Consider the following 72089-nt stretch of genomic DNA (forward strand, 5'->3'; position numbering starts at 1 on the left):
GATTGAGAGTTATAGCAGGTATACATTTATGCTAAGAAATGGATTCCATTTACCATACTTGAGTTGCACATCATTGTGCCTTCAACTGGTCTGGTAATTAGTTATTGAACTGAAGGCTGACCATAACATTACTTTACACAACTTGAGCACATTACATAGATAAGAACAAGAGTAACATCACCTTAATCATAATATATTGCATGCATGTAAATACTCACTAGCCATGCCATCTCTACATTGTGCAAGTGTGTCACTCTACAGGGGCAAAGTTATGATCAAGAAAGATACTTTATTGGACACTAGGCTTAATCTGACCTTGTACTTGTGTACGAGGTTTTCCCACCTCTTCTTCACAAGCTTGGGATCCAAGCTCCCAAGCCCTTTCTCTTTTATTATAAGACCCTGATGAAAACATATGCTGATTTAACATCTCGCCTCAACCACATCCCTGACACAGTAATGACCACATCGGACCACATTGATCATTGTAAGGTTAGCAACTAAGGCAACCATTTACAGTAAAGCCATTTGACTATTAGCTACCATATGACTAATTTTACTTACTCATATCCCGTCACGGAGACGTTCCTCTTCCCCGTGAAGAGAGACTTGTTCGCTTCTCGCCATTGGATTAAGGCCCTCGTCTGTCCCTAGACATGTGAAATACCATGACATTAAAAAAAAACACAATGACGATTGAAAGTTACAATTATTTCTAGAAGGACAAATTGCGGATCCTAGCTTAGATAGCTATCGTAACGGTATTATTTATCGGACGGCGTGTGTTAAGGCAAACGTTGGCGTTATCATGTTAACCTGTTATTAAACTGAGCATATCGATTGTTAATCCATTATTAAACTTAGCATTTCGATTGTTTAACAGAACAGCCGTTGTTTGACACTGTCCTATAACTGACATAGCTATCTGTCGAGCGAGCAGTGTCCATCGTTTTGCAGTGCGCCATCCGGGTACTTTCAGTGCCCTGAATTCTGCTGGTTCTGTCAGTGTGAACACCCTAAGCACTGAAAGTCAGTGCTCGAAGTGCACAAGTGCGCGGTAGTAGACAGTCTTAGTTGTGACGTCTCAGAATGACTACACTTTGATGTCAACAAGTGGGAAGAACTTAAATCTAAACTAGACTGCTTCTATTTCAAGCATTTCTTGCCAGCACTATTTAGATAGATAGTACTTTATTCGGGCATTACAGCAGCAGATAAAGGGCAATATACACATAACAGACTATAAAACTAAGTAAACTAGTTATCCAAATAATGTATATATATACATAAGTAAAATGAAATTATTACTACCACACACAATGTATTTTCCACACTTTATTGTATACACATTATAAAATACATGCATTTGTTTGTACTGATGTCATTAACCCCTTGATTCACAACACGGGTCGAAAGTGACCCACTCTGGTTTGTTGTTACACGACAGGAAGAGCCACGGCCTAGTCCAACCGAGCCTCGTTTTCGTTCAGCTCAAAATGAAAATGGCGACGTGTGTGCCTAAGGCGAATAGTCTGCTGATGCTTGTTATGCGGGCAGAGTGGTTGCTCACTTCTCCACCAATTCGCTGTGCTAGACCAGAGCTTCCAGCAGCTTTCTGCATAAACTTGCCAATTTCATCTTTGCAGAGGGGGGCGTTCTTGTACCAAAAGTTACTGTCGAGCTGGCGACTTTGTGTCAAAGCAAGAAAGAATGGCGAATCTTGAGAATTCATCTCAGCTGGCCTATGGCTTTCAAAGATCTTATAAATCATTATTGGACATCTATTTTTGGCCGAAATGCTCTTCGGTGTCCATTTTCTTGGACTTTACGGGTCTTCGTGGCGCATTCGCTAAGCCACACCAACAACTCTTTGCCATCAACGTCACGCTGCATTTCAACGTCGCCCCAGCACAACACCCAGCACAACATCTCTTGCTCTAAACCCAAAATGTAGTGAAATGAACCACCACATGGTTCTTTGAAGAGACTCGGGGTTGGAAAAACCAAGTTCTCTGCTGTCAAAAAAAAGTTTCCTCGTCGCCATCTGTAATTGGCCGGGTGGCGTTTGGTCTGTTTCCTTTCCCGTGTTTGACAATCAGCTGCTTCCGTTTGGCAGCCAAGATTCTACGGGACGTTTCAAACTCCTTGTCCATGAGGATGTTGTGTGGATATTTCTCATCTGTTAGGAATCGATGGAAACTCCTGAAAGCTAGAGACAGTATCGGGCTCGTACTCGTCGCCATTTACTTTGTGTGAGTCCTTGAACATTTTTGAAAGCAAACGGTCAAGCTTGGGAGCTGGTAAATTAACCGTTTCCATTTGACCCTTGTTGATTGTAAAAAACAAAACAAAAAACTTTTAAATGTTTTCAGGTCGCTTTTCTCTCAGTGTTCACACTTTTCTGCTCTTTTAGAAAGTTCAGAATTCCCTCGTCGCTGTTGAGGTCTTCATTATCATCTGGATAGTAAATCTCTGACTGATCGATATAGCTCATTTTGAAGATGTCGTCAGAGGGCAATATGGATCCCTATTTACCGGTGAGGAGGGCAATACGCGGTTGGCATGACTACCCATTAGCCAATCAGAATGCTTGTACTGTCGTTGCCATATAATAATGCCTCATAATAGCCTATGTGACATTATGTCTTGAAAGCATATTGCTTGCTGTCTCCCTGTCGATTATGAATGGTCTTATAAATCCCATGATAGCCATGTAGCGCCCTTCTTACTATTACGTTCTCTTTTAAAATGGTCCCTCAATGACCTCCACCGTGCATATTTCCTCTATTCTAAATTTACTTAAATAAAACTATTCTGAAATGACTGAAATACATTATTCCTAAATAATGTCACCTCACATAACTGGTTCCTACCAATTACTGTAGTAAGTTACCGAATTAATATGACAAGACTTTACATGACAACACATGAATTTATACCAGCTTCCCCAACTGCCTCTGCCACCTCTTTCCAGGCATGAGCTCTCCGGTTTAGGTCCCGGTAAGAAAATAATGACTGGTCGTAGAAGACAGGGTTGTTAGCAACCGCTATTATCAGTTTATCCTCCATCTTCCACTCCAGCTGTTCAAGCGACTTCTGCTTTGGGTTGTGTCGACATTTATAGTGATTGACAGGTAAACAAACCAGTGACGCCGCTAGCGAGCTCTTTGCCGTGTGGATAACATGCATATCCCCTTAGACGTATTTTTCAGTAACAATAACGGGTTTTTTACATTGTATCTTAACTGCATAACTCGGCGTTGTCATGTTTACATTCACTCTCGTGATCAACTTCGGGCGACTATGGCAAGAAACGTAAGCTCCCACAAAAATAGGGCATTTAGGCTTTACTAGTGAAAAAAATTAACTCTGTAGATCTAATTTAAGCTTGTGAAATAGTGTTGTACTTTTGCGTGTACATTATAGAGTGGAACACTATTTTATTTGGTCTTAAAGTTGTACTGTCAGATTTGTTCTCTCCAAAATGAAGTTTAACTGTCATTTTAAACTGTCATTTCAAATGCTAATTGGAGGAAAGCATATTATTATCTCAAAAACCAACGTTGTAAGTGGAACGAAGTGGGAGTGTCCGATAATTGACGCAGGCGAAAACGTACTCATGTAACGTGTCACCGTAAACATTAATAAAAATATTTAGAAATACGTTTTCTTGCGGTGTTAAACGAGTCGTACAAGTTAAAAAGGACAAATATCTCTCTCGAAAACCGTTAGTTTGGGTAAGCTTATACATAACGTATAAATAGATTTAGCATATCGATTTTTTAACAAACTGTCCGATAACTGACGCATCTACGCTACAGTGTCTATTTCTCAGTAAGTTTCTAAAAATCTAAGCAAAAAAAAGTCAAACAATCTAGTTTTAGGTAAAAATACGACCATCTAAGGAGTTTGGTCCGCCCTTTTTTTTTTGGAGCTTGGCGCTGTTTTTTTTTTAGCTTCGCGCTCTTATTGGCTAGCACCTGTGGTGTCAGTTATGCATGAGAGGCAATTCGATTGGCTGACGCATGCGTTGCCTCTCGAGAAGTTGAACATTCTTCAACTCTTGCCGCAAGCAAAGCATGAAACGCAACGCACGGGAACCCAACGGAGCCACAATTCAGTTGGGTAAAGGATGACGTCACCCCATTCAAAGTGAATGGGGATCTGTCAACCCTAACGGTCAACGCATTCCAACGCGCACGTGTGAATGCTGTGTAAGGCCTGTGGTTTCTTAAACATGGTCCAACTCGACCTGAAAATAAATAATAGCACGCAGGCCAAATAAAACATCAAAAAGTAGGCTATGCTTAGGCTAAATTCCTATGGCTTCTTAAGTATCGTTGGCAGGTTCTTTTTGATCAGAATCAGGTTTTATTGGCCAAGTAAGTTTGCACAAACAAGGAATTTGACTTGGTAAAGTGACTCTCAGTGTGCTTACACAAAATATACAATACAAACAAACAAACAGTGCAACAGTGCAATGGGCTAAGGAGTTTAAGAAAGTATGTACAAGGTGGAATGGCTATATACAGTAGCTGTGAAATGTTGCACAACAGTAGTGCAAAGAAGAAGTGGAGAGTGCGAGAAGTGCAGGGATAAATATATAAATATAAATATATATGCTACAGTGGGTTAGTTGTTCAGTAGTGAGACGGCGAGGGGGAAGAAACTGTTTTTGTGTCTGGAGGTTTTGGCGAACAGTGATATGTAGGCTCGATGGTGTTTTGAGCCCTCACCGTCGTCTTCAAGGCAGCGGCTGCCTGGAAGGTGGCTGGAAGGTGGTCCCGCCCCCAAAACTCTGAGCCAATCAATGCGCTACCCACTTGGAGCGCATATTCAAACTTTCTGTTTAGCGCTCTCATTCCACCTCTCAACCAACTGTGAAAGCTCCAAATTTTCAAAGGTACGTAGCTAATATTTTTATATTTTAAACATGAAATAGCTGATAGTGTTTGCTTTAGGGCTGTACATGTAAGATGGGCCGGCTAATGGTATCTTTACCATGCAATATGTTAACCATATTTAAATATAGATTATGCTAATTTTAGCTGTGGTAATGTTATTTCAACCTGCTAGCTAGCTAAATCTGGTTAAAACATTAGGTAACAGTAAGCCTACAAAGTAAGATTAATTACTGTAGATTAATCACTGTATAAAATTGGCCGGCTAATGTTATCTTTACCATGCAATATGTTAACCATATTTAAAGATAGATTATGCTAATCTTAGCTGTGGTAATGTCATTTCAACCTGCTAGCTAGCTAAATCTGGTTAAAACATTAGGTAACAGTAAGCCTACAAAGTAAGATCAATCACTGTATTTTAGTGATTGTTAGTGGTTAGTGGTTATCTTTCAAATGACGTTGAGACTGGTTGACTTCCAGGCCTCATCAATAAATAATAAGTCACACCCCATCAGTCATGTGTCTCCTCCATCATGTGTGTCCTCTGATGATACATTTTTTTGTTAGTTGGGGTTTCATTAACTTGTAACACTCTACTGGAATAAACCCTTATGTGAAGCTGTAGAAATTAGTGTTGAAATATTGTGTTACCATGACTATTTGCCTTAATCCACATGCCTAACATGTCGGATCTGTAATTTACACCATGCGATTTCAGGCCCAGCTAGCTAAATTATCAGACTAGTTAAATCAAGATGCCAAGTTCAATACACTTCCAATTCAATACACATACACAGTGATGTAGAACATCAAGTTATTTAATTAATGGATTAACACAACAAACAACAGATTTTTTTTGTTGTTAATTGTTAATATTTACAATGTGTGTGTCAACACACTTTTTAAAAACATCCACCACCACCTCTACCATTCCTGTACCCGAGGTGTGCATTAGGAGACCAAATTGCTCATTTGAGCTCACCTGGTTGGCGAGGTGCTGGAGCTGTTGTCTGGAGGAAAAGATAAAAACATAAATTCAGGATAAATAATGTCTATTATACCTGTCAGAGCCCAGATATAGGATGTGGAATATTGCAAATTACTTGAACTCCGTGGCTCTCCCTGTGGCCACAGTGGGGTCTGATGCCGGCAGCATGGCCACTTCTTTAAACTCGATGCTCCTGGCAGCCAGAGCACCGACAGAGGAGCACAGGTCCTTGGCTTCGCCTTAACAAAAATGGGAAAGACATATCATGACACGAACACAGTATTAAATTCAGATTTGATGCACATACCAATGTGACAATGAAACACTTATTGACACTGGGGTGTAATAGTTTGGAGCTGGCTTTCTGAAGTTCTTTCTTGATATCAATTTATGTAAAAAGTGCCGTTACAAGAATAGTGTGTAGAATTGAACTGTACCCTCTGACAGCTTTGAGCAAAGTGAAGTGACTTTGGTCACTGTGCCCGGAGTCACCCCGACCTCCTGCAGCTGCTGCCTGAGGTCCCTCTTCAAATTTTTGCTGGTTCTCAGGAGCGCAGTAAGGGTGTTTATGGACATGCTCTCAGGTGGAGCAGTCCTCCTCCTGATCTCCTCCACCGTTATCTGGTATCTTTGTATCTGGTATCTTTGTAAATATAATTTCTGAGAGTCACACTCAAAGAAGGTTTCAATGTTTCAACAATATTATTCGTAACAATAATATTAGGATTTCATCTTCTTTACATACAGTACAGTATTGTACACATGTAATGTCTGTACATAGCCCTTCTGTCTTTACTGCCATCCCAACAGATGTTCCTATAACCCAAAACTGTAATGGGCTCTGGGGAAACCAGTCACATGGTGAAAAGGGACATTTTTGAGATTAGAGTGAAAATACTGTAGGTCTAAACTCAGTATTTTGGTGGAATTGGGTTTTCATTCAATTATTATTCTATAACATGTTGTCTATCATCCCTAAACATATCTACTTGTTTTTCATTAATTGAATGTGTTAAAATGTGCTTTATTCAACCAGCCAGTCTATTTAGAACCCCTCTCTTTAAAGTTGTTTTTGTCAAAATTCTATTCCATGAAATCTAACTGATCAGCTGACTTTGGGCAATCATAACATTTGAAACAGACAAATAATGAAAAAATATTTGAAACATGCTTGAAATCAGCTTCCAAAAGGTCAAATTTCACCATGTGACTGGTTTTCCCAGATCCCATCAGAAATGGTCTCAGCACTGTTACTACCACACTACTACTAAAAATATAAACCTGTCTTGAAGAAACCTATGCCTAGCTGTGCACTTCACCTTTTGCTTCGATGCCCTGAGCATGTCCTCAACAGGCTGTGGACATTCTGAAATGCCGGCTGGGCTGGGGCAGTAGGGCTTGGTGGAGCAGCAGGGCTGGATGGGGCAGCAGGGCTAGTTGGGGTTGGGGCTGGGTGACTGGTGGAAAATTGATAACTTTGCAGATGGCCCTATAAAGTCATAAGAAGTAACCAAATTTGCTATATGAGTAGATGGACGTAGATGAACTAGTGTTGTAGTACTCGAGTCCAGTCTAGAGACCATTTTCTGCTTTCTCTGTCTCGTCTCTGACTGGAACCTTCAAAGACTTGGTCCCAAGAAGGACTCGTATTTTCAGAGCGAGTCCTCGAGACCAACAGATTTGATTTATGTTCAAGTTAACAAATATATCCAATTATCCATCATTAAAAATCAATTTAAATAATAAAAAAAACCATAGGAAATGTTGATGGGCATTATTTGAAAATGACATCCCATGGTGCTATACAAAGACTTTGCCTTAAGTCAGTGAATAAATTAATAGTTTTTGTAAATTAATAGATGGACAAAGGAAGTGGGTTGATACATGACTTCCCCCAAAAGAGGGCATGGATTGCTGTTCCGCCAGTACATGGCAAGATAAAGAATAACTTGCCACCTGCAGGGCCTTACGCTTCCGTCCTACTGTATAAACAGGGTTCCCGCGGGTCCTTAAAAAGTCTTAAAATGTCTTAAATTAAAATTCGGGTAATTAAGGTCTTAAATTGTCTTAAATTTCACGTAAAGTTGCTGTAGGTATTAATTTTTTTGCCGGTGCGCTTAATGACGACGAGAAAGCACAGTGGCGCATCGTAAAACATCTAATAGTTGATTAATTTAGTATTGTGTGAAATGAGTCTCCGCAATTTAATAGCTGTTTACGGAACGTCGGCTACAGACGCTGACGTCAGGCTGCGTGTCGCGATTACGCGGCCAGGTTAATGCCTGCATTGTTTGCAGCACGACCTAACGAAGTTACAGGTTCAGACGCCACCTCTCAGTCGGCTGTAACAAGCTTCATTTCAACACCAGACACCCAAAAGGCAGAGGTACTCTGGGTTCTCCACACTGTGACGAGGCACAATTCCTTTAAATCCAATGATGACATACGTGGCGTCTTTGCTGCCATGTTCCCCGATTCGCAGCTGGCAAAGTCATTCAACTGTGGTGAAAATAAAACGGCATATGTCGCCAAATATGGCATCGCCTCATACATCAAAAAGGAGCTATCGTGCAGCGTTAGCGAGAAACCCTATGTCGTCATGTTTGACGAAAGCATGAATAAAACGACAAAGAGCAAACAAATGGACCTTCATTTGCGATTCTGGACTACTGATGATGAGACTGGCACACCCCACGTCATCTCCCGCTACTATGGGTCGGAGTTCATGGGTCACTCCAGAGCTGAGGACATGTTGGGTCATTTCAATGTAAGTAACGTTACGATTGTGTTTGAAATCCCATACTATTGTTCATACTAAGTGTGGTGTAAAATTGAGTAACCTTAGTGCGGTTTAAAGCTCATATGCTAGCGGTGCAAAATTCACCATTGCATTTATAGGCCACACACATAGAAAGACCACAGTGACCATAGACTGACTTGAAAAGAGCACATAACCAGTACTGTTGCTATCTGCAGTATTTAAAGTATTTTAAATGAATTAAATTAATTGTCCCATATACCAATTATATAATGATTAACGTTAATTATCGCGTTTGTTTGTGTATGTTTGCATTTTATTGTTATTTAGGTGTAAATATGTGAATACATATTCGTGTGTGTGTCAGGGGTTTTGATGGATGTTTTTGATCTCTCTCTCTGCTATATAAGCACAACCATTACTGTTGTTGTTGTTGTTATTATTGTTATTATTATATAATGTGGATTACTTGGCACATTAAATTGATCTTTTTTTTATTTATTTTTTTCAATGTGAAGAAAGGTACGAAGGAGCTGAATCTGAACAATATGCTATCTCTGTCAATGGATGGGCCTGCTGTAAACTGGAAGTTTGTTGAACTCTTACAAGAGGAACACAGAGAGCAGTGTGGTGGAGCCCAACTACAAATAATTGGGAGTTGTGGCCTTCACACGATGCACAACTCGTTCAAGAGCGGTTTTGCGGTGTGGCAAGTTGAGAAAGTCCTGAAAGCCCTGCACTACCTGTTTCATTGTGCACCTGCAAGGAGAGAAGACTTTGTGTTAGTGAACAAGTGTGATACATTTCCTCTGCCATTTTGTGGACATCGATGGCTGGAAAACCTTCCAGCAGTGGAGAGAGCCATTGAAATTTGGCCATATATTGTCACCTATGTGGATCAGGTCAAAGCCAAGAAGCTCCCCAATCCAAGGTTATCGTCATATGACACCATCACAGAAGCCCGGATGGATCCCTTAATCTTGGCAAAGTTGCACTACTTCATGAGTGTCTCAAGAAGTTTTCAGCCATTTCTCACCAAGTACCAGACAGATGTCCCGATGATTCCCTTCCTCGGCAGAGATTTGGAGGATCTAATCAGGGTAGGCCTAATGACTACTAAAAGTATATTAATGGTTTAATCATTTAAGCACTGTCATTTACAGAGACAGTACTGAGTTTTCAGCATGATTATGTTTGTAGAAAGTATTGTAAATACTGTAATACTTTTTCCAATTTTGATTATAATCATAATTATTATGCTTGTGCTATTCTATTTTCAGAGCCTTCTCAGACGCTTCATAAAGCGAGACGTCCAGGTTGATGTTTCCCCAGTAAAGCTGGTCAAGCTTGATGTGACAGACCAAAAGCTTTGGGTCAGTCCAAAGCAAGTGGACATTGGCACGGGAGCCACAGCTGCCCTCAAGGTAATATTTATCTTAGATTACTTTATCAATGTGCTATATGAGCTGCAAAGTCACTTGACTAATGAAGTATTTATGTTGAAAAGTTAGGAGATCAGATTAATTGTTTTGACAACAAGCAGTTGACATATTAACTGGATCTGTCAAATGTTGTGTAGTGTAAGTTACACATAGGGAGAATTTATTTGATGTTTCAGGTGATGGGACTTTTGTGCTTTTGTCAGGGAATGTCAGGCAGTCAGAGTGGTGGAAGTGAGCGTGATGTGTTACTGTTCATGCGAGACAGCCAGAGTGCTCTGTCAAAAATGTGTTCTATTGAAGTGCCCCCTGAAGTACCCCTCTGTCCGAAATATGATGTGCCTGGACCCCCAAAAGATGCACAAAGAACCAGACATGTGCCTGCAAAAAATGAAGGCCCTCATCATAAAATTTGTGCAGGGTAAGAAGCTGTCAGGAGGAGTCACAGCGGGTAACATCTGTAGACATATCAGAAATGTGAACAATAAGCCTAGTGTTTATCAAAGCGAGTCTTATTTTAGATATAAAGTTATACTAGCCTATTATTTTGCAGTTCCTTTTTTTAGTATTTTATTTGTTTGAAAATACAGCCTAGTATGAGTTATAATAAATGTCTGTAGGCCTAATATATGTTCTTAGACATAATAATTGAAATATAGTTGGAAATATGAGAAACATTTTCCAGAGTATAGTGAAAATAAATCTCTTGTGATTTCCACAAAATATAATTTTAACTAGAAAATGATGTGCTTGTCTTTATCTAAATGCAGATGATAAGATTGCCCAACAATTTCAGAAGTTCCTCTTCAGTGAGGCCAGAGGAGAGGAATTCATGGCCTTCAGTGCATTGGATGGAAAATCGCAAGTTGACAGCTTCCTGCATAAGGCCATGAATGGATATGCAGAACTTTGGAGCTTTGTGGAGAAGCTGCTGCTTCTGTCCCATGGACAAGCTACTGTGGAGCGTGGGTTCTCCATTAACAAGGAGGTGGAGATGTGCAATATGAACGAAGACACTATAGTCTCACAGAGACTAATCTGCGACTATGTGAGGATGTGTGGTGGAGTGGTCAAAGTGCCATTAACTAAAGAGCTGCTAAATGAGGTTGCATCTGCACGCAACCGGTACAGGATCTTCTTGGAAGATGAGAGGAAGAAAAAGGAAAAGACCAAACAGACGAACAAGAGAAAAGGGGTTGAAGATGAGCTTGAAGAGCTACGCACGAACAGAAGAACAATCTCAACTGTGTGTGAAACTCTAGAAAAGGACGCAGATGGCCTTGCAGAGAAGGCTGAGAATACAGCAGGGACCAAGATGGCAGAACTTATCACTAAATCCAATTCCATGAGAAAAAGATGCAAGGAAAAGAGAGGGGAGTTGGTGGACCTAGACAGTGAAATTGAGAAGAGAGCGGCAGAGCTACGCCTCATGTCTTGAGGAGAATTTGAGATGTTACAAAACAATGGACCTCTCTATTCATTGGTTTCTCTCATAAAGAGTCAAATAGTTATTATTTTCATTATTCGATATGGTTCCTTCATGTAATGTATTGTGTTGTTTAGTGTAATCCAAATTTATGTATGTTATGTTGGCTCTGTTCTGTTCGATAAATTGTGTATTCCAAAGAAATTGTGACATTTTTGGGTCTTAAATTATATTTGTTGAGGTCTTAAAAAGCATTACATCTTACTTTTGAAATGGTGCAAGAACCCTGATAAAGACATTGCAAGGAACTAATAAGTATTTTTTGGGGAATTATTGTAGTCATTGTTAAATGTCAGTGTGTGAGAGAGAGCTTTTTTTAGTCATTAAAGTAGGTCTAGGTTGAACCTTACCCTTCCTGGGCGCCATTTCTTCATAAACTGAAAGAGAAAGGCAATATGAGTGTGATTAGTATTATCACAATGTTAGGCATATGCAATGTTAAAAATAATCTGGCAGATTTATTCAGTAGGCCTATCTGTATGAGGAGGCATGAGGACAATTTAACTATCACTAAGGGATATCATGAACAATATTGGCCATGACTATAGCATTCACAGAGTTACCTAGTTAGCAGCTTGGAAGTGTTCACCTATTCAAAATTATAACTAGATGCTGATGGAACGGGAAATATTGCTATTCTGTTGTTGTAAGACATTAACTAAGTGTAGCCTTATTTTGTATCTAACTCATTCTTGGATGTGTACTCTGTCTGCCTAACTGAGACCTGAACAAATGGCAGATAGCCTCCTTCCTGCTATCAACCCCCTGCCCTCATAGGTGAACCACTCACCCCACTGTCTCCCCCTTCCTCTCACTTATAGGGTGTGGTCATCACCTCCCCTATTGTATTCTACCTGACTGAAATGTATAAATGGCAACATAGTCAGGTAAGGTAGGTCTTTCTCTGAGCACCAGCTGAGAGGGGGTGTCCACGGCGAAATAATCTCCAGAAACCTGACTACGTCCCCCGGTCCCTTCTTCAACTTTGGCATGCTCATTTAGATTCTATCAATGCCTAGGCAGGTAGGCTATATAAAATCAGCTAGATGTATGTAAGCAGCCTGGAAGACAATATTCCAGGACATGCCCTACAGCTTTCAGGTGGCTGTCTCAGAGTTAGCCCTGGCCTTTCAATCTATTAATCTGTAAATTTAGATGCCTCAAAGGCATCCAAAGCCAATTGGCTGCCTGAGAGTTAACTAGTGTTAGTAAGCTGCCTGGGAGTCAGCCCCTCTTAATCTGTCCGTCTAGATGCCTTACAGGTATCTAAAACCAACAGGATGCCTGTGAGTTAACCTGTATACCAACGACTAGGCAGACTTGCAGTCAACACTACTCAAGATGCCTCAGAGTTATCCTTATTCCAAAGTAGCCTGGAAGTCAACCAGTCTCAACGTCAAGTGCCTCAAAGGCATCCAAAGCCAATTGGCTGCCTGAGAGTTAACTAGTGTTAGTAAGCTGCCTGGGAGTCAGCCCCTCTTAATCTGTCCGTCTAGATGCCTTACAGGTATCTAAAACCAACTGGATGCCTGTGAGTTAACCTGTATTCCAACGACTAGGCAGTCAACATTACTTCAAGATGCCTCAGAGTTATCTAAAGACAGGTGGCTGCCTCAGAGTTTTCCTTATTCCAAAGCAGCCTGGAAGTCAACCAGTCTCAACGTCATTTGAAAGATAACCACTAACCATTAACAATCACTAAAATACAGTGATTAATCTACAGTAATTAATCTTACTTTGTAGGCTTACTGTTACCTAATGTTTTAACCAGATTTAGCTAGCTAGCAGGTTGAAATGACGGGGTCAGCCCTATGTTCCCACATTTCTAAGGATTTTTTTTTCACTGACAATTTTGAAAATTAGGCCCTATGTTCCCAGATTTATTTAGAAAAATTAGTCCCGATGTTCCCACATTTCTAGATTTTTCTGAAAATTAAACCCTATGGTCCCACATTTCCTGTTAAGCCCCAGCCGTTTTCGGGACAAAAACACCTACAAATGCATGCCTAAAGTAAATTATCGATTCCTCCACAATTATACAGTCGATTTGCATGTTCATGTTACAAAAAAAAAAGTACAAAAATCGCCATTTTGAAAAAAATCGCGGACCCGCCCGCGGGTTAGGGTTATTATTTAGGGTTATAGGTTAGGGTTAGATGAACTGTAGGAACATAGGCCCTAATATTGTATGAATGTTAGAAATGTGGGAACATAAGACCTAATTTTGAAAAAGCTCTTAGAAATGTGGGAACATAGGGCTGTGGGAATATAGCGCTGTGGGAACATTGGGCTGTGGGAACAGGGCTGTGGGAACATAGGCACGCTCCCGAAATGACATTACCACAGCTAAGATTAGCATAATCTATCTTTAAATATGGTTAACATATTGCATGGTAAAGATAACATTTGCCGGCCAATTTTATACAGTGATTAATCTACAGTAAATAATCTTACTTTGTAGGCTTACTGTTACCTAATGTTTTAACCAGATTTAGCTAGCTAGCAGGTTGAAAATAACATTACCACAGCTAAAATTAGCATAATCTATCTTTAAATATGGTTAACATATTGCATGGTAAAGATAACATTAGCCAGCCCATCTTACATGTACAGCCCTAAAGCAAACACTATCAGCTATTTCATGTTTAAAATATAAATATATTAGCTACGTACCTTTGAAAATGTGGAGCTTTCACAGTTGGTTGAGAGGTGGAATGAGAGCGCTAAACAGAAAGTTTGAATATGCGCTCCAAGTGGGTAGCGCATTGATTGGATCAGTTTTGGGGGCAGGACCACCTTCCAGCCACCTTCCAGGCAGCCGCTGCCTTGAAGACAACGGTGAGGGCTCAAAACACCAACGAGCGATATGTAGCGTCTACCAGAGGGGAGGAGTTTGAATAAAGAGGAGCATCTCTGCCTTTTCAGATGAGAGTTTGTTCCTGTGTTCATTCATGATGTTGGATGCAGTGCTGAACAAGTGCTCACTCTCCACGCTAGTGCAGGGTGCAGAGAGATAAGCTCTTGCTGCTGGGTCTCTTCTTCCATAATTTCGGCAAACGTTGACAATGTTGACAACGTTGACAAAGATGTCAATCTTTATTTCGGGCCTCTACGGATCAAGAGAGAGCAACGGTGGCATCGTTACGAATGGCATGGATATTGGCCGAAAAGAAAAAGCCTTTTACAGACTCCGAGATGGTCAAGGAGTGTATGCTAGCATCCATTGAGGAGATGGTAGCAGATGAGAAAACACGGAAAAGCGTTATGGATTCCATCAAGCAAGTTCCAATATCTGACACATCAAATATGAGGAGAGTGGAGTCACTTGCATCGGACGTTTTCAAGACGCTTTTGGAAAATGTTAGGAAGGCCAAAGTGATGTCTCTCGCCGTGGATGAGTCCACCGATAACAGTGATGTTATTTTTTGCGATTTTTTGATGGGTAATGTTTTCGCGAGGATCTGCATGGACTAATTCCCATGGAGGGACAGACTACCGGTGAGATTCTTTTCACCAAAATCGCTTCATTCTTTAAAGTGAACAACCTGGATTTGGCGCGCGTCAACATGTTGGTGACTGATGGTGTCAAGTGCCCTGTATATGTATGTGTACAGTATATGTGTATGGTTTTATATGTGTATATTTATGTTTCTGCAAGTGCCGTCACTTAGAGACAATGATTCATCAGGGGGCTCTGTGTGGATGTGTTTTGGACTGTGGATGAGATTCTTGACGAGTCTCTTTAACGTGACTGAAGAGACTCGCTTATCATTGACTGGCAATTGACTCTAATGAACTAATTGATGCCAGAGTGAACACGGGATGGGGATAGGTTGTTTCCTTTTATAAAAAGAGCAATTGACAGATGGACGGGAGGTTGGGCAAGCGAGTGAGAAGCCACGTTATGGAAGCGGTCAGGGATAACAGTGGAGTGACCGACGTCGGAGAGCAATCAACACAACGCAAGCTAAGTGTTTGATTAAGGAACGTCTGCACTGATATTCCCCGCATTTGTTGCTTTTATAGCCGCTCGTGTAGTGGCGGATCGTGCCCTGATTTCCGTGTTGTTTTTAGTGATGTGCAGCGCCGACTGGGAGACCGGCATCTGTCAAGGGCTACAACCAGGAAGTGGAGCGTGAGGACGAGCGACGGATGATTTGACATGCTACGCTCTCAACTCATCTTGGAAAGGGAAGTAATAGTTCCAGTCTGCTAAATCCTTGCCGTGTCACTGTGTATCTGATCAGCTTGGTATAGCCTAACCGCGCACTGAGTTGCTGTGGTGGTTCCTCATTCATTGTAGCTTGGAGGCGGATCCTCAAGCCACTGGGCTGCTGTGACGACCAGGGTGCGTTCGCGGTGCTCCAGACTGTGCGATTCCATCTCGCACAAACGTGACGTCACCGGTCTGGATCCCATGGACTGCAGACACTAATTGGCTATTGGCCGGTGGGTTGGTGGCTTCTTGGTGTGAGCTATAGTTGTATTGTTTTATTTACTGGTCGGACGAGGTCGCCGACCAGTACGGACTTATTTTATATTGTGCAGGACTGTTTATATGGGTCGGGCTGGGGGACATCAAGAACAGTTTACTGCCACCTGCTGACCTTAAGTTAATTGCCTTTCCTGCCCCCCTCTGGTGTGGAATGAATTCACTATAACATTGTTGCCTTGATGAATTGACGTGGATTTTATATACTTACTTCCATTGTGTGATGTGCCATTTGATGCTGTGTTGTGTCACTTAACTTGCTGTGGGTGGCATGATATTGGGTTCTCTAGCTTTTGCCTGTTGGTTGAGGGATTAATGCCGGTGTTGCCCTATTACATCTGTCTACCGTTTTACAGTCCTGTATTTACTTTGTGCTTATTGAAATAAACCTTTGGGATAAATCTAGTTCATCTGTGTGTTGCCTGTGTATTGGTGGATCTAGTTTTATATTCTTTTGGGGGTTAACTCCACGGCACGACGATGGTGCACCCTCGATGGCCGGCAGGGAGCAGGGATTAGCTGCGAGGATGGCAGCCGTGGCTCCGCAGATGAGATCACTTCATTGCCTCATCCACCAGAGCCTCCTGTGTGCCAAGCTCAGAGGTGAGTTGAAAGAGGCCTTTACCGCAAGCTATTGGCTGACATGTCTCCTGAATATAAAGATTTGCTCATTCACAATGACATTAGATGGCTTAGCAAAGGAAACGCATTGAAACGGTTTAGTGAGCTAAGAGAGGATATTTTGGTGTTTCTCCGGTCTTCAAAGTTGAAAAAAGCTGGCAAGTTTCTGTCTCTGATGGAAAATGATGAGTTTAATGCCACTGTTTGCTTTTTGAGCGACGTTTTCCACCATTTGAACCAACTCAACTTGGAGTTGCAGGGCAGGGATAAAACAGCCGCGGAGCTTGTGGAGAACCTTCATGCTTTTCAAAGGAAGCTCTCACTTTTCTCTGTTGATCTTTGTCCTGGGAAGATGCTCCACTTCCCCACATTGAGGAGTTCTGGCCTACAAATTACAGAAATGATGTCAGGCTTCATTGCTTCGTTGAAAAACAACTTTGCCACAAGGTTTCATGATTTTAGCATCCCCAGTGGAGTTATGACATTTGTAAAGGATCCTTTCTCTGTGAACGTTCAATCTGACTTTGCATTTAAAGGAAAGGAACTTTTATCTTCTGTGGATGAGGGGTCTTTGTCAATGGTTTCCAGTTGTATTCAGTCATCAGGTGACTTGCGACAGTCATGGCAGCAAGCAGGTTTTGAACAATTCTGGACCCATGAAGTCAGCCGAGAGAAATTTCCGAACTCAAGGGATCTTGCACTTTTTGTTCTGACAATGTTTGGTTCAACGTACACTTGTGAGTCATCATTCTCACACATGAATGCCATTACAACTCACAAACGCACATCCCTTACTGACCAGCATCTACATGACTGCATGAGCATTGCCCTGACAACTTATATACCTGACTTCACTGCTCTTGCCAAGTCAAAAAGATGCCATTTCTCTCATTAGATGGCAAATGACATGCAAGTTAATAGGCATGTTAGTCAAGCAAGCAATTAATTTTTGTAACAGTATGATGTAATTATGAAGTTATTCACCTCATATTATCCACTTAATGTTTAGCTTGATGTGGTTTGGTTCAGCTAGACTGAATATTGAGGTATCTGAGGCTATTTAATTATAGACAGATATGCGAAATGCAGCAGATTAACTGCTTAACCCTGTTATTGTTTAAAGAGGTGAACTATTGGACTGTTACAGTGATTTATAGTTAAATGCAGTTTGAAACATTTTGATCTCATTAATTGTCATGCATTGTTATGTTATAATTCAATAGTTGGTACAGCTATGTACAATAAAGTGAATGTTTTTGTTAGTTAATTGCTTTTCTCCAATTGTCTTTTAATATGGCTTGGTTATTGCTCGCCTGGTTTGATTTTTGAATCCATGGGCCTATGTGGCCTCTTGGGCATATGTTGTTAAGCACTTACAAAAAAGAATATATTGACTCCTTCAGTATGTTGTTGTAATTTCTTTATTTGTTACAGTGATTACTCATATCCTCCGGCCCCTGACTTTGCCTCAGTTTCGAGAACCAGCCCCAGCTCCAAACTAATTGAAGAGCCCTGTTCTACAGTAACATTCTAGTCATTGTTAGGGCTGCAAGGAAATTATTATGCAGAGTTTGCCTGACCTGCTTTCTTTACGTTCTTATCAGTAGTGCATTTGTTAAAAATATTTTACAAATCTGCAGGCTACTTACTAATCAACAAGTGGTTCTGTCTCTACCTTGTGACGTCATCGTAACAACGTAGGCCTACTGTGCGCGCACATTTTCTGCGACGATAACAGAGGGACATCTGCACGTGGATTTGTCCTTACCTCACTCAACAATTGTTTGTCGTCGACATTTTGTTTCCTTCACATGGATTTAACAAACGGTAAGTGACCTTAGAGAGTTACGTTTCTTAGTGAAATCCAGAAAACATCAGAGTTGTAATTGAGGCTATAACAATCGATGTCGAACCGTTTTTAGGCCCATAGGTCTAGCTAGCTAAATGTGAATACAATCGATGTCGAACAGTTTGTAGGCCTAGCTAGATGTGAAACAAATGTGAAAATACACTCCAGAAAGTGAACGTCGTATTCCGTCTGTAGGAGCCATATGGGTTCATGTTTTAACCTTGTTTGGGACACTAGATGGCGCTCTACCTTAATTGGGCTCACACAATATAGGTGGGAAAGTTCATGCAGGTGTCAGGTGTTGCTTGATGGAGGGAGAGCACACATAGCTTTTTGACCGCTTCATTGTGTCACCAAAGGTCTGTAAATCATATGAATTAGGATGCATGTTTGGATGTATGGACACCTTTTATTGATTGGATTTAATTGTGAGAAATAAAATATCATAACTAAGAAGTGGAACGCAAAGTTGGAACGTTATTTACATTTAAAGAATAAGCGCGTCAATCAAGTGCTCAGTCAACAATCCCTCTGGGCTTTAAGTGTAGACTTAACCCATACACCATCCATTCAACAGACAAGCCCATTCCATTTTGCGCAAATCCATGGCTAGTCAGATGAGGCGGATGAGAAGTAAAGGTGAAATTGCCTTATTTGTTTTTTAAGTGCACAGATATCACATATCAGTGTATTACTTTGCAAAGCTAATGTAGTCAATCTCAAATTGAAGGCAGTTTAGTTTAGATTTTGGGAACATGATGAATGTCAAACAGTGATTATGTTGTAGTAAATTTCTAATACTGGATTTTGAGGAAAAGTTAGGCTAAATGACAAAAAGTGTGTACAACTCTGTAAAGTCAGTAATTATCTATGCTTTTGTATTCTTTTCCTGACACGAGGGGGAGCAGTCAGAAATGATTGAGGTTGTGGTATTCCGCAAAGCAGGGAGTCGCACATGTGGCCTTCCACAGTTGTGGACGCCTGGTTGTTCTGCGGCAGACCCTGCAACTGGCGAGCCAAGTTCTCCCTGAACCGTGGATAGGTCATCTCCTGCACTGTCAGCTGTGCCCCCCCCCTCCCCGTATCCCAGCAGACAACGGAACGTCATCCTGCCACCGATCCAGCTTGGTCTGATGTGCCGCATTCAGTCTCTGGTGTACAGGTATGCTCAGTGAAGAACAGTGTTTGTACCGTATGTACAAGTGAGTTTTAAAGGCATATTGACTAAATAAATTGGTGAAGAAGCATCATGAAATAATTACAAACTCATAGATTGTTTGCCAATTATAGGGGAATTCTGGTGTTTTTTGACCCATAGCCCTTTTGTTTAAGGTCACTGTGGGCTGCCAGGAAAAAAGAACAATAATACTCTTTCTCCTATTGGCAGTTCGTGGAGAACTCGAACAGGGCTATTGGTTGAAAAACATCAGAACCCCCTATAAACATTTAATATATGAATTTAAATGTAGTCATGATCTGGAGCATAACATTGAATGGCTATTCTTTGTCTGTTCTCTGCCCCAGAGACGGTTCCTGGAGGTGCTGGTTCTGGTGCTGGATAGTCCGCTGCTGCTCTCCCGACATCTGCATCTGGCTCCAGCAGGTCACCATTGGTCAGACAGATGTTGTGGAGCACAGTGCAGCACACAATGACCTCTGGCACAAACTTCACATTCACCTTCAGGAAAATGGACCGCCATCACGTCTTCAGGATCCTGAAGGACCTCTCCACAACGCACCTCGCCTTTGACAGGCAGCAGTTGTAGCGAACTTGGAGGTGGTTGCGGACAGGCTGCCTGAAGGGGGTCATGAGGCAGATGGGTTGGGACAGGCAGGGGTAGCCACCATCCCCAAGGATACAGTAGCCTGGTAGAGGGTAGGATTGCTCGTAGTAGATGGGGCTGTTCCTCAGGGCCCTGGCATCGTGCACTGACCCTGTGTACCCCAAGAACACATCCAGAAGTTTGCATGTGCCGTTACAGATGGCCTGCAGCTGGATGGAGTGGAACAGCTTCCTGTTAAAATAACAGGCAGCATCCTCTGCTGGGGGCTTCACCCTGACGTGGCAGCCACAGGGCTCTACAGTGCGAGTATTTCACTCGCATTTGCGCCTAAAAATAGTTATGTGCGAACTTCAAAGATAATTTAGGAGCACAGTGCGCAAGTGACGGGCTGTTGTCAATACACGGAACAAAAGCGCGAATTCACATGGAAAGCATAGCATGATGACGCGCTTAACCTTATGCAAATGAGAGCGACGATTCCCAACCAATGGGCCAGAGCCATATAACAAAAAGTGTGGAACTCTCTTTTTCTATGGCTCTGCAATAGGCCAATCACTAAAATAGTGTGGGAATGAGCGGGAACTGCCGGATTTGAAGTGAGTCAAGTGAAGTTAACATTGCAGACACCAAAATGAAGAACATAAAATGTTATTTTAAGCGAAAAGGAGATGAAGAAAACGAGGAATCAGGTGAGGGGGATTTGGAAGATTCACAAGATTTAGAGCTACCAGAAGCTGAGAACAATCTTAGCGAACCGGCTACGGTGACTACAACTGCCACGACTTCAACGTCCACTGGAGCCGGCAGAGGTAGGACATATAGGCCTACATTTGGGAGCGTGCCTATGTTCCCACAGCCCTATGTTCCCACATTTCTAAGAGCTTTTTCAAAATTAGGTCTTATGTTTAGGCCTGGTTTATACTTAAGTCGCCGACAAAAAAAAAAAGTGTCGCGCAAGCTGTTTTGTTTATACTTCAGGCGAACAGTCGCCGCCTACGTCATAAATGGAGTGGCACCAACGTCATTTTTTTGCCATTACATTGTTGACTTTTTGAAAATCAACTGCGCGTGCTGTCTTTCTAGCTAATCACACTAGCGTGATTAAAGAGTGTCTAATAGTATATATCCGCTTTAACAGGCAAACTTATCTCTATCATGGTAGGTATTATTTGTGGAGGAAGCAATCTATAATAAAAATATATGCGTATCTAACACAGCCCGCTGTTCCAAAATTGTGAGCACAGCAACGTGAATCACTAGGCCTATAGCCCACATGCACATCCTAATTAATTGATTACACAATTATAAACCTATAAATGCACAACCATGAACTTTAATTCAGAATATTATTATACACACATGGGATTTGCATCGCGATGATAAAAAAAAAAAAAAAAAAAAAAAAACGTTTTATTATAGCCAACTTTCAAAGCAAAAAACTTGCATCATTCTAAATAGCCTAGGTTAATAATAATAATAATAGGTATACGTCAAACAAGTCAAACAACGTTGTGGACCAAGAACTGAACTGCTGCCCAGTATTCCGGCAGCGTGCGGAACCCTTGATTGTAATCGCGTTTGAGACGCGCAATTCTCCTCTCCAGGCGCCTCCACTTTCTCATGTGGAGGACGCAGCTTAAACGCAGAGACAGGTGTTTCCCCGTCTCCTAATAAAGTTGGTGAAACAAATGCAACATTCGCTGATTAGCCTACCTCTTGTTACCAGCAACAGGACACACACACAACACTATCCAAAATGGCATTGCATTGAATAAATCAGACCTATGATGTGCATTGCGCATGCATGCTTTGTCAGTGCTGAACAAGATCTGCGTAATGTCCTGCGACAATCTGCCGGTGATTTCCTTCGCACGAGTGGTAGGCCTATCCTATATTCAAAACCAGAGTAGGCTAAGTTAACAAATATTGCCTAGGAAAAGTTATATGAATAAAGGCCCGGTGAGCGTCTCCGCTCCGTTTGTTTTGTTTTAGGCTACTTAAAATATTTCTAAATTATGCCGGAGCCTGCACTTCCAGCATCCCTGTTGAGGAATATGTGTAAAACATGAAAATTCCTCCCACCGACTGCAGCAAACACGCCAGTTAGCGGGCCTCTTGCATTCTTCACCTTGCACACGCACTTTGTGCCACCCCACCACAAACATGAATCCGGCACCACTGGTTGGAACAAAGGCATTTCGGAACAGAGGGTTTCATTTTGTAAAGATATTATGTGTTTTTCAGATGTGAGTACATCTGATGTGTGTGCTGCTGTACCAAATAATGCCTTTCATCAGTGTTTTAAGAATCTTTTAGCACTTTGACCGTCTGTTTACATTACCGCGAGTCAAAGCACTATCCATGTTTCTGATTGCTTTCTCGTTGACCTGTCTACTTTCCCAATACAATAGCAGATGTAACTAATTCGACCGTAAAATCCAACACATTGTTGATATACAGTATATATTCGCCAATGGTGTGTGTGTGCGCCTCATGCCTCATGCCTAGTAGGCTAACTAGCTTGCACGTGACCCATCATATCTATCTTATGCCACTGACAAGGTCCCGTCATAATAGCCTGCACTGGGGCCCGTTGTAACGCCACTGTGACGACATCAGCGCCAGTAGAAATTTCTCCATGTAGCCGACACTTCCAAGCGACGGTTAAAAGTGTCGACCATGACGTAATTTCTGTCGGCGACCATTTCAAAAGTGTCGGCGACATAAGTATAAATTAGGTCTTATGTTCCCACATTTCTAATATTCACTACAAAATTAGGCCCCTATGTTCCTACAGTTCATCTAACCCTAACCCGCGGGCGGGTCCGCGATTTTTTTCAAAATGGCGATTTTTGTACTACACATGCAAATTGACTGTATAATTGTGGAGGAATTGATCATTTACTTTAGGCATGCATTTGTAGGTGTTTTTGTCCCGAAAACTGCTGGGGCTTAACAGGAAATGTGGGACCATAAGGATTCATTTTCAGAAAAATCTAGAAATGTGGGAACATAGGGCTGTGGGAACATCGGGACACATTTTTCAAAATAAATCTGGGAACATAGGGCCTAATTTTCAAAATTGTCAGTGAAATAAAAATCCTTAGAAATGTGGGAACATATAATGTAAATTGGCTTAAGATTTTCCCATGGCTGGAATTTGAGAACAACCTCATGTTCTGCCAATACTGTAGAGGGCAGAAGCAGGCTGGAAAATCGTTGTTCGTTACAGGTAATCCACACCTGAAAAAAGATAGCGAAACACAACATCTCGCGGCGGCATATCCAATGTAGAGATCTGTACCTGTTAAAACAGGAAAAACCATCTAGCACGGTGTCAGCAGCCTTGAAGAGGCTAGTGCTCCTTATCTGAGGAGAAGAGGAGGCAGCTGAAAATAAAGATGAATGACCTGATCCTCCCCCAAGATACATCAGAGTTGAGGAAGACAGTGACCAGACTGGAAGCACTAAAGTTTAGGGCAAAGGCAGGAGGCATGCTGGAGAAGATCCAGACCATGCTTGCTCAGCAGCAGGGTGATGAGAGGAGATTCCAGGTGTGTTAGGATAAGAGTTTGTTAGGATGTAAGATGATTCTCACAGTGTGAGAATCATGGTTTTTGTTGCACAATACAATACAAACCATTAGAGGATAAGGAGGGAAATGCAGTGAAGATTGAAGAAGTCTTTAAAGAAATAGAGGCTGACAAATGGCCAGACATTTCATTGTGTGTTGGTGTGTGTCTGTCTGCCTCTCTCTCTGCGTGTGTGACGTGTGTGTTATTTCTATTTGAAAGGCTTCACAGACCTTACTAATCCCCAGCTGAGGCAGCACATGGAGGCGGCCATCAACATCGGCGTGGGAGACCTTAAAGCCAGGTTTGGTGGTTTACGGTTTACTGAAGGATGAGAGTGCCCAGACCCCAGTGGAGTCTTTCAAAGTGCTGACACTGCATTGCCATAGAGACAATGTTGTTTGTATTTGCAAACTCACTAGCTCTGTTCAAACCTGCAGATCGGGGTGCAACTTGGCTGCAATCCAGGATGAGTGGCAGGGCCTGAAAACCCTTGTCAGCCACAATTTCAAAGATAAGTCCTACAGTGGCCTGTAGGAGACCATGTTGAAAAAGGACCCTTACAGACTTGATTCAGTACTGAGTGGTTGTGTATGGTATCCTTAAAGGTTGGTTTTGATAAGTTAATGGTAAGAGTTTAAATGAAATTGAAAAGTATCATCTTTTCTCTAGAACATACTGGAGTTGGTGGAGATTATTCTGGTGCTGCCAATTTCTGCCGCTCAGTGTGAGCGAGGCTTCTATGCGCAGAATCGAATCAAGACTACTAAAAGAAGCTGCCTTGGGGTTTCCACCACCGAAGACCTTATGAGGATCAGCCTGGAGGGGCCTTCTGTCCAACTCCTGCTGTGAACCGCTGGCTGACATCTAAGTGTTCCAGGCGGCCAGCATACAAAAGCAGCTGGACAACCAATATTGTTTGCATTTAGGCGCAGTACAGTGCCCTCCACAATTATTGGCACCCTTAGTGAATGTGACCAAAACAGGCTATGAAAAAAATATGTCTTTGCTGTTTATCCTCTTGGTCTTTCACTCAAAATATTCACAAAAATCTTACCTTTTCATTGAAGTAAAATTATTGAAAGAAAGAAAAAATGTTGACATTAAATATTATTCTCCAAAACAGGTGTGCCACAATTATTGGCACCCCTTAATTTAATGTTTTGAGCAGCCTCCCTTTGCCAAGATAACAGCTCTGAGTCTTCTCCTATAATGCGTGATGAGGTTGGTGAACACATGGCACGGGATCTGAGACCATTCCTACATACAGTATCTCTCCAGATCCTTCAGATTCTTAGGTCAACGCTTTTATACTCGGCTTCAGCTCTTCCGACAGATTTTCTATGGGGTTTAGGTCGGGGGACTGTGATGGCCATGGCAAAACCTTTATTCCGTGGTCGGTGAACAATTTTTGTGTTGATTTTGAGGTGTGCTTCGGATCATTGTCCTGCTGGAAGGTCCAACCACGGCCCATTTTAAGCTTCCTAGAGGAGGCTGTTAGGTTTTCATTTAATATCTGCTGGTATTTGATGGAGTCCATGATACCATGTATCCTAACAAGATGTCGAGGGCCTTTGGAAGAAAAACAGCCCCACAACATCAAAGATCCGCCACCATACTTCACATTGGGTATGGGGGTCTCTTCTGTATGGCTATCTTTCTGTCTACGCCAAACCCACCTTTGATGTTTGTTGCCAAAAAGCTTTATTTTGGTCTCATCTGACCATATAACTCGGTCCCATTGAAAGTCTGACTTACATTTGGCAAACTGTAGGCGCTTTAGTTTGTTGTTGATTGACAGCAGAGGCTTTTTTCTGGCAACCCTCCAAAACAATTTGTGGTGATGGAGGTGGCGTCTGATGGTAGTTCTGGAGACTTTCTGAACCCAAGACTCAATTTACCTCTGCAATTCTCCAGCTGTGATCCTTGGAGATTATTTTGCCAGTCGAACCATCCTCCTCACGATGCGTGGGGTCAATTTACAGATAGGTCCTCTTCCAGGCGGATTCCTTACATCTCCTGTCGCTTTGAACTTTTTAACTATTGCCCTGATTGTGGAAATGGGTATTTTCAACTGTTAAGATATTTTCTTATATCCTTTTCCGGATTTCTGCAGCTCAACAACTTTTTGTCGCACTTCGACACTGTGTTCTTTTGTCTTTCCCATCTTAAAGAATGACTAAGGGTATTTGGCCTGTGTCACCTCATATTTATACCCGAGTGAAACAGGAAGTCATGGTTGACCACTAAAGAGTTCCTAATCAAACAGGTGAACTTAAAAATGTAAAACATGACTGGTAATATACTTCAGTTAGATTTTAATTATAAGATTTTCTAGGGGTGCCAATAATTGTGGCACCCATGTTTTGGAGAAAAATATTTTATTTGATGTCAAAAAAAAAAAATTCTTTCAATAATTTTACTTCAATGAAAAGGTAAGATTTTTGTGAATATTTCGAGTAAAAGACCGAGAGGATAAACAGCAAAGACATATTTTTTCATAGCCTGTTTTGGTCACATTCACTAAGGGTGCCAATAATTGTGGAGGGCACTGTATATGCATGAAATATGTAAGGGATAATGTATTGTCCGGAGGTCATTATCCAAAAATAAATCCCGACGGGGCGAAACAACACCCCGACGCGCAGCGGAGGGGTGTTATTTCGTCCTGAAGGGATTTATTTTTGGATAATGACCGACGGACAATACATTATCCCGCTTATTATACGGTTACTTGCCAAAAACTATAGAAGACATTCCTCCAAAATACCTCTTTTTAATGATTTAGTTGCCGTTTCGTGATTTCCGCTAAGAAATAAATAGTTCTTCAAGCAAATAGAACTTTTAAGTTTCAGGTGTTGCGTAGCAACCCATTACTTGCTGACTTCAAATTACAATGAGTCTGTTACGTTAAATGACCGGACTACTTGCGGAATGATATGAAAGATGTGAATTAGAAGCAAAAAAACCCGTTGCCAATGACAGCGGTCAATATCTTTTCGCAGCGGTGAATATCAGGAAATATTCACCGGCGAACGTTGGGATGGCCCATTCAAATCAACTGAACTTTTTGGAACATTCTGAAGAGCCGTATAATAAATGCATTTAATAAACGAATACAATAAAAAAACACTGTGCTCCTAAATTTCTTTGTGTGCTCCTAAATGTTTTCATCAAAGTCAAAGTACAATGCCAGCAGTGGCATCGAGAGATTGATTTGGCTGCGCCGCCTGGGGCTGAGTGGCTGCTCTAGAGTGTGGGGGGATGGGGAGGGAAGATTACATTAATATATTAATATGTAAGTCATTTAATCAATACAATTTTGTATCATTGAGGTTTTGTAGTCTTTTATTGCCTTTTCTGATGTATATTAGAATTGATGCATGTTTGTAACAACAATTAATATGCCTGTGTGTTCCATTGCTAATTGACTCCTGTATCAGGGTAAACTTAACTACAACAGAAATATGTATAAAAGTACAGTCAGTCAAGGTAGGCCTATTACTGTGTGAATTCAAGCAGATGCCTATGATTTCAGTGGATAATTATTAAAACTAATTGAAATCTAGGGACATACATGTACAGATTTGTCATGTTATATTTCCATATGGTGTGTATGTGGATTGCAAAGAAGTAGGCTACTTTTGACAAAGATAATTGAGAATCTCATTGCAACTACTACATAAGGCTAGGCTGTGAAGGTAAGCCAAAATCACAATCAAATGTACATACCAGCTCGCGTTCAGCCAGAAGGCGGAGGATCCTGCCACGATTTCGGAGGTGTCGTAGTTTCCACATGGGATGGCATATTTATTGACGCATCAGGTTTCTTTAACTGCTATTTACCCAGAATGACATGTGAGCAAAAAAAAATTAGCAAGTGAACCCCGTGGACATAGCAACAAACTATCAAATGTCCTACTGGCCAGTATAACTTTAAAGTTGCTACACTTTCCGTAACCATGTTGGCTCGCTTTCGTTGTAGCTCATGAAAATCAATTCAAAGTGAAACAAAATATGCCGTGTAGGCTAATATTCCACTTACGATTACCCGTGTTATTCACTGGAAATCCGTTGTCTTTTCCGCAAGATCTTCCCCTCTCCAGAGCGAATGCACAGCCGTCACATCTCGCGCAAAGGATGGTTCAAGTCCAGCTAGCACAATGGTGGCTGGTGTAGGCTATGACTAGCACCTAGTCTGCTAACAAGCTTCACGAACTTTTATTTGGCTTTGGCGAAATTCTTGTTACTGCATAAAGAGGTAGTCCCATTGGAAAACATGAAGCGTTCTAACTCAAATGTCAAACACTTCTATGAACCTCAGAAACTATATTTTTCTAAATCACTCGATTTAACATGCATCCAGTGTTAACAGTGCCCCGCCATCTTCTCTTTTTGTCTTTCTCCCCCCTTTACTCATATAAAAACAAAATCTAATTATTAAATTGGCTGTCAGCGCCACCTCTCTGACTGGCAGAAACCCCCACACAAATATGAACATATTCATAGGCATTTTCCCAATGAAAACATTATTATCACAGTAATATGTTCTTTTAACTTACTATGAAGGTGTTTACTCTTACTTGAAACCTTATAAACTCTCATATTAATCACCTGAATTTATGAGGGTCCTACAGTTGTTTTTACTCATACTTCATGCTGAAACTTAAATTAAAATGCCACGAATATATTTCGGTCAGACGCTTGTGTTTTATCCTCACACGATCATCCCAGTTATCAGTCCCCTTTTTCATTACGTTTGTAGGCAAGCAATAGCCTGACGATGTCATACTCATAATTCTAGTCAGAATATGAGTCTGATATCGCTCCATTGGGCTGTGATTATGGGGCGTGTTTCAACCGAACCAGGAGAAAAAATGCCTCTTCGCTCAATTGGTTACCTACAACCAATCAGAACAACGTAGTATGTGACCAGGGGCAGCTGATACATTACACTTTTACCGGATCCCGTAGGAAGGAAGGCAAAAACATCTTTTCGATTGACAAATGCCTTAATCGCGTTTCTCTGTTCCTCTTTCAAAATGAATGCACTGTCAATGTCTAAATGGACTCGAATCTATACATTTCAGCTCTCCAGCGGCAGCCATGTTTGTTGAAAACGAATTCAACTCGTGTGTTGGTGACGTGGTTGGTTACGTTACTGTTGATCATCTGTCCATCATCGTATAAAGCCCGCCTTAACAATTTGATTGGTACGGCCGATATCGAGCCGCAGATAATTTCTCCTCAATGGAGTAATGCCAGACCGAACTTCCCAACCAAAAACATTGTGGGCGGGGCTAAGTTCGGTCTGGTATCCAGGCTAGGCAAGCAATACTTACAGGTTAGCTAACCAATGTATTAACCTTAGCTAACTGGATGTAGACTAAACGTAAACAGTGCTGGTCTTACCTGTAAATGTTTCATTAAATTTGACGTGGAGTCCTTCGTTAACAGAAGATGCACTGCACTGTTCTTCCCACTTTCAGCTTTGAAGACAAAATAGTGTCAATATTTCCAGCCAGAGAAAGCTTTTAAGTCAATGTCATCATATGGACTTCTGGTGAAGTGTTGTAAAGTGGGCGTGTGGATGATAGATTTAAACATTAAGAACATTATACTATTTGAATTGTATAATCCTGTTAATAATCTGAAATTTTGCAGTATCTATAATCTAATAACGTCTTTTTTTTGTATCATAATTACTTAACGCCTTTCCATGTATTCCGTTATTCCCCAAGCCTGGATATAAATAAGTGATATAATAGGCAATTTTGTGCAGTGAAAGCTTTTCTTACATTTCCGTGAGGTGTTCTGTTCTGTTCTGGACCACTGAACTACATAAGGTTTATAGATGGTACATAACCACACCATCAAAATAGATCTGAAGATGCGCCCAAAAATAGTTGCCTAAAACAGCATACCTCAAAAAGTAACAAATTGTTGCATTTATCATTGCAAGCTGAGGGAGCCGTGAAACTGTCTTGGGGGAACTGAAAACCGTCTTGTCACCTTCTGTGCATGTGAACCCCACGCGCAGCCCACGGAACACAGGATTGGTTGACCTCTCTGTGTCCCCGAGCGTCGTGCGTGGCCTGCACAATGTGGTTGCGCAGCACCTTGAAAAGTATAAATAAACCGGACACTTTTCTAACCTTAGCCTTAATTGGCTATCATTAGCATTACTTAGATAGCTAGTAGCTAGATAGATAGTATAATGGTGGCTACGGCCGAACACCACCCGTGGGAATATCCCTTACCTACCCCACTCGCACTCGTACTATATTGCTTAATTATCTTACTATTTATCTACGTCATTTATTGCAAAATTACAAAGGAAGTATTGCCTGAGTAAATCACATTTTTACTTCATGAGAACAAATGTTATTATAAGATAAGATAAACTTTTACTAATCCCTTGAGTGGAATTCAGGTGTTATAGCAGCAAGGTAGTAGGAATCAAGTATATACAGTGCCCTCCACAATTATTGGCACCCCTAGTGAATATGAGCAAAACATGCTATAAACAAATATGTCTTTGCTGTTTATCTTCTTGGTCTTTCACTCAAAATATTCACAAAAATCTTACCTTTTCATTGAAGTAAAACTATTGAAAGAAAAAAAAAACTGTTGACATTAAATAAATATTTTCCCCCAAAACATGTGTGCCACAATTATTTGCATCCCTTGTGTTGATGTTACCCCCCCCCCCCCCCCCAACACACCACGCCACGCCAAAGAAGAGGACACTGGCTACTACAGACTGGTAGAACATCTGCAGCAGCCTATCGCATACTTTAAAGGACCTGAGCCGCCTCAGGAAGAACAACTTGCTCTGCCCCTTCCTGTAAAGGGCCTCAGTGTTGTCAGTCCAGTCCAGTTTGTTGTTTATATGTACACCCAGGAACTTGTAGTTGTCCACCACCTCCACCTCCTCCCCTCGGATGGTGATAGGAGTTGGGGCCCTCTTCTTGCTCCGCCGGTAGTCCACCACCAGCTCTTTGGTGTTTCTGATGTTGAGCTGAAGGTGATTGGTGTCACACCACCCTACAAAACTCTCCACCAGAGCTCTGTACTCCACCTCGTTGTCGTAGGTGTATGTAGGTGGCATGTACTTGAATTGAAGCGGAAGTCGGAGGTGTAGAGGGTGAACAGGAAAGGTGACAGCACAGTTCCTTGGGGGGCGCCGGTGCTGCTCACCAGCACATCCGACAGGCTGCCCTGCAGTCTCATGTATTGCGGTCTGCTGGTGAGGTAGTCTGTGATACAGGCCACCAGGCCATGGTCCACCTGCATCACTGAGAGCTTCTCAGCTAGCCAGGGTGGCTGGATGGTGTTGAAAGCGCTGGAGAAGTCAAAGAACATGACTCTCAAGGTGCTGCGCGGCTTCTCCAGGTGTGTAAGTAGAAATTCCATCTGTCTTTAATTCAGGCTTTTTTTGCAATGTTCCTTTTTTTGCAATGTTTTTGTTCCTAGAGAGCGAGGATTCGCAGCAGTAGTTGTTGTAAGTCCAGACAAGCCAATGATCTTGATAACTATCCGTCTATTTTCTTCCACAGTCACAGCTGCTAAAAATTCTACAGGGAAAATGTTGACAATGCCACACAGTTGGAAACTTTTTTCTAGAATCAAGAATCTCCTAAACCCTCCACCTCCACCATCAGTCCCCCCCAGGTTTCACCTTATCTGGACATTTCGTTTTGTGGTTCTTTGGTGGTTGAATAACCTACCTGGTGCAGGACAATTCTAAATTCTATTACCATTCTCAATAAACTTCTATAGAACCTTTGGCCATGACAACCACTGCAACCAATCTCAAATAAATACAATGAAAATAACATCAGAATAACAAACAAGATTTACATAAAGGAGAAAAGATTTTTCAATAATCTGTGAACAGTATGGAAAAGGTAAGGATATCCATGATACTGGGTGACAATACAACCTTTGTTTGAAGGCTTTGATGCAAAATCTCAACAGGTTTAAAAGAAAACAAATGTAATTTCAGGTGTTTTCTGCATGCCTGCTTTCTGTCAACACCCATTTGTATTTACAGGATTGTGTGAAGCATAACTTTGATGATCACTATGGCCCTACAACGATAATTGAGCAACCCAAGTGCTTGGCTGGCCACAGGGAGGATGGAGAAAAACAGACATGCAGTGAAGATCTACAGACTGAGAGGAAATCAGGCCAGCTGCTCGAAGTAATTACAGTCTGCACACAATCTTTTGAAACTGGACTAGAAGCATGAATGCCTACCATTTTTTGACTTTTGCTTTAAGACCCACCCCTAACTTCTGCATGTCCTGTACATTTAGCCATCAATCCTACTTTAAGCCTTCAAGGGGCATTTATATTGGATAAGAAATGTTGTCATTACTGTAGAAATGGCATTAATGTTGTAATGATTCACTCCCACACATAGTCCACATTTCACTATGGTTCCCTCCAGATGCATAGGCTATTAATGTGATGTTAGGTATAAGTTAATATAAGTGTCTACCCAACGTCTTTACCACATTGCTCTAAAATGAACAATAATGACTACTTCATTCCCTAGATTTCTGCAGTCCCCCCACCAACTCCAACAAATGATGCAAAGGAAACCTCGGAGTCTATTGTCTCTGCTGTAACAGTATGCCATGAGGTCAAAGTGAGGAGAGGAAGGAAAGTGTCACAACCTCGTAAAGCGTTCATTGAAAAAACACAAGCTGAGGGCGATCTGACAATTTCTCGAAGACCTTTGGTGACCAGACTTAGACCACCATCTTCAGCCCACCGCCCTGTGTTTTCCTCTAGGAAGATCAAGAGGAAAAGGTGCTCTGCAGTTGGCCACAGGCAAGTCCCGTCGGAGGCAGGGAGAGGAGAAACATTTGGCCATCTGGAGACCAAAAATATGGCACCCACTGATGGCACTCCTGTCCTCACTCAGCCAGCGAGCACATCGCTTCATTCTATGGTGAGTTAATTTCCTGTTTTTCTTTCCTTACTATACATTTAAATTTGTACATAGTAAATAGATCTACTGTGTATAATAAATAGATTTTGAACATATATCACCAAGTTACGATTACCAGTAAATTAATGCATAGAGTAAAATGATAGGGAAGCATTTACCACCTTGGTAGTACAAAATGTACAGTCACGTTGCATTTCATTTGCCCTTATCCCCTAAGATTTCAGAGAAGAAAAAGTGGGGAAGTGTGCCACAGCCAAAGGATAAGGCCATCAAAATGACATGGGCTCTCCCAGAGCTTGCTCACCTCCCAGCTCCTCCTCAAACCACCCCAGGCACTAGCTCTGCTGAGGAGCCCCTACGGATCCATGGCCTGACTGTCGAGGAGTATCAGAGCGTTTATCATTCCGTGGTGGATCCCATGCTTCTTACAGCCTCCGGCAACCCGCGCCGCTACAGTCTTGACCTGGGCCGTGCCATCAAGCAGCGCCTCTGGGAGAGGCTCTACTGCCCTCGGTTGCATGAGGAAGTGCAGGCTGACGGCCGGGTTACGATCACAGAGACCTTCTGCCACCCGGGTCTGTTTCCGCACCCTCCCCACGTGGAGTTCGACGTCTCTGATGAACCTGCACCTGAGCTTGCGGAATGGAAGCGACCAAAGCCAGGGACTAACAAAATGGACAACAACTCATAATAGGCTACCAGATTGGCTACAACTCCCAATGATTAACTGCATTTTTTTGTTATATTAAAAAATGAAAATACTTTATATAGAAAATATACAAAAGCTTAATTTCTAACCAATTTTCTGTGTGCTTGCTGAATACACCCCTTCTCATAACTGCGTTCTATATTTTTGCATGTCTGGAGAACACAACTCTTATGTTTAATTATTCAACATATAGCGCATTTATGCATTGTGTATCATAATGAAAATACCAAAGCAAAAGGAGGGGGCATCTTAAAAAAACATTTAACAGCAGGGCAAGCAGGGAAACAACTACAACTGCAGATGAACACACGTGCTTTCACAAAGGTTTCTTTAATTATCGTTGAGGAAAACCACATCGCTTCTCTGCCTGCAAACTGTCAGTAAAAGGGCTTCCAACAACACGAAGGATGTTCGTGTCTACGGTCACTGCCTGCATGACTGCGCATAATGTACATACGTGTTCAGTGTACATTCCGTTTTGGATACTTCCAATGTGGCAGACATGCCTGCCCCATAGAATCATATCAGAAGTGTTGTGAGGAAAGATAGAAGTGCAACTTTGTTTGTTTATTGGCCAGAGGCTATGAACTCCAGGATGTAGAAAAGCTTACTACTGTACCATAACAGAAAATGTAAAGTGTAGCACTGACACACACCTGAGAAGAAACATGAAATGGCCTGCTTATGGCTTTATTTCTGTAACAAATGTATGTTCCTGAAGAAACTAAGATGAGGATACCCTGGGATTGCCAGACTAAACCTCCTTTTCAGCCATAAGCTGCTCTTGCTCAACTCATCAATAGCAGCCTTTCAAAAGAGTCTGTGACTCCTTTATGCAGCATCCTCTTACTCAATCTGTTTCTCCTTCCACAGTGCCAGTTTCTCTGTCACCATTCGGGTCTCCTGCAGTTTTTCTGCCTCTGTAGTCACCATCAGTGGAACCCAAGAAGACTTCGATCTTTGATGGTAGTGGAGGCGGTTGGCTGCAGGTGTGTGACAGCTCCTTTTGTTTTGGTGATCAGCTAAAAAGATAAATAACATAAAGTGTGACAGACGTTGGAGGTCTGACTAATTCTTCAAATTAAAAGGCATTCAAATCATCTGCTTGTGTCTGCCACAGGATAAAACCCTTGTTTGGGATGCACAGTCTCTCTTACGCTATATTTTGAAGTTATCCATCCTGTCTTTAGTAAGTTCACCACCACACCTTGCAATCAGATTGGCAGCACTTCTCCAGTTCTCCCTTAAAATGTTCTCCACAATCCCTGCCGTGCTTGCTTAAAATACATACTTCCAGCTTCCATCACATGGATTAGGAATAATTATGTGGAAGAAGAAATGAAGGTGTTATCAGTAAGTAGGCATACAGGCAATAGAATATTACCAGAGTGCCATTTTCTATTTCTATTTAGGGAAAAACAGGTTTGAATACCATTAAGCTTTATTTATTCATTACTTCAAGATAAGGCAAACTGAGTGCTATCTTATATCAACCCTGTCCTATGTAATATGAAAAACTGTCTAGGAAAACGGACACAGGAAATATCAACAGGAATACTGGACAACAATAATGCATGTTATATTTCATCATCAATGTCAAAACATTTTGAGTCAAAAAGCCTTAAAAATATACTATATATATATATCGGTGTACGTTGTGCAGCGTTTCATTAAGCCTACATTTGTTGACATTTCTCGTAAAAAGTCCTAAATGCTTCTAGAACAGAAACACAACCGTCAAGATCCTAGGCCTACCTGTTTGACTGTGCCGCATGGGCGTCTCAGGAGATAGCCTTGGTTTCTTCACAGCAAAGTTCACAGCTGATGCATTCCTGTTGAAGCCGTGGGTTCATTATCCGACATTCTCCTTTTTCGCTTGACTATGTTCATCCGTCGCTTAACTTCTCTCTTCCTACCACCTGCATGTTCGGTTTCTCCTCCTCGGTCCATTTCTTAGAACGGGGCAAAAGTCGTTCCCGCATCTCAATTAAAAGTATTGTACTTCTAACAAATTCGGGTTGCAGACAAAGTGATACCTAAATTAACGACTAGGTCGTTTATGGGTTTCTCGTGCAGCGACCAATTTGAATCGAAAATGGTCTTTGGATGACTTGGCACTTGATTCACACGCAAACAGATGTTGCAAAAGTAATTTACAGACACGATAAACAGTACTGTACAAGGACCTGGCGGGGTCTGGTAAATTTAAAGGAACTCTGCCTTTCTTCCTGTTGTGATCAGAGAATGTGATTGGTAGACTTTTTCATTTCATCCAATACAATGCTGCTGCGACATAGTCGCACCGGAAGTGTGTCTCTGAGACACGCCCATAGTGCCAAAGAAACGGAAATTCACGTTTTGCTCTCCTGGCGACTTGTACCCACGTGAAAACAAGCATGGTGGTGTATCCTTATTTGCTAAGGTAATCAACAATGTCCCACGGTTTATGTTCACTATTAAACAGGGCGTTACGGGATGTGTGAAAATCACAGTGTTTGAGTTGTGCATTAGTTACTTTACTTACAAGCTAGAGTCTATACTTTACCTATCGCTGCTAGCTGCTAACTTTGTTAAGATGCATAACGTCAGTTGCTGTAAATTCCAAGCTATAACTTTTACATTGATGTATACCATCCGAATTAGCTATAGTGTAACTTTAAGTCAAATGTGTTATTTCATAATAATGCCTATTCTTCGTAGGTAAAGAGTACATCTACGAGGAATTCATTCATCATGGCAACGTTTCGGAAAAAGGTGGACAATCGCATTCGAGTCCAGATTGAAAATGGAGTTTTGGAAAAACATCGTACAATGTTTGTCATTGTCGGTGACCACGGTAGAGACCAGGTACAGTTACATTTGTGATATTCAGCAACAGTTCAATTTGTCAATTCAGTACATTGCTAACTGTTACATGAGTCACATCGGGATATCGTGTCGTCTGTGTTTAGGTTGTCATTTTGCATCACATGTTGTCAAAAGCGACTGTGCGGGCAAGGCCGTCGGTGTTGTGGTGTTATAAGAAGGAACTCGGATTCAGCAGGTATGGATAGTGTCTAAAATTAACTTTACTTTCAAACTGATTGACTGCATTAAAGCATAATAGATTTGGTATGTGTGACTGGTTTTGGTGTATACCTCACCAACTTTGCATTAGCTAGAGTGAGGAACTGTAGTGTTGTATGTTAGAACTTGCTTTAGGTCAGATTTTCAACGTGTGCTAATTTCTTTACAGTAACCGCAAGAAGCGCATGCGGCAGCTACAGAAGAAGATTAAGACTGGAACACTGAACTTGAATCAGGATGATCCTTTTGAGCTTTTTGTTGCTGCAACCAACATCCGTTACTGCTACTACAATGAGACGCATAAGATTCTGGGCAACACTTATGGCATGTGTGTCTTGCAGGTATGTCTTTGTCTCTGGTGTGTTGCTTTCCGTATAGGCCCTTGTATCATCTCTTCAGTGTTTCTTATGTTCTCTTCTTTCCCCTGCAGGACTTTGAGGCCCTCACACCCAATCTCTTAGCCAGAACTGTTGAAACAGTAGAGGGCGGTGGTATTGTTGTCATTCTTCTGAGGACTATGAACTCACTGAAGCAGCTTTACACAATGTCAATGGTAAGCTGCATGGTATCGTGGTTGCATTCCATGTGAAACTGTGAGAGAAAAAGGGTTGACCACTTGCACCACATTTTAAGTTCTGTAGTCACTACAGCATGATGCTTGTGTAGACCCTACAGTACATCTCAACCTCTGAAATCCATCTCTACAGAGATAGATGTTGTGTTCTTCCATCAGTGTCTCAGTAACACTTTACTGTGCCATGTCTAAGTGCTGTTCTGTGGGTTTTCCTTAGGATGTCCATTCCCGCTACAGGACAGAGGCTCATCAAGATGTGGTGGGGAGATTCAATGAGAGGTGAGGGACATGCTGTTGTAAGGGTTGATTCAGCTCGAAGACAGATGTTTTAGATTGACACTAGAATCTAGAGTGTCAGTCAGCATTAATCTAAAACATCTGGAAAACACAACTAACAGTAATCATGGTGATAAATAATCTAAGTATCATCTAGTTCTATTAATTGTGTTTTTTGTTATTTGTGTTCTTGTGATCTCAATTGTGTTGGGATCAAAAAGTGTAACCGAAAACAAAAAAAGTTTTATATTATCTGACACATTGGTATGAACTATAAGTTAAGACAAACTGTTTCTGTGACAACCAGTCAGTAGAATTCCGTGTCAAAATACATACAATATGATCTCTCCCTTCCAATGTCTCCATGCAGGTTTATCTTGTCACTGGTGTCGTGTCAGACATGTGTGGCCATTGATGACCAACTCAACATTTTGCCGATCTCCACCCACATTGTCAACATTAAAGCACTTCCACCAAAAAATCAGGTAAGCTCTCACAGGATCTCTCAGTACAGCCATATAGCAAGTTTCTACTTGAGGTCTGCCATGAGCTGACCTTGGTCTTGGTTCATGACCCGTCTGCAATATTATAATGTCATTCCATCTGAGATCAACAGGCCTCCCAACTGACCATCTTGGATTAGCTTAATACTTTATGCAAATAATGTCTTTGCACTTAACAATTAGTATGCAAAATTCTTCTTTAGTATGTGAGAGAGCATGGCTTGTGTTGCTACACAATTTCCAAAAGTCATTACTTTTGAACTATTCATGCAAGATGCTTGACATTTTCAGGGATTGCTTTACTGTATTAATATAAAGTTCAAAATTAATAACATATGGAACTTTTTTTACTTTTAATATGGAGGGTTTTTTTAGCAACACTCAATTTTTGCAGTAGAATTAAGGCCACATCCCCTTTTTAAAGCCTCCATATTTCAGAAAGATACAAGACGAAAATTTTGCACACTAGTTGTTGGGTACAATTATTTACATAAAGAATTAAATAAATTCAAGATGGGCAGTTTGGAAATCTTTCTAAAAATCTGGTGATTTGACATGGAATTACCAGTTTGATTGGTTTAGGAACTCTTTAACAGAAAAGGTTTGAAAGAGATTTAAAGGAAATCTTAAACAGAAAAGGTTTGAAGGAGATGTCTGAAAGTGTGGTGTTTCTCTGTGCAGGATGCCCCTCCGTCGCCGCGGGAACAAGAACTGAAAGACCTAAAGGAGTCTCTTCAGGACACCCAGCCTGTGGGGGTGCTTGTGGACTGCTGTAAGACCATGGACCAGGTCAGGCAGTTCAGCTACTAACATTTCAGACAAGAAATCCAAATGTTTATTTGGAAGACACAAACTATAGCTGTGCCCTTATTTGGACTTATTGTAATACGTAACTTCATATGATTTGTATGCTGATATGACTAGATAATAATTTAGTTCTATTGAACATTGTTAGAGTAAATTCATCGGGATGTGTTTTCTTCATAGGCCAAGGCCGTGTTGAAGTTCATTGAGGCCATCTCAGAGAAGACCCTCCGCAGCACAGTGGCCCTTACTGCTGCTCGAGGTCGGGGCAAATCAGCCGCTCTTGGAATGGCTGTGGCCGGAGCGGTGGCCTTTGGGTACTCTTCATACTCTTTATACTCTTCATACTCCGCTTAAGAGACTTCACACAGCACTCCTCTCAGTATGGCTCAGTGGTATTACATGCAGGATGTACAAACCCCTCATGACTTTGTGACACTAACTGAGTTAATGTCCCTGCCTACTGTTTCACTGTAACCAATTATCTTCTTCTTTTTTCCTTCTCATCAGTTACTCCAATATTTTTGTGACATCCCCAAGCCCTGACAACTTGAACACACTGTTTGAGTTCATCTTCAAAGGCTTTGATGCTCTCCAGTATCAGGTAATCTTTAAGGGTGTTTTTGTTTTCATGTTTAGATAATAGGGTTTTGGATGGGGCGGTAACCAGTTTGTTTTACAATATGTATTGATTTTTCCTGTATGCCCAGTTCAAAATATGTTTTCTTTAAAGCAATACTATGCAACAATTTGCCACTTTTTGTCTGTTTTTTTAAAAAAAAAATTTTTTTAATTTATTTTGTATTTATTTCTGAGCAACTACATTTAGTATCATCAAATTCATTTAGATGGAATATGGTCATGTGAAGGACAGATAAACACACTTGTCATTCACACTATCCGTCCAGGCTATGCACGATGTAGTTCTGTGGTTCGGGTTGGAACACACCATGAAAACATAAGAAAAGCCGTCGGCACAATATGGCGAACAATATCGGCAAAAGATGCCAGTTTGCCTATGAGCAAGCTTTTATCAGTGCTAATTAAGATGGTGGTGGTGTTTGCAAGGTTTCTGAATACTTCTTATACTTATTTTACACACTACTCCATAATGCTTCTTTGACTTTATAGGAACATTTGGACTATGAAATCATTCAGTCCCTCAATCCGGAGTTCAATAAAGCTGTGGTCCGTGTCAACATCTTCAAGGAGCACAGACAGACTATTCAGGTAAAGTGGACCACTTTTTATTTGAAACTGTGTTGGTGGATCTCATCTGGCACTGAGCTACACATTATTCATTTTTTGACTCGTCATGTCATTACATTCTGATTTGATTACTATTCTTGTAAACTGTTATGGCATTAGGCATTATGCATGAGCTATATTTCCCTCGGGATTAATAAAGTATCCATCCATCTATCTATCTAATTATGAAATGATGAAGCAGGTCCTCGATTGTCTCAAACATACGCTCAAAAAGTGAGAGAATAAATTGTGTAGTCCATCTTTTGTTTTCAGGGTTATCTTTTGAAGACCTTTTAAGTTGTTGTTAGCTGTTTTTGTTTCTTATGGCGGGTTAAGAAGGCCAAATGTCATCCACAATAGCCATTAAAGTTTTTCACCCAGCTCTTATCAGATCCAACTGTTTAATTTTTGCACGTTTGAGGAGAGAGCACATGTTTTTAAAGCCCAGCTCTCTTGCCCACAGTACATCCACCCAGCGGATGCAGTGAAACTAGGCCAGGCAGAGCTGCTGGTGATTGACGAGGCTGCAGCCATCCCACTGCCCCTGGTCAAGAAGCTGCTGGGGCCCTACCTCATCTTCATGGCCTCCACCATCAACGGGTCTGTAGGCGTCTGTGTGTCTACACTAATCCCCACCACCCATACACTCTCTCTCCTTCTTTTCCCCTTTCCTCCTCTGCCTCTTTGGCTCTCATATTGTCCTGTACTGCTTCTTTTACTGTTCCCGTGTCCCCCATCTCACCGCTCACCCTCATCTTCCCCGCTGTTTTAACCCCTTACCCATCTTGCGTTCTTCCTCTCTCTTTCTACTTTCTCCCTTTCATGTTTGGCCCGCCTCCCTGTGTCCGCCCTGCAGGTATGAAGGCACTGGCCGTTCCCTCTCACTGAAGCTGATCTCGCAGCTGAGGCAGCAGAGTGCAGAGAGTCAGCTGAGCCTCACGGCAGAAAACAGGAGCACCAACACCGCCAGACTGGCAGCAGGTAACCCAGCACTGGACGCTCACATCGCAGGAAACACCAGATCCCTTCCAGCCCACATTCACCAGCTGCTGTAGGATTGCCCACGCTTTTTAAAATGGCAGAATGCTGCCGTAAGCTAGTGTGTAAGTGTGTTGGTATTTTAGAAATAAGGGGCAAAATAAAAATAAAAAATCTGTTATTTATTCATGACTGAAGTTTACTATAGTATTCAGTCACTTTTCTAGGAATTTCATTCACAGCGTGGTTGGTTGAGCATTCTGTGGTAACCCTGCCATTTCTGCAGCCACTAGAGGTGATTTGAACTACAGTTTGATTGCAGTCCATGTTCAGTCAAGACTCACAAATGATTTGTACCGTTCACTGACAGATGTTCTAGAACACACCTATAATCCACCATAGCTTTGCCTGGGCTTTGAGGTGTATATAGTTGGGTTGTTCCCGGAACTGGAACAGATTGATTTTCATGCCATGTTCATGATTGTATCTCACAGCCCGTACGCTGCATGAGGTCTCGCTGCAGGAGTCCATTCGTTACGCGCCCGGTGACCCCGTGGAGAAGTGGCTGAACGAGCTGCTATGCCTGGACTGCCTGACCATTCCGCGCATCATATCGGGCTGCCCGCTGCCTCAGACCTGTGATCTGTATCCTTCAGTCTGTTCCGTCTGCTAAATATCTATATATAGCGATGAATACTGCCGGAAGCTCCCCATCAGCAGTGCTGTTCGTTGTTGTTAGCTTTTGTGTTCCATATGGGTTCTTTGAGTTGAAGTAGTCTCCATCATTCCAGAGGTGTCCTTGGTGTAGTTTTCCTTAACAGCTCTTTTGCAGGTATTATGTGAACAGAGACACTTTATTTTGCTACCATAAAGCATCAGAGTCCTTCTTACAGAGATTAATGGCTCTCTATGTCGCATCCCACTACAAGGTGAGAAGGCCTTGGAGTCTATGTTACTATGTCAGTCATACAGGTGCAGGTGTAGTAATTGGTTTTATTCCAGTGGAAGCTGCTCATCCAGGCAACTTTGAAAAGTCTCCCTGCTTGCCAGCCTAGTTTGTGTAATGCACATTGATGTGAAGGGGTGGGACTCAACATGTCCTAGGCTTGGAAACTTACTTCAGCTATAGCATTACTAATCCATGAAACTTTTTCTTCCCCCAGAATTCACCAAACGATCTCCAGATGCTTTCAGATGCCCCAGCCCACCACCTCTTCTGCCTGCTGCCTCCTGTTCCTCCAACTCAGAACTCCTTGCCAGAAGTCTTGGCGGTGGTGCAGGTGAGGTTTCAGGGTCGGCTTTGGCTGCCTTCGGCGCGCAGGCATGGGAACTTGACTGGCTCCGAGGAGTGCACTGACTCTCCCGTCTATTGTACCACAGGTGTGTCTGGAGGGAGAGATATCCAAGCAGTCCATTCTGAACAGCCTCTCTCGCGGGAAGAAAGCCTCTGGTGACCTGATTCCGTGGACCGTGTCAGAGCAGGTAATGCATTTAAAAAAAAACCTCCCAAAGTTGGTGAGAGAATACTGATGAAAAGACCCTGCTCTAAAAGAATGACACATGAATGGCATAATGAATATATTCATGGAAATGGTTGAAATGAATGATTTTTGTCTGATCTTTTTTTGTGTGCCTTACCTTTTGTCGCCAGTTCCAAGACCCAGAGTTTGGCGGCCTCTCTGGAGGCAGAGTGGTGCGGATTGCTGTAAACCCAGACTATCAGGGGGTAAGCCGTATTTACTGGCCATGGAATGGGCCTGCTCCAGTCTGGCCTGGGTTAACATGATGGGTCTGTGCCTGGACTTTAGAGCAGGATTCCCCATACAGTCCTAATTAGCATTCTCTGACTGCCTACTGTGTGTGTGTCTGTGTCTGTGTCTGTGTCTGTGTCTGTGTGTGTGTGTGTGTGTGTGTGTGTGTGTGTGTGTGTGTGTGTGTGTGTGTGTGTGTGTGTGTGTGTGTGTGTGTGTAGATGGGCTATGGGTCACGTGCTCTGCAGCTGCTGCAGCAGTATTACGAGGGACAGTTCCCCCTGCTGGATGAAAAGGAGAGCACCACCAGTAGTCAGATCACGTCCATCAGCAGTGAGGTATTGTATACCTCACACACACACGCCTAGATCTTCAGAATCCTTTTGGGAATAATATGATAAGGTTGAACATTGTTTGAAACCCTCACACAGGCTGTCAGCCTCTTAGAGGAGGTGGTTTCCCCACGGAAGAATCTGCCCCCCCTGCTGCTGAAGCTGAGTGAAAGGCCAGCGGAGCGCCTGGACTACCTGGGGGTGTCCTACGGCCTTACCTCTCAACTGCTGAAGTGAGTGACACAGCGGGGGTACAGACAGCAGGCTCTTCACTGAGCCGTGGGCTTTCTTTGCCTTCGTTTTTCATGAATGTCATCATCTCACGAATGTCACTGTTCCGCTTGCAGATTCTGGAAGAAAGCCGGATTTGTTCCTGTTTATCTGAGACAGACACAGGTAAGCATGGGTCTACATCAATAACTCTGACATGTAACAGAGTTTGGGGGTTTTCTTACCCACGCATATTTGAAAAGTGGCTTTCCTGAGTCATAACAGCAGCAGCACAGACTACAGCATGAATGGTTTTTGGGATAGATATTTGTCCTGGACTGAACCAAAGAAATTCTCATTATGGTGAATAAGTGTTAGAGTGTCATAAGTGTTAGAGCTGATGTGATGCACCTTTGTTGTGATTCCCAGAATGACCTGACGGGGGAGCACTCCTGCGTTATGCTGAAGGAGCTGAACACAGACGAGTCTCCTGAGCAGGGCCAGTGGCTCTCAGCCTTCTGGAAAGGTGAAGTTTGCCGCTGCTATTACCACTGCTGCTACTACTTAAACCACATACTTACACACACACACATATATATTTCTGACATATAAGCATTCATTATCTTCCTCTATCTCTACTTTTTGTAGATTTCCGAAAGCGTTTCCTGTCACTGCTGTCTTATCAGTTCAGGAACTTCTCCCCCAGCCTGGCCCTTAACATCTTGCAAAATAAGAATGCCAAAGAGGACGGTCAGTCAGGTATGTGTCCGTCATGCGCTCTCTCATCACCCATCACCTGCTCTTTGTCAATGTTTTTGGCTAACGCTAACTGGCTGATGTCTGTAGCCCTCACCAGTGCAGAGCTGAGTGCCCTCTTCAGTCCGTACGACCTGAAGCGCCTGGAGATGTACTCCGGGAGCATGGTGGATTACCATCTCATCATGGACATGATCCCGTCCGTAGCCCGCATGTACTTCCTCAAAAAGCTGGGGACTGTGTCCCTCTCTGCCGCTCAGTGTGTGAGTTGGAGGTTAAACTATTTCAAAGATCTTTTTGCCATTTCCCCTTTGCTATTTTCCCTTAACTATGAATGTGTGTGTGTGTGTGTGTGTGTCTAGGCTCTGCTGCTGGGTATTGGCCTACAGCACAAGTCTGTGGATGATTTGGAGAAGGAGATCGAGTTGCCAGGTTCCCAGCTCTTGGGTCTGTTTAACCGTCTCATTCGTAAGGTGGTGCAGGTGAGATCAAGTGCACAATTATGACCCGTTCATTGTCAGTAAGGAGGACGTTTGCTTGAATCACAGTTTAATGTGACAATATATGGATTTCTACCATTTTAGACAAGAACTCCTGACTAACTGCCACTTTAAAATTAAATTCTTTGTAATTGCATTGAGATCCAGCTCTCATAATTACATATTTTAACGTGACTATCTTAATCTATTCCACATTACAGTTCTACAGCAGCATCCAGGAGAAAGCCGTTGAAGCGGAGATGGTTGCTGCAAAAGATATTACAATGGAGCCAACTACCCGAACCCTGAATGAAGACTTGGTAAGACCCTTAGACAGAACTGGTCCGATATGAAGACTTGGTTAGACCCTTAGACAGAACTGGTCCGATATGAAGACTTGGTAAGACCCTTTGTCAGAACTGGTTAGATATCAAATCCACAATGAGAGAGTGTAAAATATTTAGTATAATGTTTACATTGTTTTAAATATTTAACACAGATCAGCTAAAAGCAAGAGGACAAAGTGATTTTCATTAATTTTAGCCGTCTGTGTAAATGACATTTCTGTTTTGTCCATTAGGATGAAGCAGCAACAGAGATTCAGGAGAGGCAGAAACAAGACTTGGAGAAAATAAAGACCATGGATCTTACACAGTGAGTGTTTTTCACATGGGGCAAGGCGTATGATAAGTAATGTAACATGGAAAATCAAATTTCAAAAACCAAAGACAATCACAATTGTCACTGGTGTAAGTACTATATATTAAAGTGATGCTTTTGTTGTAACGGTACACTTGTGTATTAAGTCTTCAAAAACTATTCTACTCCATAGGTACATGATACGTGGAGATGATGAAGAATGGAACCAGGTATTGAAGACGGCGGGTAAATCGGCCATTATCAGTATCAAAAGGTAAGAATGGAACACCTCAGCTCAGCGCAGCTCATAGGCTGTCTGGTAATACTCAGAGCAGCTCATAGGCTGTCTGGTAGTAAGCACAGGAACTCATAGGCTGTCTGGTAATACGCAGAGCAGCTCATATAGGCTGTCTGGTAATACGCATAGAAGTTCATAGGCTGTCTGGTAATACGCAGAGCAGCTAATAGGCTGTCTGGTAGTAAGCACAGGAACTCATAGGCTGTCTGGTAATACGCAGAGCAGCTCATATAGGCTGTCTGGTAATACGCATAGAAGCTCATAGGCTGTCTAGTAATACGCAGAGCAGCTAATAGGCTGTCTGGTAGTAAGCACAGGAACTCATAGGCTGTCTGGTAATACGCAGAGCAGCTCATATAGGCTGTCTGGTAATACGCATAGAAGCTCATAGGCTGTCTGGTAATACGCAGAGCAGCTAATAGGTTCTCTGGTAATACGCAGAGCAGCTCATAGGTTGTCTGGTAATACGTATAGAAGTTCATAGGCTCTCTGGTAATACGCATAGAAGCTCATAGGCTGTCTGGTAATACGCAGAGAAGCAGCACTGAAATGGCTCAACTTCGTCCTCAAGGGTTCTTGGAGTTGCTGACATTTTTGTTGATACAAGCAACTACAGTCTTTTCTTCTTTTTTTTCTCCCTCCAGTGACCAGAAAAGGAAGCAGCCTGAGGAGCTAAATCAGAAAGAGGAGTTACACGGAAAGAAGCAAAAGAAGAACAAATCCAAATTTGACAAAAAAGGGAAATTTGGAAAGAAGTTTTAATCCTCAAGTTGGCAAATCATTTGTGGACTTCATGACTGAAAAAGAATATCAGTTGAAAAGAATATCATGGACCATTATTTTTGTTTCTACGAGGAACCTTTTCTTCACCAGTTCACATGTTGTTGCTTTTTTAATGCTGTAGTGTTGTATTGTAAGTAATATGTGGTTTCAAGGCCCAAAAGATTTGTGTTTGTCAGTTATGGAATTAGCTGACATGGATATTCCTCTTACTGGCAATATATATTTTGTTTAATCATACAAAGAATTTTGGAAATAACTTGCAATAAAAGGAAAAGAGTAATGAAATACATTAATTCAATTTGATTTATATAGAGCCAAGACAATAAAATTGCGTCAAGACACATTAGAGGCTTAGTGGTACTTTGTTAATATGTAATGATTGGACACTAGAGCAGAAATCATCTAACTGCCATAACGACTACCCTCAGTTCCAGATATTTTAGTGAAACACGTGAAAATTACTTCAGCAGTGTCCAAATAATTCAAATCTTTTAAGTACATAATACATGTGCTAATTAATACAGGCAGATGTTCAACTGCTTAAGCAGTAATAGTAACAATAATCTGTAGTTTTTAATTAGCACTCTTCCAGAACCTCCATTATTTAGACAGGAAGGCAACACAACAGTTCCTCTGTGCAGAACAGCTATAGTGGGTGAACCCCCCGCTCTTTTGTACAATTGTCTCCATTTAAAATCCCCTTTCTAAGTAGTTGGGACAGTATGGAAAATGCAAATAAAATAAAAAGGGGTTAATTGTAAATTCTATTCACCTTTATTATTATATCACATTATTTGATGTTCCACCTTGTGAATTTAGTTGTTATTTGACCCTTTTCCAGTCTGGAACATGCTCCATAAAAGTGTGGTCAGTGGAGTGATTAGCATCGGCTAACATCCCTATTACCAGTGTTGCGTCTGAACGCGTTTATTGAACGAAAGTTCATGAACTCGTTCATCATTTTGGTGAACGTGAACTGTATGAAAGATGAAAGATACGGTGAACGTTCATTCTGGTGTCTGTGAACGGCACATTCACTCTTTTTAATTTCGTTCAATAAGGTGCCAGATTTCTAGAGACTTCCAGGTGAAAAACACACCGTTAACAGTCCTGTATCCAGGGTTGCCCAACCAGTCAATCGCTGCGTGTGCTTTCTTCTACTGTCTATGCCTGGCAAGTGTGAGAGCGCCGAAGTTGCGTAGAGGCCGAGAGCGGTATTGCAGATTGGACTCATTGGGCAAACAAGCCAACCAATCTAAAAGTGCCTCAATAATGTTGAAATGTTTTGCACTTTGAATGTTGCACTTTCAAGTTCAACCTTAATTTCCTACCTCAGCCAGCAACAAGTGTTAAAGCAACAAATGGGGGAAGGCTGTCCCTTCAATGCAAATGTAAATCCTGGTTGGATAAGGATTAAAAATTGGATATGAAGATGAAATCTGACACAGTTTCAGCGTTAAACTAATCAAATAATTGCTGTCTGTGGTTCTATATGGGTTGTTGAAATAATTTAGAAAAATTATAGCTCGCAACATATTGAAAAAAAGAACTGAACTAGTTCATTCTTTGGAGCTGTAAACTTAGTTCAAAATGTTTAATTATGAACTATGAACTAAACTAGTTCATTTTAAAATTTGTGAACTATGAACTGAACTAGTTCATGTAGAAAGTGAACTTTCCCAACACTGCCTATAACGTGCCACCAATTCTCATTTGGCGACAGGCCAGGACTAGAAGCAGGCCATTCTAGCACCCACACTTTGCTTACGCAGCCCTGTGGTTGTTATTTAGGCAGAATGTGCATTTACCACTGTGACCATTGAGAGTATCATCCCCAACGATGTCAGTTTGGAACTGCTCTATCACATACCAAAAAGCCTTACCAGGTGGTGAAAACCACACAACAGATCACCTGCGCCCAGTCTATCAAAAGACCATCGTCAGAGACACCTCTCACCCCTAACACTAACTGCTTACCCTTCTCTCATCCAGCAAATGCTACAGGTGTCATTGCTTCCACACCAGCAGGCTCAAGAAGAGCTTCTTTCCGGAGGCTATCACTCTGCTAAAATATCAACTTCTGCGCTAATAATAATAATAATAATAATACTGTACTGCAATACAGCACTTTTTGGCACAGACCCTCACTGTACCCATGCGTGGGTATACAGTTACTTATACTCGCACATCCTGTTCCATTTGCACTCTCCCCCATTTTACCAGAACAGTCCAACTTTTTAATCTCTGGTTATATGGCTCTACCTGTGTATGTGTAAACTGCACATAAATGCAGTACTCATATCACTGCACTGCATTCTATGTACATATTGCCAGCACATACAGTAAAAATACTAACTACATTTCATCTGTAAATAATACCACCTCTTGCACTTCTGGGTTAGGTGCTAATTGTATTTCATTGTCTTTGTACTTATACTATTTGTACTATGCTTAATGTGGCTGATCACAATGTGACTATAGCAACCTTTGTAAGCTGCGCTATGATAATGAATGAAGGAGTGCAGCTGGAGTTAGTCTCTAGGATCCTTCGAATTCTATCTAGGATCGAGTCCTCTGTTCAGAGAATTTTCAAGGATGCAGTTGGAGTATCATCTGCGTTCTTAAAGCAACCATGATCCTATGCACACGTACCAGAGCCTTTATAAAAATAAAAAAAAGCGTAGTGGAATTTGAAGGCCGTACCTTTTCAATGACGCACACCTGCACAGTCACTAGACTGCTCCATTGTTTGTTCTCCGAATGCAGGGAAGGAGTCTTGCCTAGCCTTTGAAGGAAGCCTCCTTGACTTGGAGAAACACCCACAAGTGTCATTTTCTACAGTTTCTTTACAATTACTGGGATAAACAGACGCATAACTATCTCGGTAGAGATCCTTTCCATGTTGTCAGACACGTATGAAAACATTTACAAGCCTGTTAGTGGCTAAAACAAACAATTAACTTTGCATTCTTGTTCCATAGGATTCCTTTGTAGAGCCATTTTACGGTTGCTAGAATTACCGCTCTAACTGAATACTGGACCGATTTCGATCGTTTTCGTCCCTGGTAAAAATTTTGACCGAAACAGATCTATAAATAGTGCCCAGGTTGAAAAATCCCAAGGTTTTCCTTTAACATTAAAATGAGGGTTTCAGTTACACAGTGTGGACAATATCACAGCATTTAAAAAATGTAAATATAATGCCCATTAAAACGGAAAACATTCTCATCAGCATGTAACTTGGGCGTGGATATGAAATGTATGTACCGGTATATCATTTTTACCTACACTGGCTTTTCCTGGGTTTTACCAAGGTGATGCGTTCTTTTAGTTGCATCAGAAGTTAAGCTTCATTTTACTGTCGTCAGTCTGAGGTTACCCAATGGTTTTTGGGGAAGTTCACTTTAAACTCTAATTTGTTTCCTTGTTTCGATGGTTTAATTCCCTTCCATTCTATTATTTATATTTATGGTTTCATCTATCAGTTTATTTTTCTCTTATTCTTCTCTTATACTTTCATTTTATTGTTTTTATATGTCCTATGTTTTTATTATGTATTTTAATCATGTTTAGGATACAAGGGAGTAGCCAAAAATCCAAAAGAGAACAGGCCAGTATTCAGATCTAAAAAAAAAACAGAACAGGCAAGGTCAGGCAGGCAGAGGTCAAAAAACAGGTACAAAGAAATCTAAGGCAACCGCACAAAGGGGCAGACAAGGTCGTAAATCCAAGAGCAGGCAAAAATGCAGTAATGCAGAGAGAACCTTTTCATGAGCACCTGTGCCAGGCTTTGGCCCTCAGAAGAGATGGTCTAGCAATGAGTTGAGTCCTTGACAGAGTAGTGGCTGGGGAAGTGATTGGCATGAGTGCAGGCTAGAGAGGCATGTGTTAGGCCACCCATTAGTCAGCCAGGACCCAGGAAACACAGGATCCAAGGTGGAGCAGAGAAGAAGGCAGCAGATACTAGACATAACTCAGGGGGTCAGGCGTTACAGAGTTACAGGCTTAGTTTTTAAGCCAGTCAACAACAGCTTTTTTGGTGCAAAGAAGTTTGTTTGCCAAGTGTGGCCGATCAGTGTAGGGTTTTGGTTGCTGTGATCATTGATCGCGGTCATTCGCATTTGCAGCTTGGGTGATTGGCTCTTCTCTGCGATCATTTTCGAACTTGTTGGGATGAAGTAGCTGGCATAGCATTGGACACCCAGTGAATGGGAGTGGTAATCTGTCACTCTCTCCAGGTCTATGTAATACCTCCATGGACAGAAATTACATGACAGGGCACAGGGGCGTAAAAATGGACGAGGATGTGGAGGTAATGAGCAGGGTCATCACATTATTCACAGACACAGACACACAGACACATGCATTTGGTTCTCCAGTCCATCCTTATGCATTAGTTGAGGACGATCCCTTCCTTAATAGCATATTTCACATCTTTCAGGAGGCTGGCCTAGCTATGTCCAAACAGTGGAGCAGAACTGGCGATTTATCCCTTATTGCTCCTCTTTTGTTGGAAAACTGTCAGTTTCTTTAATACTTGCCACTGTAAGTTCCTTTCTTTTTTCTTTATATTTCATAGATTATCCTGTAATATTTTTTAATGCAGTTGTAAGACCTCAGTTCTCTTAAAAGGTTGTGTAATTTTTAATCAGACAGGAGATAAAGGGTCGGCTTTCTTAATCGTTGCTGTCAGCCTTGTAGCTGTCAGCCCTGTGCTCCCAGTGCTTGACCTCTATGCTGTGTGCAGAGAATTAAAATGTGTTATGTGCAGTAAGCATTGACTCAATCTTCAGATATAAACCATAAATCCATATTTATATTCATGGTCAAGGCAACAAGGTTATCACTGGTTCAACTGCAGACTTCATAAGCAGAAATGTGTGTTGAAAGACGAAATCATTTATTTAAAGTTTATTGTCAGGTGAATTTTAAGTTAAATGATTCCATGTTAAATGTAACTTTACAACATATGCTAAGGAGCCATTAATGCCTGTATATCGCAGTGGTGAGTTACATTGATGAGTTCCTGGTTCTACGGATTGTGGGTAAACGCCACTTTCTTGTTCTCATGTTTTAATCGAACTTTTAAGTCTGGCTTCTCAATATGTGTGCATGGTAGAACGGTTTATGAGCCTGTGTAGGTGATTTTCAGTGTATGGTCAGGATTACTATTATGGAGAAGCCCATGGGCAAAATCTAAGGGAGATTTTTTGACATACAGGATTTGTTTTCCTGTGTGCTCCAAGTGAATTTGATTACTATGTCAAGAAGTATTGATCAGCACACTTGAAGGAGTCATAGAGTTGGGCACCCAGTGCTTATCTGTGTTGTTTGTCTGCATCTTCCCTGCTGTGGAAGGCAGTGGATGGATTTTATGGATTTTAAACTGCCACTCCTATCCTCCATCCTTTGAAGGGAATTACACTTAAGAGAAGTAGATACCTACACATAAATTGTGAGAAATATTGTATTTGTTTGCAAGGCACATGTCCAAGAGGACTTGCATACAGTTGTATATATGGTCAGTAGTTGTAGGCCAAAACTTAACTCCTACCCTCATGAATACTGTATTGTTCATAATCATCTGCTGGATGGTGTGTGGCGTCATCATTCACGATATAAATGACACAATATCTTGACAGCTATGTGCAGCCTATAATATCACTATTGCTCAGCTAGATATGGAGGAGGAAGGAGCAGGAACCTGCACAGGTCCAAATACAGGTGCACTAGTGACTGTTACTGTGCGACTGTGAAGTAAATTAGAGCACAGTACATCAATGCATTTGATTAGGTTAGACCAATGACCTTATATACAGTCAACATATACATATATACATATGCATCGACTCTATATTCAGGCCATGGGTTGGACTACTTAATTCAAATGACTTATTGTTGCATCTCTAGAAATAAAATGAATGGCAAGTGTGTTGGCACCACATATGTATTTGCCTATGTTAACATTGAACTATTTAGTCTTCATTTAATGAATACACAAACATGGGGGGGGGGGGACCGTAGATAATTACGTTCATTGTTTTACATGTTATCCTTACAAAAACGATACAAATGAATTAATGATTCATTGAGTGATACACATTTTGTGTCTGTTCTAATTTGGCATATCAAATTGGGGCCACTTGATAGTGGGCTGCTTTTTGTTGCCAGTCCGCATCTCTGGGAAAGCATAGCAGCCCAAGTCAGGCAATGTCTCTCTGGAAACATTCACACGGATAGCAGCATTCATAAATATTGCAAGCAATTACTAAACAAAACATTTAGATATATATCTATCAATATATCTATTAATTATGTATTACAATTTTGTTATAAGATTTACTGAGGGTTGTGATGAGAAGTCTTAAATGTAATGTTTAAAATGAAATCTCACATAATTAGACAATGCAGTGAAGTGGTGAGATACAATGTCAAATTAACAAGGTATCTTGAAAAAGATGGACAAAATTGCAGCATTTCAAACTTAAGTCAATAAAGTATGTTGTAAAAATAATAGTACTATAGCCTGAAATGGAACATAATCATTCGTTTTTTAATGCATTTAGTCATATATTTGTTTTTTGCACTTTATTTTTACAGTTTTCTCTGAGAAATTTGGCGCGTCAAATACAATTGTATCTATAAATCAACATGTATCTATAAATCAACATGTATACAGTGCATGCATCCCAAGAGTCTGCATGCAGTTGGTGTTTTAGTTGTGGAAACATTTTGTATGTTCTGAAATTAACTCATTTATTTAATTTTTTTTTTTGCAGATGGTTGGTATTCTCTTGTCCCTGAGACTCTTGGTCTACATCTGTAAACAATCATGTGTTCATTCAGACTGTTGCAGAGCAGTGAGGGATTTAAATCATGAAGTAAGTCTACCAAGATGTTCTGAAACTCTGTTCTTTTGTTACCTACTGTTTTATTAATAAGTTCTTATCTCGAATTTTTTGAGTGAATTCATTGTTAAATCAAATTTGCACTTGTTGAATCAAGATTGCACAAATCACCAACATTGGCCTAACTAGCTATAAAAGGAAAATCCAGGAAATGCTGAGAGATTCAAATGTTTAATTTGTTTAGTATTTGCTGTTTATATAGATATATGGCTGGCTTATTGTGTACATTTTCTGTAAACATGCAATTGTCTTTGTGAAGGGAAAATGAATTTGGTTAAAAAAACTTTCTTCTGGAAGACTGCTTGACTGTGATTGGTTTGTGGAAGAAGTCTGGATATTGTGGATTGTTGGACTGCTGAAAAGCAGTGCCGTATTTTAATGTTATTCACTGCCACAAGAATAAGGGGGGGATTAAGTGTGGGCCCCTAATTATTTTGGCTTTAGTTCTGGATTAACCCTCTGTACTGTCGACTTCAATTCACACTCACCATTTGATGAAATGTGAACTGACATAAATTCCGTGGCTCACTTTCAATCCGATTATGCAGTTAATTCACCCCGATTCTAACCCAGGCAAAGGACGCTGGCAGTTCCCTTTTCTGCCACTCCTTCGAACAACTGAAAGCCCCTCCCCAGAACACAGGCACCCACGCTACCCCTTCACAGACCCACGCTATACCCTTCACCCCGCATGAATGGGCCCTATTGACGAAGGTGACGCTCACGGTGCACCGTCTCAACCTAAATATTGTTTTATGACTAGCAAATAGGTGGCTCCGCTCTGAAAGAACGCCCGCATCCCCCTGGCCACTGGAATTCGCATCGCTCCCAGGGCATGGAGAGAATGGGCCGCTGCCACAATGCTACAATGACTGGTCTTGTGTTCCACTCATTTAAAATTATATAATTGGAGCGGTAACAAGAGGGACATCTAAGCGGGGAGAAATGGTGAGAGAGCTTTGCGGACTTAAAATGCATTTAGCTGTAATGTGTGTCAGCTTCTAGCACACAATAGCAGTTCAGTGGGATAAAGTGTTCACCAACTGACAAGTGTCCTTTTTTTTCACACAAGGGACCATTTGTCAGAAATACTCTGTGCGTTGTTTATTGAAGTTTTTTTGTTTGTTATGTGATCTCTGTTATTTTATAATCATTTAGATGTTATTTTTTTCCCAGCTTTAACAATAAATGAACAAATGTGTTGTTTCATTTCAGAAAAAAGGTTTCAAAGTGAGGTGAACATGCATAATGTGAAATTACAGTTAAGACTTTCACTTATTTGCATTCACATACTTTCAGAGTTCATTCAAAGTTTCATTATTTAAACTTTTAATGATGTTCTGAATCTGTTAGACCGTATAGAGGCACACAAACACCCATAATCAGGAGGGAATATGTTTTTACTTCTGAAAAGATACAAAAGAATTGGTGAAGGTTACAGTTTGTGTTTATAAATGACATTTAGGGTATTTAATTGGTCCTAGGGTATTGTATTGATACCCTAAAATACATAAATCAATATTTATCAGTGAAAAACTTGTCATGGCCACTATCATAAGACATGTTTAGCTCTGTATAAATAGAACAAAATGTGTTTGAACAGCAGACACCAGAGGGCAGTGTGGACCCTACATGCGTGTGAGACACCCAGTATCACAGATACACACACAGTGCCACAGACACACACAGTGGATTTGAAGGAAAGGAACACAATAATGGAACACAGTCAGGTCTATGCTCTCACTTTCAGATACTTAAAAAAAAAAAATAGTCAAATTTGTCACCATAATTTACTTTACAACTGGACATGTTCTAACTCAGATTGGTGAATGCAAAACATTTATTTGGAATCAAATGTACAGAAACAAACACACAAGAGCTGCAGAGCCATCCCATCTGTCCAAAGCTATGTCCACATTCTGAATCAAATAGATCTACTGTATGTGTGTACAGAGGAACTAGTCACCTAAATGGGTCATCTGGAGGACACCTGCTGTCCTATTCCAGAGGAGTCAGGACTGTTTGGACACACTTAGTAAATACACGTCTGTCACACATGACCTTCAGTAGACTGAGTAGCTTGGAGAGATCCACCACATCCAATTAAATAAAAAATCCCTCCCTTACTTCTGCTTAGCATGTCTATTTAAATGCATGTATAGATAGGCCTTGAAGGATTCATGTATGTATGCATAGAGTGAGACTACACCATTAATGATTATCAGTGATTGAGATAACCAAGCATAGTATCAGCACAGTATATGAGACCGCTGTAGTCAAAGGAGGGGTTCACTCCACCAGTCGTTGCATCTCCATTGTGTTTGCATTTATGAGTGGTCTAAGCTTTCAACATTACAGCTTAATGATTCGAAGAGCCATCTGATGTGTCACTTCTTAGATACAATATTGCTTCTCTCAGCAGCAGAAGAAACAATGTTTCAGTCTGTCAATGGACCCATCCTGGTTCTTCATTTGAACCAGAGAGCTGACATACACACACAAAGTCCCTCTCTCTGCATGACCCAGCCAGGCTAGATGAGAGGAGGCGTCGTATCCAAATCCTCTCCATCACTTGCTGGGCTTTGGAATGGAGGCTGAATAGAATCAATAATGCCCAGTTTTCAAGACTGCCGCCCCTGCAGGCTGAGCAGTGGGACAGAGCTTCCTGCATCTGGGGCTGAGGACAACAACAGCCACTGCTGATTACTTTCTGCCTCTTTTTCTTGTGGTTCTGGTGGATAAGTGTGTCGCTGCCGTCATCTAGTACTTTTAAGAGAGCTCGCCACCGAGCTGAAATAATCTTGGTGTGAATGCATGTGACAGCACTCGCACTTTTTGTCATGCTTGAGACCCAAACAACTCTGCTATATGTCGGCTATAAATATACAGTGTAATTAAAAACAAACTTCCACGTTGATAAAGCTTGCTAGGTATAGGCTAGTAGTAGTAGTAGTCACCAGATAGGCATCAACACTAGTAAAAAAAAAAAACACAAGCACTGGGACAGGGGTATGTTGTAGAGCTGAAGATGCAAAACCTGAAATGACGGATGGGACAGAAGAAGAGGAAGCGGCTCGTGCACCGAGAGGGAGCAGAGCAGAGTGCACTCGTCAGGAGTCATCTCACCGTGACACCCAAAATCACCAGGCCCAGAATCATCAGGGAGCAAGGTTAGATGCCAAATGATTATCTGGTCAGCAGGTGACTGACTGACTGACTGACAGGTACACTAGGGCAAGAGGGGCAGTCAAACATGAAAGTTCCAATTGCTAGTCTGGAATCAAGGAAAACATATCTACACTTTGTACTACTGCCAGCTTTAAAAAAAAGCAAATGTCCTTTCCGCAAGCTTTTGTAATAATTGCATTCACTTTTAATCATTAGCATTGATGACTTGCATAATGTCAGAAAAGGAAAAGGGAAAACTCGATGACCCCCTCCGTGTCTCGGTGTTGGAAAGAAACCCTCACAAGCTGGGCCATGCTTCTTAGAACTGCTGGCCTCCAACTCCCCCGTCTCAAAAGGAAAATGTCAGAACATTGTTCCTATCAGTGGGCATGAACTGCAGCAAACAGCGGGGGCGGCCAATGACAGTTCAGCTTCTGACAGTCATGCTGCTTTGGTGTCAGTTATTGATCGCCGTACAGAATGGCCATGGCCAACGGGGCCAACCGGTTAGCCGATTCGGTTAAGCTGTATTTTCTGACGCGTCTGAGTGGGGGTCGTGTGAATCACTGGATCACAGTGTGAGAGCAAGCAATGTTTTTTTTTTTTACAGTGACAGCTCCACAAATTGATAAAGTTTGCTTAGAGTCTTCATTGTATGCTGAATCGCTGTGTGTAAAACACAATGTTCCCCCACTGATTAAGTTGGTTGTGGTGAGGGTTCATTTCTGTACTTCTCATCATAGAGGAAATGGATTTCCGTAGACAGCTGTGTTTCAGTCAAAGCCAGACAGCCAGACAAGGCAGTAAAATGGCATTAGAAAGCTTTCCTGTGATACAACAAGGATGTTCTTACATGGCTCTTTTGGTCGGTGACCTTGACAGAACTAACACAAGTGTCCTAAACATTAAAACAAGCACTGTCAGACAGCTGGCTCTATACCGACATGCAGTTTGTTCCACAGTTCATGCTGGTGTTTCGCTGTCCAACAGAGAGTTTCCTCTATTATTTTCAGGGGTAAAACACACAAACATTCATATTGGGTGTAGATGTGTTTGATTATATACAGAAAGATCCTAAATAAATATACCGTTATCCAGAATAAAACAACTTGTCGAGTTATAATATCATTAAGTCAATAGTTTTACCCAGTCTTGCAAGTCAGTGTTTTTGCACAACCAATGATGTAGCATGTATATGAAAACACTGGACACAGTGAGGTATGCTCTTGATTTGTATATTCTGTTGACCATTTTTCATACGTCTTCAATTACATTTGTACCTCTTAATCCACCTAAACTTGCCAGAAACAAGCTGAAGACTATTGTGATAAGGTGTTGTGTAATCAATCACTGTTTTGTATAGTTTATAGTGATTTGTTTTTACAGGTTTTTTTTATACAACCCCAAATCAGAAAAAGTTTTGACGGTATGTTAAATTAAAATTGAAACTGAAAACAGTGATTTGAAAATTCTCTTTGACCTGTATTACATTGAAAACAATACAACAGAACATTATTTGATGTTTGACCTCATGAATTTTATTGTTTTTTCAAAATAAACACTTAATTCAATTTTGATTCTTGAATCTCTCTCTGAACATATTTCAAAAAAAGTTGGGACAGTAAAGCATTCATCACTTTGTAATGTTGCCATTCCTTTTCACAACACTTAAAAAGACGTTTTGGGACTGAAGTCACCAAGTGAAGAAGCGTTTCAGGTGTAACTTTGTTCCATTCTCCCTGCAAACAAGTTTTAAGGTGTGCAACGGTATGGGGTCTTCGTTGTCGCATTTTGCGTTTCAAAATGGGTCACACATTCTCTATTGGGGACAAGTCAGGACTGCAGGCAGGCCAGTCCAGCACTCGCACACCCTTCTTCCTCAGCCATGCCTTTGAAAAGTGTGCAGAATGTGGTTTTGCATTGTCTTTTTGAAATATGCATGGGCTTCCCTGGAAAGGATGTCGTCTTGAAGGCAGCATATGTTGCTCCAAAATCTCTATGCACTTTTCGGCATTAATGATGCTATCACCAAGGGCACTGACACAACCCCATACCATGACAGACCCTGGCTTTTGGACTTGTTGCTGGTAACAGTCTGGATGGTCCTTTTCTTCTTTGGTTCAGAGCACACGGCGTCCATTTCTTCCAAAAAAGACCTGAAATACTGATTTGTCTGACCACAATACACGTTTCCACTGTGTGATCGTCCATCCCAGATGCCTCCGAGCCCAGAGAAGTCGACGGCGCTTCTGGACACGGTTAACATAAGGCTTCCTTTTGGCACAGTAAAGTTTTAACTGGCATTTGTGGATGTAACTACGTATTGTAGTGCTTGACAAAGGTTTGCTAAAGTAATCCTGAGCCCATGTGGGTATATCGCTTATAGATGAATGTTGGTTCTTGATCAGAGATCACGGTTATTCATCTTAGGCTTGTGCCCTTGCCCTTTACGCACTGAAATTCCTCCAGATACCTTGAATCTTTTAATTATGTTATGCACCGTGGAGGGTAAAATATCCAAATCCCTTCCTATCTTTCTTTGAGACACATTGTTTTTAAACATTTAAATAATTTGCTATAATTACAATTACCTGTTGACATCACTTGTTTCAAATCATATCATTATTTATTTATTCTACTTCATTACTACCCCTAAATTGCCCCCGTCCCAACTTTTTTTGGAATGTGTTGCAGGCCTGAATGGCAGGATGGATGTATATTTACAAATCAAATTAAGTTGACCAGACAAAACATTAAATATCTTGTGTTCATACTTACTTACAGTCTGCAATGAAATCAGGGGCGGAGATCCCATTTCATTGCAGGGGGGGACAATACATGGTCACATTTCAGAGTGTAATTCCGGGGGGGGGACATGAAAAAATTGCTTTCACGAGAGCTAGCATAAACTGCTAAATACCGAATTCTCCCATCACATTTACAAACAGAAATTCGAAGTCATTTTAGAATTATCTAAACAGCATTAAATGTACTAACACGAAATATCTATTCACAGACAAATAATGTCCAAAGTTCAAGAGAACTTGATGCTCAAAATAAGTTATAAAACAGCTCAGCTTAGTTGAGGGACCGCAGAAAAAGATGACATTAATTTAACTTCAGATAATTTAACAAATCTGGAGAGGCACTGAGATGTAGACCTACGTTTATTAACTAGCATGAACCTGACAGGACAGGACAGTGTCCTAGACCAGTGGTCCCCAAACACCGGGCCGCGGCCCGGTACCGGTCCGTGAGGCATTTCCTACCGGGCCGCAAAGAAAGAATAAATAATGTATATAATTTCCGTTGTATTAATTGTTAGAGTCTGAAAGGTGTTTTATTTTGAAAAACAACCGGATTTTCCCCGATGTAACATTCGCCTGTGCCTCTTGACACGTCAAGACCCTTTTCTCGGTCACGAGATATGTTACTCAAAAAACAAGCACGCAAACTAGCGAAAATGAGTAAGAAAACAAACGTTCTTAGAGGCATGCAACTGAAGAGACGTGTGCACAATCCACAGACTCCACAGCAACGCGAAATCAACTTCAGACTGATCAAAATCATGTCAAAGCAGAAAGCAAGCACCTGTGGATTAAACGCAGACCTAACTTCACCAGTGCAGAGGTGGAGGTAGACTACTGTTGCAGAATGTGTCCATAATGCTTATTTATTGATTCACTTATATTTGCAGTGTTCGTGTAGTGCTTTTTTAGGACATTACGATGCCTCTTAGAAGCATACATTTAAATGTGAAACGTAATTGTTAATGATTAAAATATTCTCATATTTTTTATTTTTATAATTATTTAAATCGGAGGATGTCTGTAGAATTGACGTGAGCGCAATCACCAACGGTTTCTCACAAATTAAGCCCTTAAAAACAATCTGGCTGATTCACCACTGCTATTTAGCGTTCTTAAATTCTGGTCCAAGTTAAAAACAAAGCCCAGATGAGAAAACTTTCATGAATGCCAGAATTGTCCCTGCAGTTACTTTTATACACGGAAGCATAGGTGCAACTCGCGTTCAAATGATAACTCTCCGTTTTATTGGTGGATCAGAAATGAAACTGTGTATTTGATTTGTTTGTGTCAGTCCAGCCCTTTGCATTTCGCCAAGGAGGGAGCTTTCACTAAACAGTCCTCGACGTTTTTTTTTCTCCGTCTGTGACATTGCGCCCCCCCCCCCCCGGGAGAGTGTCCGCGCCCCCCACTTTGAGAACCACTGCTTTATAGGATAAAGTACAAGTCAGTACAATGGTGAGTTGTATTTTTCATGCACTTAACATTCGTTTTTATGCCGGACTTGTTATTTTATTTTTGCTGTATGTATCTGCCGGTCCGTGAAAATAATGCCTACATTAAACCGGTCCGTGGTGCAAAAAAGGTTGGGGACCCCTGTCCTAGACTGTCTAGCTAGCTATCTTAACTGTGTTAATTACCAGCATGCGTGTGTTATCGGCAAACGTTCACGTTGTCATGCCAATCCATTAATAAGCTTATGTATACTTGTGCATATCGATTGGAACTTCGTAAATGGAGTTTAGAAAAAAACTTCTTCTTTACATGTTCTTACTGCGTTCGAGAATGAGGTAAATCTCTTTACATATCGTGTATCATAGCGGCAGCGACAGGGGACCGAGGAGGAAACAGTCTGACAATCTGACCGTGTAGGCTACTGGGCTGATTAACTGAAACACGGAGCTGCCGGTAGCCCTGCCCCTTGGAAACAGCATGTGAACCAAACCACTTTGAGGAATAGGGGGAACATGATTTTTCAACACTTAAAAAACACATTTTTTTATTTCTATAATTAGCACCGCTTGTGTCGTCGTATTTTTATTTATTTTTTTAGTTTTTTAGTTTTCAATGATTGTTGGGGGGGACAACTTTATGGTAGGGTGGGACACGTCCCCCCCGTCCCCCCCGGGATCTCCGCCTATGAATGAAATACAAGTCAAGGTACATTTATAAATCACTGCTTTCTTTTCAATACCGTCCCAACTTTTTCTGATTTGGGGTTTGTATATGATGTAAAATAAAGATGTACAAGTCTTTGAAGTGATTCATTTATTGTTACATCATTCTTGGGGAATAAATATTTGGATATTTGTCTATCCAAATTTTCAGGAGTTACAAAATCTTACTCGTAATTACTTGTAACTAATTAAAGTCCTTAAAGCCACTGGTACACTCTTTGTAGTGATAACAACTGTGGTGTTATCACACTAAGAGAAGTATGATGAATCACCACAATGGTATGGAGCCCACCACCTCATCATAGCCTCTTAAGCTGTTTGCATTTGGTTTTCTTCTGTTTGCTATTTCAAATCTTTCTATCGTTAGGTACCTGTGCCACCTAATAGCTTTATTGACTGTCATACTTACTACACATGGTTATTAATGTTTGATGGTTGAAGAAGAAGAATCTGACATATTGTTGAAACCTCTCAAATTATCTTACAAATGTCCAGTTTTAAAATAGAGAGGAGTTTGGCCCCGTCACCATAATTATGAGTGTGTGTGTGTGTGTGTGTGTGTGTGTGTGTGTGTGTGTGTGTGTGTGTGTGTGTGTGTGTGTGTGTGTGTGTGTGACTAAGTGCATACATATACACATGTTCATGTATGCATGTTTAAGAATGTGAACTAACTCCAGAGAGGGGTAAAAGCTGACCCACCGCTGCTCTGACTAGCATCCCCTCTGGTGAGTAAACAGAGCAACAAATGACTCTGTGGGCAGAACAATCCTAGAGTGAAAGAGTTAGCATTAGCCGAGGTCCTCATACCAGTTTACAAACACCTGTATTAGTGCACCAGAGCGTTGGGAAGACTACTGTCAGACAAGCAGTAATCCCATAAGCCCCCTCTAGATTTCCATATTCTTCATTAATATGTTTAGATCTGAGGGAGGCAGTATTTCACAGCTGGAGGCCTCCATTCCTGCACTGGGGGCTGCCTGGGTGGCAGTGTAATGAAGTAATGTTCCTGAATGTGAGGTTTATATGTTTGCAGGGATTTAGAGAATTAGCATCGGTGTGAACCAATGTGGCAATACTTCTCAACACAGGATCAGGGTAATTGGAGGGGTGGAGAAGGTGGCCGATCCATTAGGATTGGTGTGTTTGCTCAGTGGTCAGATCCTGGCCTTGGGTTTTCCAATTTTGCACCCCACCCCCACTTTTGGCTTTGCTACTTTTGTGAAAGTGTCTGTGTGTTTGGGTGAGAGCGTTTTTTTGTCCTGTGTTCTTCATATACTCACTAAACTAAGCAGACTCCACTACAAAGAAAATGCCTGGGAGTCTTAGTACGGTGGGCTTCTAGTGACGAGGGAGGAGACAAAAACACAGTGGATATCTCAAGTATCACTTGAGAGGACTGCCCAATCAGAACACACAATCTGGGCTCCAAAGCGAGTGATAATTGAAAGCTATAAATGCCTCAAAAGCCCCATTCTTATTTTTATTAATTCTTAGCTTTCAAATCCCCAGCATTAAATGTGCCGCAGGGCAACTTCAAAGGAGATGGAAATGTTACCAAATCTGCATGAAGAGAATAGTATGATCAGGAAGGTTTAGCATTGTATTTCTATTTCTATGTATTTCTACGAGGGGATTTCTCACATTATAATAGAAAGAAATCAGTATTCCTGTCATGGCCCCACAAATGAACTCATCTCTGATGCAGACTTTACTTATGTGACATTCAGTAAGTCGACACATCAAACAGACACTGTGTTTTTCTCTCAGAGCACAATTAGGCTAGAGAACATTCTACTGATTAAGTTATGTTTGAGCTGTGTTTGAAGAGCGATAATGATATTGATATTTTCTGATTTTCCACTAAATAACCATGCTCTCCTACAAGAAGTATCAGAACTCTTAAAGTGTGAAAGCAAATCCACAAACAGTTCATATATCAGCTAAATATTGTCCTACCCTTTTTATTCATGAGACACATTTCAAATTTCAAACAGCCACAGTTCTGATTATGTAGTTCATCAAAATATCAATTCAACACAAACAGGCATTTGGGTAAGTCATGACACTTCTTTTAATTCCCAGGAGTTTCATTGCCAGGTAAAAAGCAATGCCGTATTTATAATTTATAAATAATTAATTCACATTATCCATTTTTAATTATCAGTTCATGGCCGTGTCACAGTTAATGTGTGGTCACTACAGAGGCACCCTGATTAGCCGGTGAGGTTAAGTGGCTGTCAGATCACATGTCATCTCTAATAACATCTGTGTGGACGTGGCTGGCCACAGAGCCCTCTGTGCTAATTAGGTGTTGGATGAAGGCTCCAGGAGACTGGCAGGAGGGGAAGAAGGGAGAGGCTCTAATGGCTGCTGAGAAAAGAAACCCCTGCTGCTATGGGTCTAACTCTAATGTGAGTAATCACTGTGTGACATACACGTGGATGGGTAAATGTGGTGGGAGAGGCTGTGAACTGTGCTAATGCTAACGATGCTAAGGCTATTTGTAATGCAAATAATACTCTGATTACATACTGTTGAGGACTATTTCATAGTTAGTATACAGCTGTCTAGGAAAAAAAAGGTATGAGACTCAAGCTGGAAAAGGCCTACTTCCAGACTGCTTTTTAATTTACAGATCCCAGAGAGTTGCACATTTCTTAATCTAATAAAACTTTGACTTTGGGTTTAGGCAGAGTCGCAAAAACATGCAAACTACTCCTATCAAGGTCATCAACCAATGAGTGGAAGTTGCTATGTGAACATTCTGGAGCTCTTTTTGTTTTAGTATTGTTTAAAGTGTGCACAGCCTTTTACACTATATGAATCATTTCATCAGAACTCAGGTACTGGTTCAGAATGTCTGGAGACTATTCTAAATTGGTGTATGTCAGCAAACATACAATATTTTGTTGCCCCCATATAACTGGATGGCTCTGTTCCCCTCTCACCTGTGGTGTTCCTCATGGCTCCATATTGGAACCTGAATAATTCACTCATGTTACCGGATCAATAGGCAGAACAGTGTACATTTCACTTTTATGCTATTGGCTCTTTTGTATGTGTCTTAAAACATAATGAAGCTAATGATGACATTTATATAGATGTTAATTATTGAACATCCTGGACATTTCCCTAGGTGTAGGCTAGGTGCCTCACTCCTCAGTCCAAAGTTCATGATCACATTACATGCATGACACTTCATTTGTTCGCTGGTCTCTTACCACCTCCATTGGGTGTTTTTTAGTGTCGTACAAAAAAATGATTCTGTGAGATTAACCAGAGATTCCCATTATTTTATTATCCACCATTTCGTCACATGCACTCTATGCCTAACATCCCTTCCTAAGATCCTCACCAAAGAGACAGATAGAATCTGAGTGGGAATGGCAGTAAACAAAAACACATGAATCTGAACACGGAAGCCAAACCTGATGCCTGCATATGCCTTAATCAAGAAGTGCACACTACAGATTTCAGTGATCTGTGTTGATATAGATCATCTCTTCATCTGAGGGGTCCCCATTCCCTCAGTGCTGCTCAGCCCCCCCCCCCCCCCCCCCCCCCCCCTCTAACCCCCCCCCCCCCGGCCCCCCCCCGGCCCCGGATGCGGTGACACTGAGGCTCTGCTTCCATGCCCTGTCAGAGGGGATGCTTATGAGGGTGAAGAATATGGGAGGCAGGTGGTGTGACTAAGCGAGGCCTTGTCAGAATGTGGTGCGGAGAGGTGGGGGTGGAGACAAAAAAAAACCGAGGCCAGGGGTTTTGTTTTCTCCCTCCAACTGTTCACATTTTGACATGAACCCTCTTTTTTTCTCCCCCTCTTTTTCTATACAAGGCTTTGTTAACAAAACAGTTTACAAATCATGGGTGATACATTATCCATAGACTCTTCCTCGGGCTGCACAGCGTGGAGGGCTTTACAAAAGTCCATATGGACTACACTGAACTTTTCCTTTGTGCGCTATTTAACTCAAGAGCAACAAATTAAACCTACTGTTTAAGGCACAGGCACGCACAATTACAGAATTAAAGAGGGTTGATGCACCTGCTGCTAGATTTGACATTTTTTATTCTTTATTCAGTATTTACACCCAAATGCGAATATCTATCAAAAACCTTCAACAAAATAAGACACATTTTTTCAAAGTCAGATTTGAAAAGTCATCTTTCGTACAATTTTGTGACATTCACATTTGAGCAACTTTGTGCTTCTTGTAGTTTGTCGTCCCTTCATCTTTAAGATCTGCAGTAGGCTGCACTGTATGACCCAGCAAGCAATGGCAAACATTCCACCGTGTGCCCTTCAGCATCTTATGTATTGTGATATTTTTAAAGAAAATAATCTGACTTTAACTAGATCATCTTCTTCTCTCTTTCACACAGCCGGGGACCTCTGGGAGGTTGACAATGGAGTCTTTGAGAGGGGGGGGGGCTAGCGCTGGCCAAAGGTTAAACAGGGCTTCCCCTCATGATAAATCACTGCTTAATGAGACTGCTATTGTCCTGCTTTGTGGCTGCTCACTTTCAGTCCGTTACCTTCTGGTTGTAAAGCTGACACAGCTAATGAACTGGCCCACTTTGAACTCTGCCACAATATTGACTGGTTGCATGGAGCAGATGTCCCGGGCCCTGTGACTAGTAAACGTACATTTGATTAAGAAAGAGTCCATCAAGCCCGGAAGAGGTGGTGGTGCGAGCGTGTGTTTGTGTGTGTGTGTGTGTGTGTGTGTGTGTGTGTGTGTGTTTTGGGGGAAACTCCAGAATTAATGACATCACTGAGAGGGAAGTTCATTTTAAGACAATGAGCCAGTCAATTAGGCCGGGATGTCAAAGGGAGAAAAAAAAGCCAGCAGTGAATTAACTTCACTGAAGCATGCTGTTTTTCAGACTTAAAGAAAGGCAGAAGAAAGACGGAGAGAGTGAAAGACATATAGAGACAAATGTATCTGTTTACTTATCAGTTTGTGTTACAAAAATGAAAATTTGATTCTGAGTTATCTAAATGAATGTACAGGAGTAGTCAAAAACAGTTCCGTCTCTAGGTATACAATTTCTTCTGCTATAAAAAAAAAAACATTGTTAAAAAAATGAGTGATATTTGTTTGATTTTATATAATATGAGGCTTCTGTGGGTAAGTGTGGAAGATAAAGATGAAGATAAAGATGAAGATAAAGTTCTCTGAAGGAGTGGCATGGGGTAGGGGCGTCTGCTCCGTAAGTGAGCATGACCACATAACAACCGGCGTGCACCAGCTTGTCCTGACAGAGAGGAGAAGCACTGGAGAAAGCTAATGCTGAGTTGCGCTGATTAGCATATAATTGCCCCCTTTGTATTAGACACAGGGAATTAGTCTTATGCTTGCCCTCATGCTTGAGGCTTGTTGCCCATTCATTCAGACACAGCTGGGCAAACTGGTCCCAGGGGAACACTCTTCTTTCACTTTCTCCAACTCTGTAAAATTGTGAAGTTTGATAAACATATTGATTTAATTCCCAGCACAACCTGACATTAAAAGGTTTGATGCTGTCATAATTCAAACACACACACACCACAATTAATTACTTTTTGATGAATACATTGGTCTAACATAATTGTGTCACCTAAAATGTAAAAATGAGGATATTACAAAATCTTGACACTAGTAAGTGGGGCTGTGTAAGTATGACACTGAAGGCGTGCTGCTTCATGGTCATTAAGGAGATTCAGATTAGCAGGAGACCAAGAACAGATGAGGATGTCACACATTTTGTAAAGACAATTTACATTTCAACGGGTCTTCTTCTGTAGTTTCATGCAAAACTGAATAACAGCTTATGATCATTGAAGTTTTGTGTGCAAAACTTTGATAACTTTGTTCACACAAAAATAATGGATTTAAGCAAAAGCAGATGACCCAATACTGTTTAATGAAATTATTCAGTTGTATCATCATTGACAAACATCGCATATTGTGGTCTCTCCTCTCCTTCACACCAGGACGTGTACTCTTTCAATCAAAAGCTGCTGCACTCCTTTCAAAACTAGACTGCCACTTTACGTAAATATGTTCGCCAGATGATTTTACAAGTTCAAAATAGAATCTACAAAGTTTTTTTCAGTTTTCTTTTGATGAGGTTTTACATGAACCATGGAGCAAAATGTAAAAAAAACTTGGAGGAGAAATGCTCATTGTTCTTGTGATGCTCCACCATCACTTATCATATTGACCCAGCCATTTCCATGGTGTGCCTGTTGTAAATTTGTTGTTACATGGCGCGTCTTCCACGGTCCCCACTGTGGGTGTGAGAGTGTGAACATGTGTGTGTGCGAGAGCAAGAGAGAGAAGCTGGGGAAGAGTTGTGTGGGTGGGTGTGTGTGTGTGTGTGAGTGTGTGCGTGCGTGTGCGTGGGTGTGTGTGTGTGTGTGTGTGTGTGTGTGCGTGGGTGTGTGTGTGTGTGTGTGTGTGTGTGTGTGTGTGTGTGTGTGTGTGTGTGTGTGTGTGTGTGTGTGTGTGTGTGTGTGTGTGTGCAAGGGCACAGGGGCCTTGGGTTCTGCCCCTGACTCTGATAAATGGTCTGTGGTCAGCCAGTGAGAGAGGGGTGTGTGTGGGGCAGAGCGGAGCAGAGGGAGGGGTCCAGGAAGGGCCCCCGCAGGCCCGGAGCCCAGTCAGTCCAGAGGGGCGAGGTGTACCCACGCCAGTTACAACTCCTTTGTGCCAGACAACTCACTGATTGACACCGGGGCTACCCTCTCCCCACACACCCCTATTTAGGCATACTAGCCAGCCCCTGACCTGCAGAGCAGTGGAGGCACGACTTTTAACAGGCCAGCCACCGACTGGTGCCTGTGGCCTCCCTGGGGCGAAACTGAAACATGATTTTGTCTTAAAACTTCAGCTGGAGTTGGTCGGCCGTCACAAAGTTGTGCCTAAAGTAGTTTCCTATAGCCACACTGTCACAACAAAGTTAATAAATATTATTCCAAACTAAACTAATGCTCTTAAAATTTGACTTCCCAAAATCACAGATTTTTGCATTTATAAAACAAAAATAAATAAAAGAACACCATATTACACACACACGCACTGAAAAAGAAACGCCTCACTGACAACACAAACAAAATGATGTCTCTCTTTTTTTTCATTTAGCTTTTTTTTTTTCTATAACAAAGCATTGATTAATTTATATGGAAGCTGTGTATTTTTTTAACCTCGTCTGACTCAATGAGCTATTCCTTCACCCCTTTATCTCCCCCCAAGTGACGGCTGAATAAGTGGCAAAGGGAACGCAAGCATAATGACCCGGCAATGGTGACAAAACCTAATTGGTCACGGAGGCCAGTGGCTAATGAGCTGAAAAAATGAGCCCATGGGTGTGTAATAACTGTATTTTCCTCCAGTTCTTCCCCTTTCGTCACAGCCCTGTGTGGTATTTTTAACAAACCAAAATGGCACCAGATGCAACAGGGCTCAGACATTTTGACTTGAATTGGGAAACCATATGTTCAGATAAGTCATGGTTTCCCCTTTCCCACAGGCAGGGGCCACAGTGTGTCTGTGAGGTAGAGCACTGGTGGCCAGGAAGCTCCTCTTAAACCAGCCCCTCACCCAGACATCAGGCCACAGCTGATCTCAAGTCAGGGTTCATTTAAAAGAAAATATATACAGGCAAACACACAACAAAAGTTTGCAACTTTATTCTTTAATTGCAATTTATAAGTATTAGATATGCTATTGAGTATAATGTATAAATGTAAAATATGTATTAATTTATTTTAGAAAATAAAACAGCAAATTGCTCAAATAATAATATTTAATTTCAATACAATTATATGGCATAATAATACAATTATTGACCACAGTGTGAAATAAACAAAAAGACATTTTAAAATGTAGCTTTCTTTTGCTTTTTTTTAACCTGGTGGTGGACCTTCAAGAAAGAAGAAGAAGAAAAAAAAAGGTTCAACAAAGGTTTTGTGTTTGCAAGCTTGGCTGCTCAGTCCATAGTGTCAGTGGCTCCAGTCAAGTGGAGTTATTATCCCACTCGTTTTTAATATACTGCACTTCTTGCCCTTCTGAACCTGTTGAGAGGCTCTGAAAGGGACCCCAAGAGTAGCAGTGGTTCCTGAAAATAGTGCTGACTACAGGGCAGAAAGGGTTTGGGGTGGGGGGGGGGGGGGGGGGGGGGAGTGGAGCAGCTCCGGTTTTATTCAGTGCTAAAGATAACACCACACAGAATGATAGACTCCTCGGGATTGTTTGTTCCCCCGGCCCCCATTGTTCTTCCCGGCCCTGAATGAGACTCTTAGCTGCACTTGAGGGGGCCGTCACAGGTAGGAGAGCCACAGAGATAATTCCAAGCCCATGCTTGATTGCCCCCTTATAGACACTCACTCCTAGGGCCATGAAAGGCCTCGGACGGCGGCTGAATGCACTCCTACTCGCTTCCATAAACTTTTTCTCCGGCTGAATTTTCCGGGGATGTGAGCAGCTCCCAGGCCAGGCTGGCTGGGATGACTCTGAAAGGGAGCCTGTTCGTCCGGGGAATCAAAGCCCCCGGTGACTCCACCCTTCCTTGCAGACGTACAAAGAGAGACAGTGCCTCTTATCCTCGGGCGCCCGCACCAGAAAACAAGACACCGCTGCCAAAACAGCAGCACCCCTGCTCAGCTTCTCCTCAAACCCTGCCAGGTGTAGAAACACACACTCAGAAATATGGACAGGTTCAAAATGGTTTTCTTGTTGTATGAGATGATGCTGCAATCCAAATTACTACGGTTTGTAAAGCCGTGAGGGTAGAGCAAAGTATTGTCCATATCAGATGCTCAATCAATCATAGCATACACGTGAAGATAGTTCTATGCAATAGAAAAAAAAACAACATTGTAGTTTTGTTGTAATCTAGGCAGGGTCAGATTTTTGTTCCGATTTTCTTCTCATGTGGGCCACCTTGAAGTTTTCATGCTTAGGGGAGTTAATGTGCATTTGATTTCCACATTTCCCTTCTTCCTGTTCATTGTTGGACCATTGTTGGCTGACACATTCAAGAAGGAGAGCATGCTGAGCCAAAGACCATCATCCCTGTGCTTCATTTTGAAAGGAGTTAACTATTAGCCTTGATGATAAAAGGACTGGTGGCTCATGATATAATACACCTGACCGTTGGGACTGCTTGAGACTGCCCACTATGCCACAGGGCTAACTAGCTGAGTAAATGTGTTTAAAGGCAACCACCAGATCCTTTTTGAAAAATGAGAAATGTTTCTTGTGGTAAGGCCAACTTAATTTGGGGATATATGTTGGGTCAGAGATATTTTGTGTGTTTCATGGCTGTCTGCATCTGTCACTTATATGATCCCCAGTCAGTGGTCAGCAGCCCATGTCACATCCTTTAAAAGCTTAAGAGCAAGTGAGTCCGTGATTCAATCTCCAGTAGTATTATTTTAACACAGAAAATAACTCATTCAACATCAATACCCGAGCAAAAACAGAAATCAGGAGCAGTCTTTTTGTTTATGAATCGTGATTCGTCTTTAACAAGCTTATCTCTCTAAAAGTCAAATGAGGTTAAGTTAAGTTACTCTGACAGGTTTCTAGTAAATATCACACAAAGTAATTTAATGAGGAACTTAGTCACAGCTCCACACTGAAGTCACAGGTTTATTGTTGGGACAGGGCTGGTCGGACGTGCCAGTTAGGCGGATGCTTCATTTGCACGGCTATAGAAGAAAAGAGCCCCACCTGTGCTCATTGTCTGGACTTCGCCATGCTGAAGGTCAGTGTGGAGAGGGAAGCCTGCATGAGGGAACCAGTGCGGGGCCAAAATGATGGACAGATTATCTGGAACAGATGGAGTGGGTCACACTCCAACAACTTTACACAGAACACATAAAGACAATGTCGGAGTGGAGTTCATTCTCTCTGACAGATACTGCCAATCAAACGTGCGCTCCTCGGCCCTGCTGCCAGTGGCACCTCCCTTTCAGGGCTAGGGGGTTGAGCGAGGAGGTGCATTGTTGGCCCCCCGACTGAAATCATCCTGGCGACCCAGCGCACGCTTCCAAAACTTTTTAACACGTCAAGAGGCCAAGCAGATTGCAAGACTCAGGTCACCCCAAGAATGTGCGGCCATGTTGCAGGTCTTGGAAGCTGCTGGGCTCGGACAGGTCTGAAAAAGGCTAAGGACCCGTGGTGGGTCTCATGCGTGACATCATGTTGTGAGGTGGTCACCTTCTCTCACAAGTGATGTCATCTAAAAACTCATTTGACAGCTCGAATGTGGAACTCCAAGTATAAAAAAATGGTGGTTGTGTGATGGTCCTTGTTGTTCTTGCTTTTTTTTATTTGTGTTAGAATGTAATGCATGTGTGATGCATTTTATTAATATGGTTAATGTGTACTTTCTTCTTTAGAAATACACTTCAGCGACATGGGATCAAGTGCACAATTCCCTGTATCACAATAAAGGAATTTGAAATGTTTTGCTACTTTGTGTTAAAAATTAAATATATTTTTGAATATCTAGAAAGCAAAGCAGAATGACAATCAAGTGTAATAGAGATTAAAGTAATGTAGAATTTTGCAAACCATATCAATACAATAATTGCAAATGAAACATTTGTAATAACAACTATGATGCAACTCCTAGACACTTTGTACTTTCCACTACTTAAGGTCTTGGTGTAGGTGAGTGCCACAGTGGGGGTCAGTCCTTTAGTCCTTATGATGACCTTGAACACAGGGAGTAAAGCCTATGCCCCCCCCCCCCCCACCCCCACACACACACCCTC

General features: G+C 41.6%; 1 protein-coding gene and 1 long non-coding RNA gene across 2 annotated transcripts; one reads left to right on the top strand and one right to left on the bottom strand.

The window, feature by feature from the left end:
- Positions 1 to 26999: 26999 nt before the first annotated feature.
- On the bottom strand, positions 27000 to 28426 carry LOC116219620. Its single transcript, XR_004163256.2, has 3 exons — positions 27939 to 28426; positions 27626 to 27731; positions 27000 to 27142 (listed from the first exon to the last, which is right to left on the bottom strand). It is a non-coding gene; the product is annotated as an uncharacterized LOC116219620 (long non-coding RNA).
- Positions 28427 to 35877: 7451 nt separating this feature from the next.
- nat10 (N-acetyltransferase 10) lies at positions 35878 to 46546 on the top strand. Its single transcript, XM_012815633.3, has 29 exons — positions 35878 to 35986; positions 36265 to 36411; positions 36516 to 36607; positions 36800 to 36971; positions 37061 to 37183; positions 37422 to 37483; positions 37851 to 37965; positions 38665 to 38772; positions 38971 to 39104; positions 39298 to 39391; positions 39919 to 40017; positions 40499 to 40635; positions 40892 to 41016; positions 41508 to 41658; positions 41846 to 41942; positions 42177 to 42293; positions 42394 to 42495; positions 42665 to 42739; positions 42986 to 43102; positions 43196 to 43329; positions 43444 to 43492; positions 43736 to 43832; positions 43955 to 44065; positions 44153 to 44325; positions 44425 to 44544; positions 44763 to 44861; positions 45122 to 45195; positions 45374 to 45454; positions 46123 to 46546. The coding sequence occupies exons 2-29, from the start codon at positions 36298 to 36300 to the stop codon at positions 46238 to 46240; spliced, it is 3090 nt and encodes a 1029-aa protein (XP_012671087.1). The 5' UTR covers positions 35878 to 35986; positions 36265 to 36297; the 3' UTR covers positions 46241 to 46546.
- The last annotated feature ends 25543 nt before the right edge of the window (positions 46547 to 72089 follow it).

Source organism: Clupea harengus, chromosome 3 (assembly GCF_900700415.2).
Source record: "Clupea harengus chromosome 3, Ch_v2.0.2, whole genome shotgun sequence".
Taxonomy (NCBI): domain Eukaryota; kingdom Metazoa; phylum Chordata; class Actinopteri; order Clupeiformes; family Clupeidae; genus Clupea; species Clupea harengus.

What these genes read in the sequence shown, in the direction of transcription:
- nat10 (XM_012815633.3), top strand. Translation starts at nt 36,298, where the DNA reads ATGGCAACGTTTCGGAAAAAGGTGGACAATCGCATTCGAGTCCAGATT. An exon ending in AGCACAGACAGACTATTCAG is followed by an intron (nt 40,018 to 40,498) that starts GTAAAGTGGACC and finishes TCTTGCCCACAG; the next exon opens with TACATCCACCCAGCGGATGC. An exon ending in ATGTCGCATCCCACTACAAG is followed by an intron (nt 41,943 to 42,176) that starts GTGAGAAGGCCT and finishes TTCTTCCCCCAG; the next exon opens with AATTCACCAAACGATCTCCA.